General features: G+C 51.1%; 1 protein-coding gene across 4 annotated transcripts; it reads left to right on the top strand.

Moving 5' to 3' along the window:
* The first annotated feature begins 4649 nt into the window (after positions 1–4649).
* On the top strand, positions 4650–45932 carry PPP3CC (protein phosphatase 3 catalytic subunit gamma). 4 transcript variants are annotated; one of them, XM_077789251.1, is made up of 14 exons: positions 4650–4806; positions 22365–22562; positions 22777–22901; positions 29832–29943; positions 31236–31381; positions 32459–32598; positions 33145–33222; positions 33839–33933; positions 35641–35766; positions 36624–36701; positions 38338–38419; positions 39754–39851; positions 43069–43098; positions 45617–45932. In XM_077789251.1, the coding sequence occupies exons 1-14, from the start codon at positions 4755–4757 to the stop codon at positions 45793–45795; spliced, it is 1539 nt and encodes a 512-aa protein (XP_077645377.1). In that variant the 5' UTR covers positions 4650–4754; the 3' UTR covers positions 45796–45932. The 4 variants fall into 4 exon arrangements, with proteins under 4 accessions (XP_077645377.1, XP_077645376.1, XP_077645378.1 ...); XM_077789250.1 differs by having other exon boundaries at positions 43069–43140; XM_077789252.1 differs by lacking the exon at positions 43069–43098.
* The last annotated feature ends 4973 nt before the right edge of the window (positions 45933–50905 follow it).

The raw sequence follows: 50905 nt of genomic DNA, 5'->3' as shown, positions 1-50905 counted from the left end.
GGTGCAGGTGCTTTGGAAGTGTTTGTGAGGTGTCTTCCTTTGCTGCCCACCTGTGCAGGTGTGCGGGGTGTTCACAGGGTGGTGGCACCGTGCTGGAGCTGAGGCTCCCACACCTTCCCTTTGCCCTCTGAGGAAAGCAAACCTGAGGCTGTGCCAGGTATTATTCCTGCCCATCTCAGGGCAGAGGGCCCTGGCACAGGCTCAGCACCCCTGGCAGCGTTGTACCCTGGCTGGGTCGCTGTAATCCCTGAATTCTGTAGTTCCCAGCTGGGTGATGTTCTTCCTAAGCTCCCAACAGCTTCACCAAGCCCGTGGCCTCTGGCACTGCCAGGATCCTCGTGGATCATCACCTGCACTCTCGGTGGCTTTTGTAGTCTGGCCATTTGTCCCCTCAGCATCCCCCGGCTCTTGGCTTTGTCCTACACCCCAAAACATAAATATCAACTTCTGGAGGAGCAGGGAGCCTTTCTGGGATCACCCTTCACCCGAAGGTGCTGCACGGTCCTCGGGTGATTCCCTCAATGAGAGACTTGGCTTTGTCCCGTGTGGTGTCCTTTGTGGATTGTCACCAAAAGTCACTTTTCCCACTGGGGCAGAGCAGGGCCTGCGCTGGCTGGGGCAGTCGTTCATCACCTCGCAGGCATTCCCTGTGCTGCAGTCCCAGGACCAAAGGGGCGTTGGAAACACTTTTTCCTTGCTTGAGAGAGCCACAGCCCCAGCTGACACAGCGTGGAAAATCTGAGTCCTTGCACTGGCACAGGTGCCACCTCTCCTCTCCTCTCCTCTCCTCTCCTCTCCTCTCCTCTCCTCTCCTCTCCTCTCCTCTCCTCTCCTCTCCTCTCCTCTCCTCTCCTCTCCTCTCCTCTCCTCTCCTCTCCTCTCCTCTCCTCTCCTCTCCTCTCCTCTCCTCTCCTCTCCTCTCCTCTCCTCTCCTCTCCTCTCCTCTCCTCTCCTCTCCTCTCCTCTCCTCTCCTCTCCTCTCCTCTCCTCTCCTCTCCTCTCCTCTCCTCTCCTCTCCTCTCCTCTCCTCTCCTCTCCCCTCCTCTCCCCTCCCCTCCCCTCCCCTCCCCTCCCCTCCCCTCCCCTCCCCTCCCCTCCCCTCCCCTCCCCTCCCCTCCCCTCCCCTCCCCTCCCCTCCCCTCCCCTCCCCTCCCCTCCCCTCCCCTCCCTCCCCTCCCCTCCCCTCCCCTCCCCTCCCCTCCCCTCCCCTCCCCTCCCCTCTCCTCTCCTCTCCTCTCCTCTCCTCTCCTCTCCTCTCCTCTCCTCTCCTCTCCTCTCCTCTCCTCTCCTCTCCTCTCCTCTCCTCTCCTCTCCTCTCCTCTCCTCTCCTCTCCTCTCCTCTCCTCTCCTCTCCTCTCCTCTCCTCTCCTCTCCTCTCCCCCCTCCTCTCTCCTCTCTCCTCTCCCCTCTTTCCAGGAAGGACTTACTTGGGAAGCACCGTGTGTCTGGCAGGGCACAGGAGGCTGGAGAAGCCTCCACGGGGGAGGACAGGGGGACGTGGGGGCTTTGTCCCCTCTGGACTGTGCCTGGCAGTGGCAGAGTGCAGGGCTCGGCGTCCTCAGAGCTGGCAGGATTCACTGTGGGCATCACGACTCCGCCGTCTTCTCCTTTCCACTTTATCCCTGTCTGCTGAGAAATCTGCAAACTGGAGATTTGGGGCTGGGGGTGAGAAATGAGGCTGCCCTGCCACCAAGGAGAGCTCCTGTTCCCCCCGGGCAGGCTGGCACCTGCCAGAGGGAGAGGGATGGGAACCCACCCAAACCCAGCTCCTGGTGGATTTTCACCCGTTTTGTCTCCTTGCCCTCGTCGAGCTCAAGTTCCATCTCAGTATTTCAATTATAACTCAGGTGTTGTAGGGAGAGAAACAAAGAGCGTTAAGTTAAATGTCACGCGAATTGTACAGATGTTTGTAAAATTCCATAAATAAAATCTATTCTGTAAAACCGGCAGCGAGATCCTCCCTGCAGGTGGGGGATGGAGGGGTGGCAGCGCTGCTGGCTCAGGATTTTTCCAAGGGAAAGGGTTTCAGGGTGATGCAATCCCGGTTTTCCAGCTGGATTTCCGTGGCTGTGCAGTGCTGCACGGCTGACGGGAGGTGGCACTGACAACCGCCAGCCTGCCCAAAAACCTTTGCGGCTCCTAAAACCCTGCCTTCATTATTTATATATATTTTTATATATTTTTTTTTAATTTAACTGAAATTTATTTCTGGTTTGGCTGGGAGATGTGGGATGCTGGATTTGTCCCCAAGCTCCTGGCAGTGTTTGTGTCCTTGTTTTCCTACCCTCCATTAGGAAAAAAAAAAAAAAAAAAAAGGCAAACTTTGCTGTTCTACTTCTCCTTTTTTACCTTTTTCTGCACTATTCCAACCCCCTCAATGTGCCAACTCTGAGCAGCAAATTCAGTTTTTAAAAACCCTGTTGCAGCTAAAGAAACCAAATCTTGATATTCTGAGGTGTTTTATTTAAAAAAAAATTAATTATTGTTTTTATTAAGCAAGCAAAGTCACAGCAAGCATCAGACTTGCTCATCAGCACTTCTAGGGGGGCTTTGGGAGGGCTCTTTCCTGCTGCAAAATCCTTGTGTTTTGCTGAATGCCTGAAAGCTGAGTTACCTCAGAAAATGCTGCTGGATGGGATTATGGAATTCCTGGAATGGTTTGGGTTGGTTAAAGCCCATCCAGTGCCACCCCTGCCATGTGCAGGGGGCACCTTTTACTATCCAAAATTGCTCCGACCTGGCCTTGGGCACTGCCAGGGATCCAGGGGCAGCTACAGCTCCTCTGGGAATTCCATCCCAGCCTCTCCTCACCCTCACAGCCAGGAATTCCTTCCCAAAATCCCACCTAATCCTGTCCTCCTTCATCTTCAAGTGGTAGGAACAAAACATCGACTGTTTTTCCTTTTCCTCAAAAATGTTCTAAGGAATATCAGCTCTGGAGCCAGGCTGGGAGAGCTGGGAATGTTCACCTGGAGAAGGGAAGGCTCCAGGGAGAGCTGGGAATGTTCACCTGGAGAAGGGAAGGCTCCAGGGAGAGCTGGGAATGTTCACCTGGAGAAGGGAAGGATCCAGAGAGAGCTGGGAATGTTCCTCTGGAGAAGGGAAGGATCCATGGAGAGCTGGGAATGTTCACCTGGAGAAGGGAAGGATCCAGGGGGAGCTGGGAATGTTCACCTGGAGAAGGGAAGGATCCATGGAGAGCTGGGAATGTTCCTCTGGAGAGAAGAAGGATCCAGGGAGAGCTGGGAATGTTCACCTGGAGAAGGGAAGGATCCAGGGAGAGCTGGGAATGTTCACCTGGAGAGAGGAAGGATCCAGGGAGCGCTGGGAATGTTCACCTGGAGAAGGGAAAGCTCCAGAGAGAGCTGGGAATGTTCACCTGGAGAGAAGAAGGATCCAGGGAGAGCTGGGAATGTTCACCTGGAGAAGGGAAGGATCCAGGGAGAGCTCAGAGCCCTTCCAGGGCCTGAAGGGGCTCCAAGAGAATTGGAGAGGGATTTGGACAAGGGATGGATGGACAGGACACAGGGAATGGCTTCCAACTGGGAAAGAGGTTTAAATGGGATATTGGGAAGGAAAGTCCTTCCTTAAGGACTTTCAGGCACCTTTCTCCATGCCCAGCCTGGATTTTTCCCAAATGGAAAAGTTTAAAAGAGGCTCCCTGAAACTTCAGTGTCTGCTTTGTGTGGGATGCGTTTCAGCAGGGAGAGGGACTGCGGACAAGGGATGGAGGGACAGGACACAGGGAATTACTTCCCACTGGGAAAGAGGAGGTTTAAATGGGATACTGCGGAGGAAAGGTCCTTTCTTAAGGACTTTCAGGCACCTTTCTCCATGTCCAGCCTGGATTTTTCCCAAATGGAACACACTGAAAGTGTGCGTGGGAATTTTAAAACCCCTGATGTGATGCCCCCTGAAATTTCAGAAATTTCAGTGTCTGCTTTGTGTGGGACGTGTTTCAGCAGGGAAAGGGACTGGGGACAAGGGATGGATTCCCACTGCCAGAGGGCAGGGCTGGGATATTGGGAAGGAATTCCCGGCTGGGAGGGTGAGAAGAAGCTGTGCTGGAATTCCCAGAGAATCCGTGGCTGCCCCTGGATCCCTGGCAGCGCCCAAGGCCGAGCCAGCGGGAGGCGTCCCCGGGATGGCACTGGCGGATCCTTACAGCCCTTCCCACACGGCAGCGTGGGGTCCCAGCGCTCTCCTCCCTCAGCAGCGAAGCTGTGCCCGGGTTGATCGAACAGCCCCGGTGAAGCTGTGCTCGGTGATGCCCAAACACCCCCGACGAAGCTGTTCCCGGTGGTGCTCAAACAGCCCCGGCGAAGCTGTGCCCGGGTTGATCAAACAGCCCCGGTGAAACTGTGCTTGATGGTGCCCAAACAGCCCCAGCGCCGTTCCCGCGCTCCCCCTCAGCGCCGCCGCCATGTTGCCCCCTCAGCGCCGTTCCCGCGCTCCCCCTCAGCGCCGCCGCCATGTTGCCCCCCCGTTGCTTAGCAACGCCCCCTTCCCCTCCAAGATGGCGGGCGGGGCGGGGCGGGCGCGGCGCAGGCGCGGGCGGGTGGGGGGGCAGAGGGCGGAGGGCGGTGTGGCGGCGGCGGCGGGGGCGGCACTGGGGGGGGCGCAGCGCAGCGCCGCCGCGGAGCCGCCGCCGCCGGGGCAGCCCAGCGGGTCCGCCGGGAGCACCGGCGCGGCCCCCGCTCCGGGTGAGGGGAGCGGAGCGGGGCACGGCGGGGAGCGGTGCCGCCGCCGCCACCATGTCCGGGCGCGGCCACAACAAGCTGCCGACCACCGAGCGCATCGTCAAGGGTGAGGGGGCGGCGAGGGCGCCCCCTGCCTGCGCGGGGGGCGCGGGGGGGGGCGCGAGAAATGGGGGGTGAGGGAGGTTTTGGGTGGGGGGGTCCCCAAATTGGGGCAGCCCCCAGAAAGGCGAGGGGAATGTGCTTGGTTTGTGGGGGGGGCAGCTGGTTTTGGGGGAAAAGGGGGGGGGGAGCGTGATTTTGTGGGGGAGGCCAAGGTGGGGGAGCCCCCAGAAAGGAGGGGGTTAAAGGGGGGAGGGTCCAAAGTGGGGTGTCCGGAGGAAAGGAGGGAGGCTCGTTTGGGGTGTCCCCAGGTTGGAGGAGCCCGAAGAAAGGAGAGGCAGGGAGCGTGATATGGCAGGAGGGGGAGCCTGCTTTAGGGGGATATTCCCCAGATATATGGGGGTATGCCTGGTTTTTTTTGGGGGGGGGTCCCCAGGTTAGAGCCCCCCTGGCTGGGGAAACCCGGAGAGGGATGCCTGGTTTGGGTGAGGGGGAGCCTGGTTTGAGGGGGGGTCCCCAGGTTGGGGGAGAACCGAGAAAGGGGGGGAGCAGCGTGATTTTGGGGGGGCAGCGTGATTTTGGGGGGCACCCCCGTTAAAGGAGGGTCCTGGGGAGGCAGGGATGCCTGGAGTGGTGAGGAGGGGGTGTTCTGGTGGGTGACCCCCCTTTAAGGAGGACTCTGGTTTGGGGGGGTTATCCCCTGACTGGGGGGATATTGGGGGCACCCCCAGGCTGGGGGAAGGCTGTAAAATCGGGGAGAGTGTGATTTGGGGGGGGTCATCCCCAAGAAAGAGGGGAGGGGGGGTCCAGTGGGACAGCCGCCCTTAAGGGAGAGCCCTGATGGGGGGGTCAGGCTGGGGGGACACCCCCTGTTCTGTCAGAAATCTCTGCAGAGGGGCTTTGGTTTGGGGGGGCATCTCTGGTTGGTGGGGGTCCCTGCACTGAGGGGTTTGGGGGGGCATTTTTAGCCCCCACCCTGGTCCAAGAGGATGCAGCCCCCTCCCTCCATCCTGTGGGCACAGCTGGGGGTGACAAGGAAGGGTGACAACAAGGGACATCCCTTTTTTTTTTGGGGGAGTGGGGGGAATCCCCATCCCCTCCTGGGCCTCATCGCACCCCCAGGATGATCCTCACCCCCAGCCTGGGGGGCTGAGCCCCTGCTTTGGGTGGAACTGGGGTTCCCCCGAGGGTTTGGGGGAAGGGAGGGATGGGAGCCCTGCCTGCCCTCATCCTGCCAGCCCCCCGTGTCCTTCCTCCCCCAAATCCCTGCTCGGTGTCCGGATGCCCGGCGGCGGGTGCCAGCTGGCCCCCTCTGCGGCCCCGTTATAGTAGGTACTATTTTGGAAAGAGCAGAAGACACCGAAGCAGTTAATGAGGAGAGAAATACGTTAGCGGAGAAACTCCTGGATCGGGAAGAGGAGGAGGAGGAGGCTGGGGGGGGGATGCACATTTCGCTGCCCTAATTGATCCGGTGCCATCCTTGTCCCCATGCACCAGGAACATCCACTGGGTGCCTCAACTTTCGCCGGGAGGCTCCAAGTTACACAATCACCCCGTTATTAAACCTCCTCCCGCCATGGCTTCCATCATTCCGGCCCACTGGAAAGCAGCGATTTCCCAAGGAATGGTTGTAATCCACGGCCGTGGAGGTGTACCCACCGTGCTGCCATCTCTCCCTTTCCCCTCTGGATGTGTCCGAGCGATTTTTTTTTTTTTTCTCCCTTAAATTTATTTATTTAATTTTTTTTTTTTCCTTTTTAGCCTTTAGCCTGTCATGTGGCCGATCACATGTTTGATGTTAATAACCTCAAACCCAGGGAAAGGGGATCCGGGTGGCAGCCGGAGCGTGGAGGCCCCTCGGCCTCGGGGAAGCTCCGCGCTTGCCCACGCTGGGAGGGTTTTTTTTTTATTTTTAATAGGAATAATCCCAGAACACTCACAGATCTGGGGGGGATCCGGGGCTGTTGCTGGGGCTGTGTGTGTGGCGTGGTGATTTGTAGGTCTCCGGGCAGTAAATCTCCTGCTAAATCCCAGGCAGCTGCCTGTGTTTAGGTTGGCCTTGTTCAGGAAAGGTAATGGCAATGCAGCCATTATGATTCAGCTGAGTCGGCCGGATCCAGGCGCTCTCCCCGTTCCTGGCGCTTCCAGATCCCGGGAATCCCTCTCATGGATCCTGCTGGTTCCTCCCAGCGCTTTGGCAACCCCACAAAAATCCTGCTAATTGCTCTCCTTAATCCCTACCCAGGTGGGGGTGGAGGCTCAGGGCCCCGCTCACTCCAAAATCGCCCCAAAATCCACATTAACTTCCCAAAATTGCTTCTTATTCCCCCACGTGCGCTCAGTGCCTGTGGAAATTTGGGGAGAAATTCCTCTTTCTCAGGCCAGGGTTATTGTTTAAAGGTGGTGACATTGTTCATGGTTATTAATAATTAAAAGCTCATTTTGTTCCGTGGAAAATGCCTGCAATTAAGTAGGATGTGGAATTTTAACTATGTTTAACCTATATATTTACATCTCCAGGGCACTGCAGAACGCCTTGACTGTAATTACTTTTAGTCAGAGGAAATACAGTTTTGGGCTAAAACTTGTACTGGGGGAGCTTCATTATTAAAATCACAAATTTTGGGGTGTGTCAAGCATTGGTTTTTATTAAAATACTGCATTTTGGGGTAGGCCATGAATTGTATTTTTAAATCTCCGATTTTTCGGTGCTTCAGGATTTTTTTTTTATTAAAATCTTGGCTTTTGGGGTAGGTCAGGAACAGCTTCTTTTTAAATCTCTCATTTTGGGATTTGTCAGGAGTTCCTTTTTATTAATATCTCAAATTTTGATGTGAGAATTGCTCTTTGTAGTGCAGTTTTAGCAGGAAGCGGATGGTTGATGATGATGGAGACTATTAATGTCCAAATTTTGGTCTCCAAAGAGCACTTGGGAAGGTTCTGTTGGAATTCTGAGGGATTAGGGAGTCTGGTTGTCTGCATTAGCCCAAAACTGAGCTTGAATTACCTGTTGGATCCATGGGATTGACTGATGGATCCACACCCTACAAAATCCACATTATTCAGGCAGGTGGGAATGGTGCTGCTGCAGTGGATGGATCCTGGAGCTCAGGGTGTTTAAAAGAAACCTGCAGAGCTTTTTTTGGTCATATTTGGTTGAATTTTGTGGTCATTTTTTGTTGAATTTTGTGCGCCTGCTCCATTCTTCCTGCCGGAAGGTGTGAAATCCTCAGGGAAGCAGAGCTGTGTCCACTTGCATCCGTGACAAATCCTTTAAAAACTTGGGATATTGGTATTTAGAGCAAATAATCCACTGGGATTTTTCTCTATCTGTGTGTTACTATTTTGTGGATCATGGACAAAATGTTGGGAAGCTGCTGGGCCGGGAGCAGCCGGGATCCAGCACCACCTTTTCAGAGCTGATGCTGGAAATCAGAGACATCCCAAATTCCCACCCTGTCCAGAGTGCCTGGCTGGGATTCCTGAAGTGGATTCCTGTTTTTCTGAGAAGGGTGAATCCCAGGAATTGTGCTGTAAAGTTGGGGCTGCTGCTGTAGCCAAAAGGAAAAGGGCAAAGTTTTCACAATTTGTGCTTTGCTGTCCTTCCTTAAGGACTTCCAGGCACCTTTCTCCATGTCCAGCCTGGTTTATTTTCCCAAATGGAAAATATTGAAAGTGTGTGTGGGAATTTTAAAACCCCTGATGTGACGCTCCTTGAAATTTCAGAAATTTCAGTGTCTGCTTTGTGTGGGATGTGTTTTAGCAGGGAGAGGGACTGGGGACGAGGGATGGAGGGACAGGACACAGGGAATGGCTTCCCACTGGGAAAGAGGAGGTTTAAATGGGATATTGGGAAGGAAAGTCCTTTCTTAAAGACTTTCAGGCACCTTTCTCCATGTCCAGCCTGGCTTTTCTCCCAAATGGAAAATATTGAAAGTGTGTGTGGGAATCTTAAAACCCCTGATGTGTCGCTCCCTGAAATTTCAGTGTCCACTTTGTGCGGGACGTGTTTCAGCAGGGAGAGGGACTGGGGACAAGGGATGGATTCCCACTACCAGAGGGCAGGGCTGGGATATTGGGAAGGAATTCCCGGCTGGGCTGGAATTCCCAGAGAATCCGTGGCTGCCCCTGGATCCCTGGCAGTGCCCAAGGCCAGCTTGGAGCAGCCTGGGGTGGTGGGAGGTGTGGAATGACAGTGGGATAAGGGGTGGAATGAGGTGATTTCCAGGTCTTTTTCCCCACCCCGTTCCATAATCCACGATCCCGTGCTGTCACCTCGCTGTTTCACACCCAGCCAAGGTTTTCTGGGAACATCCCATAGCCTCAGTGCCACCTCCACCCTCAGCCCAGGTGGAATGACACCCGAGGAGCCTCTCCCTCCTCTCAGGGTGCCTCTGGAGCTGCTGGAGGCACGGAGAGAATCCCACAGGATTCGTTCCTCTGGGGAGCCCAAACCCATCCTCAGATCCATCGCTGCCTCCTCGGAGAGTTCAGAGGCTGTTCCAGTTCATCTCGCTGCCTGAAGATGCTTTTGGGGGATGAAAAATGTGCAGCTTTCTTCCCACCTTGTTTTTAATATCATCTACAACTCTGGGAGCTCAAGTGTTGGATTTTCTCCAGGTTGGGAGGTGCTGGGAATTTTCGTCACGGAGCAAGCGCCGATACGAAAGTCAAAGTAGCTTTTTAATTGAGGAAAATCTTAAATTTAATGGTGATCGTGGGGTTTTGATTGTGGGTTGGTTTGGCTTGTTTAGTGTTGGTGTCTTGCAGGAATTAAGGGATACTTAGGGGGAAAAGGAGCTCTGAAAATGGCTAAAAATGGAATAAAGGCCAAGGTCCATGTGCTTGGACCTTGGGATGCCAAGGGAAAAGTGTGAATGCCACCAGGGTCAAGACGTGGAGGGGGATCCCTAAAAAGCAGGTTGTGTCATAATACAGCAACTTGGCTGGACAGGGCTCAAAGAGGTGTGGGGTGAGGCAGTCCTCAAAGCAGGAACCCCGTGGGATCCCATGGAATTACTTGGAAACGTGGTATTTTGGGGGGGTTTCCAGAAAAAAAAACCCAAAACTTGACCAAGTAATTCCAATATTCTTATTATTGTTATGTATAAACAGGAAAGATGCTTTGTTATCCATGAATGGGACGTGCTGGGAGAAGGGGCTGGTTTGTGGTTGAGCCAAGCTTGGGGCTGATTTTACTGGATCTTGTGGCATTTCATCCCAAAAACGAATCCAAAGGCAAATATCATGGGATATCAAAAGCTGTTCCTCTCCAGAGTGTTCCTGGGATGCCCCAAACAGAGCCAGAGTTGTCTCATTTTGGGCTCAAACTGCCACATTTCTGGATGCTGGGATAGAGGGATGCTCTGCTGCCTAATAAACGTGCTAATGAATGTGCTAATTAGCAGAAATGCCGGTGGCAACCCCAAACCCAGCCTTGGGCACCAAACACCAATTGGGGAACAGCCATAAAGCATCAGGGCACACGGATTGGGCTGGGATTTATCCCTTCCCTCTGGGAATAGCAGCAGGGAAGGTCGTGCTCCTCAGGATTCCCCTGTTTAATGTTATTTTTGTGCCTGTCAGGCTGGGAAAGGTTAATCCCATTTTCCCTGCTCGAGGCCGTGAAGGGCCTTGTGGCAATAAATGAGCCCGGATTAATTGGATACCGTGCCAAAAGGGTGGGTTTTTTTTTATTTATTTAATGAAAGCTGTCAGAGTGGAGAGAGGAGTGGGTTTGGGGCTGCTCTGGCTGCACAGGCAGGAGAAGGGAAGGCTGTTCCTGAGGAAGTAGGGCAGGGTGCTGGCTTAAAATAGCTCTGAGCGCTGGGCTGTGCTGAAGGAGCTATTTAGGTAAATCCTGGGGTCTCAGTGGGGGCAGAGCTGCCTGCTAATCTAAAGATACTCCTTGGGGATCTATATTTGTCTGGGATCCTTCCCAGCTTGGCTGCTTTTCCAGGTATTCCCTGCCCCATCCCGCCGGGGACAGGGGGATGGCTCGGATCCTAATGGAAAACCAGACATTGTTCAGCAGCAGGAGGGAGGGAACAGGCCACGGAGAGGCACCAGCCTTGTCCCAAAATTCAGGGCTTGGCTCCCAGGGGCTCCTGGAGGAGCTGTGCCAAGGGTGGCACTGGAGAGCCGGGGCAGGTGTGGAATCCTGGAATGGTTTTGGGTTGGAAAAGGATCCTAAAGCTGACCTCATTCCACCTTCCACTATCCCATGTTGCTCTAAGCCCCATCCAGCCTGGCCTTGGGCACTTCCAGGCATGGGGAATCTTAAAATATCCTGGGAAAAGCCCTCAGGACAGCAAGCAGGGAGCAGAGGGAGTGATGGAATGGTTTTGGGTTGGAAAAGGATCTTAAAGTTGACCTCATCCCACTATCCACGTTGCTCTAAGCCCCATCCAGCCTGGCCTTGAACCTTGGACGCTTGCAGGGATGAGGAGTGTGCAAATATCCTGGGAAATTTATCCCTCTGCAGGGAGCAGAGGGAGTGATGTGTTGGGGCAGAGTGAGGTGGGGGATGGATGGGATGGATGCTCCTGTGTCAGAGTGCTCTAAAGAAAAGCAAATCTCAGTGCAGATTTTAAGGATTTTCCTGGCAGGAGGAGGAATGTTGGGCTGTCCAGGCTGTTCTCCTGATTTTCCATCAGGGCAGGGGTGGGACGAGGTGATCCTTAAGGTCCCTTTCCAAGCCAAACCTTTCTGGGGTTCTGGGATTTTCCACTGGGGAGCAGAGCTGGATGGAAGCAAATGGAGCAGTGGGATCTCCTCTGACTGGGAGCCTCCCTGAGGAGCTCAGGGGGGTTTTTCTCCAAAATTCCCCACCAGTCTTCCACCTGGAGGTTCCTTTTGGCACGGTGGGCCTGTAAAATAAGAATTTAAAGCACTTTCCCTGCTCCAAGCAGGATCTAAGGAAAATTTCCCAAGTGATTCAGGATGAATTTCAGGAGAACAGGAAGAAGTGTTGTCAACCTAGATTGCTCCAGAAAATAATTCCCTTTTATCAGCTGCTGAGCATGGCAAGACATGGTAAAATGCCTTCTCAAACAGAATATTATCCCAAAGGTGATGTCTTGGAAAAATAGCACGAGGGTTTCCTGGAGGAAGAGTGACCAGGGCACAGAAACTGGAATTGCTGCTTCAGCAGTAGCTGGAGGTTCCTCATCCTGCTCTGGGACTGATTTATCTCCATTTTTTTGGGAGCTACGTTTTGGTTTGCAAGACAACTGCTCTGGCTGATGTCCAGGGTGGCCACCAGGAAAATTTGAATTCTTTGCAGCTCCCTTTGGACCATCAGCACCTTGGTGTACTCTGAGGTGATGTGTGGGTAGGGATATTCCCAAACTTGGGAATAGGCACCTTGCAAGGAATATTTTATCCAGAGCAGTTGGATCCAGTGAGGATCCCACTCAGGGTGAGGGTTTGAGGCCCGAGATGGGAAGAGAAGAGAAACCAAAAGACCTGATTGTGTCAAAATTCATCATTTTGTGCTCACATTTCCTATTTATCCGTGCTGTGACCACATTTTGCAAATACTGGCTGCTCCAGCAGGAATATTTCTGGGGGTTGCTTTGTCCAGGATTCCCACGTGGATCAGCCTGTCCCCTGGAGCCAGATCTTGGAGGGACACACACAAAGTTGTGTTTGCTTAGAGCAGGTTTGAAATGGGATCCAGAAGCCCCTGGGAGCCGCGGCAGGGTCGGGTTCACATTCCCGGGATTTGCCTTTTCCACAAAACCCCCGCTGTGCCTCCGTTAATGATCTATTAGTGGCCGTGCTGGGACCTTGGCAAACAGGTGCTGAATTTCCCTGCCTGCTGACATCTAGGAATCCTCTCCCTGCTCCTTTGGGGAGCTCACTTTTGGTTTTTTTTAAGTAGCTGCAGCTGTTTGCTCCAAACTTCCTCCTTTTCCCCCTCCTTTTTCTTCTTTTCTTTTTCCTTTTTCTTTTTTCTTTTTTTTTTTCTTTTTTCTTTTCCTTTTTCCTCCCCCTCCTTTTTTCCTACTTCTCTTTCCTCTTCCTCCTTCTCTTTCCTCCTCCTCCTCCTTTTTTTCCTCCTCCTCCTCCTTTTTTCCTCCTCCTTTTTTCCTCCTCCTTTTTTCCTCCTCCTTTTTTCCTCCTCCTTTTTTCCTCCTCCTTTTTTTCCTCCTCCTTTTTTTCCTCCTTTTTTTTTTCCTCCTCCTTTTTTTCCTCCTCCTTTTTTTCCTCCTCCTTTTTTTCCTCCTCCTTTTTTCCTCCTCCTTTTTTCCTCCTTTTCCTCCTCCTCCTTTTTTCCTCCCTTTCCTCCTCCTCCTTTCCTCCTCCTCCTTTTCCTCCTCCTCCTTTTTTCCTCCTTTTCCTCCTCCTCCTTTTTTCCTCCTTTTTCTCCTCCTCCTTTTTATCCTCCTCCTTCCTTTTTCCCTCCTTTTTCCCTCCTTTTTCCCTCCTTTTTCCCTCCTTTTTCCCTCCTTTTTCCCTCCTTTTTCCCTCCTTTTTCCCTCCTTTTTCCCTCCTTTTTCCCTCCTTTTTCCCTCCTTTTTCCCTCCTTTTTCCCTCCTTTTTCCCTCCTTTTTCCCTCCTCCTCCTTTTTCCCTCCTCCTCCTTTTTTCCTCCTCCTCTTTTTTTCCTCCTCCTTTTTTCCTCAGTCTTTTCAGCAGCTCCCTGGAATCCCACCGATGAGAGTGAGACACTGGATTTGTTGAGCCACGATTTTCTAGGAATACATTGATTTTTAACCTCTGGAAACTTTGTAGAGCTGGAGGATGTCAAAGAGAGAGGTTTTCCAGGCTGAAATTGCAGGTTTTTGGGCTCTGCTTGGTGAGCTGGCACTCGGTGATGCCCGGAGCCCACATCCCTGGCAGAGGATTCTGCTCTGGACCGTGTGGCTCGATGACAATCCCAGGAAAATCCGCATCAGTGCCACTCATTAGGAGCCAAATCTGAGCTGGAAACTTGATGGACCTTGTAGGCAAATGTGGATTTTATCACTTCAGGGAGGCTGAGGGTGCTCACTGAGAGTATTTTTGAGGTCTGTGATCCACAGGGCACTTCAGCAGGAGCAGGAGCCAGACCAACACCGTGGATCCGGGTTTGGGTCCGGCTCCATTCCGGAGTCAGGGCAGGATGTGGGGTGAGAGGAGCCCTGGCTGCCGTGCCAGGAGAGCTTCGTGAGCAGCCCTGCTGCTGCCTGGCGTGGCTTAAGTCACCTCTGTTCTACTTCAACCCTCCTGGGTTTAATCCTGCCTGGCTCCAGCGGGAGCAGAGTTCCAGCTCCACCTCGTGGGAGCGGCTCCGGCGCCTCTGGAATCGGCAGCCGTGGCCAAACCTTGGCCCTCGGCTCTGCTGGGGAACCCTGCTCAGCAAAGGCACCTTGGTTGGTCCTGGCCTCGCTGTTCACCAGCCAAATTCCCAGCAGAACCAGGATAATCACCTGCAATCCCAAAGATTTTAGGGAGCTGTCGGAATCTGAGGTATTGATGATGCTGAGATTTAAAAAGTCTCTGTCTGTCAGCCCCATTGCCAAAGCAGAAGCCATAATTGGTCTGTGCTGGTTCCAGGTTGTTTATTCTGTTTATCTCTCACATGTTCTGCTGCCCTGCCCAGCTCTGTCCTGCAGGGCAGCGTGTGGGGCTCTGCCCTCAGTGGGATGTGACAAACATTCAATACCAGAAACTCCCTGGGCTGCATTTACAATAACGTGCCAATATCTGTCACCTGCGTTGGACAGTGTGTCCCCAGCCTGAACCAACAGAAAAATGCCAACACCACAGTGAGACATGGAGGGCATGAAGAAGGAGAAAAAGGACAAGGCACACCCAATTTCCTCCAGCTTGTCCCCTTTGGACCCCTCATCTAGAATCCTAAAATTTTACTTTTGCACTCGTGCCACACTTAATTATTGTTTATATCAAACCCTCAGAGCTGGTAATTCATCCTGTGAGATTGAAAACTCTTTTCCACGGACAGAGATCACAGCCAGTGTCTCTGGGGCTCTGTCCATGGGGTTCCTGAGCCCTGCCAGGGTCCCAGGGCAGCCAGAGGGAAGCCCTGGATTCCCACAGGGAGCCACACAGTTCAGGGAGCTGTAAGGTTTCATTTTTTTTCCTTTTGAGGGTGGTGAGGCACTGGAATGGTTTTCCCAGAAAATCTGCACCTGCTCCATCCCTGGAAGTGGCCACGTCCAGGTTGGAGCAGCCTGACCTAGTGGAAGGTGTGGTGGAATGAGATCATCTTGAAGGTCCCTTCCCACCCAAACCATTCTGGAATTCTGTGATTCCGGGGTATTTCCTTAGAAATTCACAGCTGGCCCGAGGTCTGTGTGGATTTTTGGCTTCTTGGCTCAATTTTCTGTGGGAGCTGTGAGCGCGGCCGGGGCCATGCTCTGTTTGTGTTTGCATTTCCATACACAGAGCTGTCACCTGCTTTTTTTTAGCCTTAAATGCACCTGGCTCCTGCTCAGCCCTCCAGCTTCTCCCTCAAATTTTGGGTGTTACTGCCGGGAGCTGACGAGGCAGGGACAGATTTGCTGCTGGGAGCGGCTCCGTTGCTTCATCCCAGCTCTGCTTTGGGCTGATTTCTTCCCCTTCGAAGAAATCCTTCATTCAGCCGGTACAATGCAGGTATTTTTAGGGTTATTGTGAGGAGATAATTCTGGTTGTCCTACAAAAAGGAAGCCGTGCCCCCAGGTGAGGATCAGAGCCAGCTCTCCACACCAGAAGCGCACTGGGAGGTTGGATTCAGCTCCGAGGAGTTCTGGATAAAACTGGGACGTTATAAACTCCATCCATCCAAAGGAGCTGCTGTTCCAGAGGAATTCAGAGAACCCCAAATCTCCTGCTCTTCCTGCAGCACTTCCAGGCCTGAGAAGCAGAACTCTGGAATTTTTTTATTTCCTCTCTATTTGGGACTATCTGGAGCTTCTGAAACCTGGAGGTTCCTTACCCAGAGCAAAAAGAAATTATTGGAACATGCAAAAATTTGGAGGAAACCAGATGGAAATGGCAATAATAATATAATAATAGTAATTCCTGGCTCTTGCTGCTTTTATACAAGAAGGTGTTTACTTTATTTGGTGATTTTTCTTGGACATTAATGTTTATTTTAATAAGGGAGAAGTTAATTATTTCCTCAGGTGGGGGGTGATGACGCTCCATTTTTTTTTTTTCCACAAAGTTCCTGCAGCTGGAACGAACAGTTCTGTGCCATGGCAGGGTCAGGCTGCCTTTGCCAGCCCTGGAAAATGCACAGGTTATTTGTCAGGGCTTGATCCAAGCTTGGAAAAATCAGGATATCGAGCACACACACACACCTGGTTCTGCAGGTTCTCATATCAGGGCACCTCAGGGAAGAAAAAACCTCCCAGAAGCCAGGATGGGGATTCTTAAAGCAAAGACATTTTTGTGTTTAACGAGCAAAAATTCACGTGGTTTAATCGTTTTGGGAAGAAGAAAGATTATTCCACAGAAAATGAGGTGGTTGCTGAGAAATAGGATGGTCAGGCATTGGGAGGTGGTGGAATTCCCATTCCTGGAGGTTTCCAAGGAATGCCTGGGCCTGGTGCTGTGAGCTGGGGATTGGTCACAGATTGGAATTGGTGACCTTGGGGGGCTTTTCCAAGCTGGATAATTCTGGCATTCCAGCATCACCCGGCTGCTGAAATCCAGCCTGTCATTTTTGGCCTGGGTCTGGGATGGAGCAGCAGGAAAAGCAGAGTGGCTGGAGCGCTGCTGGGGTGACAGTGACATCCATCCCCTGCCTCCAAGGGTTTATTCCCTGTTAATGACTCCAAAAACTGAAAATCCACCTTTTTCCCCAGAAAAAAAAATGCCATTTCTGTGTTGGATCTCTCCACATTATTCCCTCCGAGCCGGCTCTGTGTGAGGCCTGGACTCAACTTTGAATAGATGAATGTAGGTTAGGTGTGAATGGGAATAAAATATGGGATAAAAATAACGTTGGGCTGTTTGGAAATTGGGAAAGAGGAAAAAAAAATCCCTGCCCTGCTGCTCGTGCTGTGCCCAGCTCAGCCCTGAAGACAGCTCCTTCTCCCTTTCACAGGGCTTTGGGTGGCTCCTGGTGGACTTTCCCTGGGAATATTTCTGCCTTTGCCAGCCCATCTGGCTTCCCCAGTGTCCAAATCCTCGGTTTTGCCCCAAAATCTGCTTTTTTTTTCGCTGCAAAGTGCACCTCTCACCATCTGCTGTGTGCTGAGGAGCGAGCAGGGAAGGGGCTTCGCTTGGATCCGCTCCCAGATGTGCATCAGGAGCTGCAGGGAAACCTCTGCAGTTCTGTGAGAACCCCAGGCTTGGTCTGGGGTCTTTTGTGGTGGAAAAGTCTCTCCTCCAACCCGTGATTCCAAAAAAAGGCTCAGCAGCCTCTTGCTGTTGGGTCTCAAGGCAGTTTATTGTGAGTTATCTAAAAGATTTTCTCCTGGAGCTGCTGTGGTTTGCTCACAGCTCAGGCAGAGGCACACACACACCCTGACATCCTCTCTGTCCCCTAATTTCTTCTTTTCTCCCTCCACCCAGGATTGCTGCTATCTTTTATATGATATATTACATATTACATGTTTACAGTTTTCCCCAATGCCTATTACCTATATTAAATGGTGCTTTTCTTTTACTTGATATATTACATGCTACATGTTTATAGTTTTCCCCCAATACCTACTACCTAAATTAAATGGTGATTTTCTATCTTTTATATGGTACATTACATGTTACATGTTTACAGTTTTTCCCCAATGCCTATTACCTAAATTAAATGGTGATTTTCTATCTTTTATATGGTACATTACATGTTACATGGTTACAATTTTTCCCCAATGCCTATTACCTATATTAAATTGTGATTTTCTTTTATATTATATATTATGTATTACATGATTACAGTTTTCCCCCAATACCTACTACCTATATTAAATGGTGATTTTCTATCTTTTATACGGTACATTACATGTTACATGTTCACAGTTTTTCCCCAATACCTATTACCTATATTAAATGGTGCTTTCCTATCTTTTATATGGTACATTACGTGTTACATGTTTATAGTTTTCCCCAATACCTACTATCTATATTACAAAGTGCTTTTCTACTCTAAACCAATCTGTGAGTGCCAACATCACCAGGAACATGGAGGTGAGGAAGAAGAAGGAGGAAGAACAGGATCAGCCCACTTTCCTCCATCTTAGAACTTCTGACCCCCATGTACAAAGTAAAAACCCCCTGGACAGGTGCTAAACCCCCCTGTACAATACTAAAAAAATTCCCCTCTGTTTTGTAACTATTTTATTATACTATATAACCCTTTGTGACTGCTTGTTCCACCTCTAAAGTTGGTAAATTGTTCCATGGTTCAAACCCAAAATCACAGCTGTTTGCAGCTGCCTGACAGGGTCTAAAACGCTTCTGACCAAATCCTGGAACCTCCAAAAATGTCTGAGGGACATTTTGAGTTCCGACACAGTTTGATTTTGTGAATTTCCAACCCTGGGGGATTTTTTGGGGGGGTTGAGGGGTTCCCTTTTCCCTGCAGCAGCGTTTGGCCAGCGCTGCCTCTGCAGGCACGGAGCTCCTGCTCCTTTTTCAGTAATGAATCCGCCTCAGCTGCTCTGTCCAGCCATCCCAGGGACTCTGGGATTTATAAACAATCATTTGTGGATCACTCTGTTTTCTCTTCCGTGGCACTGCCTCTGTCTGGAGGCGGGCATGGGGCAGCCCTGATGGAACTGAATTTTAAGTGCATTTTAAGGACAGAGGTAGGGAGGAATGGGATATTTTCCTGTGGGATTTTCATCTGGCACTGAGGGATGAGTACTTTCCCAAATTCTCCCATCCTTAACTATCCTCTCAGAGTGTTGCAAATACCCCCTTGCTCTGGCTGGCAAATAAAATCTGTGTTGATTTGGTGGGAAATGGAATTTTGCCCTGGAGTCCAGCAAAGAGATCCCTTTGATTTTCCTTTTAATTTCCTTTTCATTTTCCCTTGGGTTCACCTGACCTTTTAATCCATTTCACACCTCAGACTTTGCTTGCTTTTTTTGTCCTTTTGTTGTGGATTGGCCCTCAGCACGTGTCCTGTTGGCGGAGCAGGAATTGCCTTTTCCTGGCAGTGGGTTTGGATGCCCTTTGTCGAATTCTAAACCCCAAACCTGCAGATTTCACTGTTCAAACAAGGCTGGGTGCAACACTCGGGTTTGTGTGCGGAGGGAAGGTGGCACAGAGGTCACAGGGGTTGAATTCTTGGAATGTTACGAGTGGTTTATCCATAATTTTCATTACTTATTTGCGAGCTGGCTGTGAGGACGAGCTTCACCTGCTGTGTCTGTGCTGCCTGGGTGTTCCAGGACCAGCCATGGAATTGCAGTGACAGGAGCAAGGGATTTGAGCTGAAAGATGGGAAATTTAGGGTGGAATGTGAGAAGGAATTCTTCTCCATGAGGGTGGGGCTGGGATGGAATTCCCAGAGAAGCTGTGGCTGCTCTGGATCCCTGGAAGTGTCCCTGGAAAGCTGGAGAGGGCTTGGAGCAGCTGGGGTAGTGGAAGGTCATAATAATAATAATAATAATAATAATAATAATAATAATAATAATAATAATCCCGAGCCATTCCACTATTTGGATTTTTTTTTTTGTGAGATAAGGAGTTATCTCCTCATTCTGCAGATATGAGCAGGAACTGGGTGAGTCTCTCCACCCTTCTCAATGCCCTGCAGGTACAAAATTCCAGGTCAATTTGCTCTGAGGGCTGTTCCTGCTGTTGGAGAGCCCAGCCTGGCTGCAGGAGCATCTTCTTCCTCCTGTCCAAGAGAAAGGAGCATGGATAAGGATCAAATTAAAATATTTAATTAAAGCAGGGTGGCTGAAACCCTGGCAGAGCCGAGGTGGAGCCGGTTCCTGGTCGTGCCCAGCTCCTTGTGGGAGTGGAGCTGTGCAAAGCCAAGGAGGGAACTTACATAAAAGTTCTTGGCTGAAGCCTCAGATTTGATCTTGCATAACTTTGCTCGCCGGGGCTACCAGGAAAAGGCAGAGCCAGGAGCTTCCCGTGGATCTCTGGGTGGGCAGAGCTGTCCTGGGGTCACATCCCATCTTTGCTGAGCTCTCCAACTCTACTTCTGGGGCTTCTCAGCTCCCAGGTGTGGCTCCAGAGGGGCCTGGAGTGCTGGGGGTGGGGAGGTGAACAGTTTCTGTTTCTCTGCCAGAGCTCACCTCAGGCCAAGGGTGGCTCCATGTGGTGGAAAAGTCTCTCCTCCAACCCGAGCTTCCAAAGAAAGGTTCAGCAATCTTCTGTTGTCCGGTCTCAAGGCAGTTTATTGCAAGTTATCTAAAAGATTTTCTCCTGGAGCTGCTGTGGTTTGCTCAGCAGCTCAGGCAGAGGCACACACACACCCTGACATCCTCTCTGACTCCTGACTGCTTCTTCTCCTTCTTCTTCTCCTTCTGCTTCTGCTTCTTCTTCTCCTTCTTCTCCTTCTTCTTCTTCTCCTTCTCCTTCTCCTTCTCCTTCTCCTTCTCCTTCTCCTTCTCCTTCTCCTTCTCCTTCTCCTTCTCCTTCTCCTTCTCCTCTCTCCTCTATCCTCTATCCTCTATCCTTCCCCTTCCTCAGACACAGACTGGCACCACCATCCCTAAAATCCCTCTGAAAGTCCTGCTGCATTCCAGATTTTGGGATATTTTGTGGGATACCCAGCAGGGGTGAGATGCTCTGTCCGGCTGCAGACTGCAGAGCTTCCACAAATCCTGGAATTACATCCCAGAACTTTCTGGGGGAGGTTTGTGCCTTGTCCCCGAGGCTGGGAGGGCGATGCCAGCTCCCTGTGGGATCTGCCCTGGGATTAGAGGCTTTTTTTGGAGCTCTGGGTGCAGCATCCCAAAATCAAAGCCCATCCCAGCACCTCCTCCTCATCCCAGCACCGCTTGGCTGGGCTCATCGTGGCCAGGGGATGCTGAGAGGCTGATCCCAGAGGGTGAGGAAATTCTGCTTTTTTCGGATTTTGGGAGGAAATGAAGGATCTGAGAGGATCCCTGGGATAAAATTCCCATCACTCCATGGATCACAGGAGCTGCTGGCAGCCAGGCCATGCACTTGGGGCTGTGCACAGGGTTTTATTCCCAGTCCTTCCCAAACATCCAGGCCTCCTTCCTGGAATTAAAATTAATTCAAGACACTGTACAGCCATTAAATATCACACCAGGGTCATGCATGCTCCCATCTTTTTTAAATTAGCCAGGCCTGGGAGAAGGGAAATGAGGAATTCAGATTTTTACTGAAAACTCTGATTTTTTGTTCTGGGTTTTTTTTTTTTTCTTCATTTCTGCTAGAAGTCACCTTCTCCCACACCATCCTATTCCCTACCATGAAATTATGATTATGATAATAATAATAGTAGTAGTAGTAGTAGTAGTAATAATAATAATAATAATAATAATAATAATAATAGTAGGAGGAGTAGTAGCAGGTTTTGATGGGGTGTTGTCCATCCAGAGTTAAAAACTAAGGAACATGCTGCAAAAAGCTGGGGCCTTAACTTACCTTAAATATTGGATTCCATCAAGATTTCCAAATTCCAAGCTTGGAGTGAAGCTTTTTGAGGTACTGGGGCAGAGAGGAGCAAGTCCTGCTTTTTGGGGGTGAAACCTTTTGAGGTATTGGGGTGAAGAAGAGCAAATTCTTCTTTTTAGGGGCAGAGAGGAGCAAATTCTGCTTTTTGAGGTACTGGGGCAGAGTGGAACAAATTCTTTTTGGGGTGAAGCTTTTTGAGGTTTTGGGGTGAAGAAGAGCAAATTCTGGTTTTTAAGGGCAGAGAGGAGCAAATTCTGCTTTTTAGGGGTGAAACTTTTTGAGGTATTGGGGTGAAGAAGAGGAAATTCTGCTTTTTGGGGGTGAAGGTTTTTGAGGTATTGGGGTGAAGAAGAGCAAATTCTGCTTTTTGGGGGTGAAGGTTTTTGAGGTATTGGGGCAGAGAGGAGCAAGTCCTGCTTTTGGGGGTGAAACCTTTTGCGGTATTGGGGTGAAGAAGAGCAAATTCTGCTTTTTAGGGGCAGAGAGGAGCAAATTTTGCTTTTTGGAGTGCTTTTTGAGGTATTGGGGTGAAGAAGAGCAAATTCTGCTGTTTTTTGAACAGAGAGGAGCAAATTCTGCTTTTTGGGGGTGAAGTTTTTTGAGGTATTGGGGCAAAGAAGAGCAAATTCTGCTTTTTAGGGGCAAATTTTTCCTGGTAAGGAGAAATTTTCCCTGCTGTTCCTCCTACCTGGCTCGCCGGCTCCTGCTTTTCCTGGTTTTGCTGCTTTTCCATGGAATCTGCTGTAGCTTCCAGCGCCGGCTGTCCCCTGGGGATTGGGAGGCAGCTCTAGCACAGGTACAGGCGACCTTTAGGCTGCACCAAGAGGGATTTTAACCAAGCTCAGGGGTGAATCCAGCAGCTCTGGCAGCTCAGCTCTTCTCTCACTATTTGAGAGCATCATTCCGGTGGGAATTCCATTCCTGGGTGTCAGCTCGGGGCTCGGAAGCCAATCCTGCCCTTCCCTCTCCCCCGAGCAGCTCCGAGTTGCTGACTCCTTCCCTTCCCTTGCCTTTCCAGCTGTCCCATTCCCTCCCACGCAGAGACTCACTCTGAAGGAGGTGTTTGAGGATGGGAAGCCCAGGCTCGACGTCCTCAAGAGCCACTTGGTGAAGGAAGGGCGGCTGGAGGAGGACGCGGCGCTGAAAATCATCAACGACGGCGCCGCCATCCTGAGGCACGAGAAGACCATGATCGAGGTGGAGGCTCCAATCACAGGTCAGCAATCCTGATAGCAACCTGGATAACCTCAGCAGGTTTTGGTTTTTTTGTTCTATTTTTTTTTTTTTGCTCTGTTCCTTCCACCCACAATGTTTTTTAACTCTCCTGAGCTCTCAGGAGAGAGGGTTTTGCCCTCTCCGCTCCTCGCCGCTGCTGTCGTCACCTTGAGTGGTAATTCTGACCCTCTTTTGTGCTGTTTTTCCTCCCCCAGTGTGTGGTGACATCCACGGGCAGTTCTTTGACCTGATGAAGCTGTTTGAAGTGGGAGGATCACCCAATAACACCCGCTACCTCTTCCTGGGGGACTACGTGGACAGAGGCTACTTCAGTATAGAGGTGACCGAGGGAGTGGGGCTTGGGGGTGCTGGGGCTGAAGGAGCCCAAAGTGTTGAACCTCAGTTCAAATGCAGCTCGGAATTAGTTCAAATTTAGCTCAGAATCAGAAAAATGCAGCTCAGAATCTGAAAAACGCAGCTCAGAATCTGAAAAATGCAGCTCAGAATCAGTAAAATACGGCTCCAAATCAGTAAAATTCAATTCAGAATCAGTTCAAATTCAGCTCAGAATCAATTCAAATTCAGTTCAGAATCAGAAAAATGCAGCTCAGAATCAGAAAAATGCAGCTCAGAATCAGAAAAATACAGCTCGGAATCAGTAAAATACAGCTCGGAATCAGTAAAATGCAGCTCAAAATCAATTCAAATTTAGCTCAGAATCAGAAAAATGCAGCTCAGAATCAATTAAATACAGCTCAGAATCAGTAAAATTCAATTCAGAATCAGTTCAAATTCAGCTCAGAATCAGAAAAATGCAGCTCAGAATCAATTAAATACAGCTCAGAATCAGTTAAATATTACTCCAAATCAGTAAAATTCAATTCGGAATCAGTTCAAATGCAGCTCAGTAAAATGCAGCTAAAATCAGTTAAAACCAGCTCAGAATCAGTTCAAATTGAGCTCAGAATCAGAAAAATGCAGCTCAGAATCAGTAAAGTATAGCTCCAAATCAGTAAAATACAGCTCAAAATCAGTTCTAATGCAGCTCAGTAAAATGCAGCTAAAATCAGTTCAAATTCAGTTCAGAATCAGTAGAATGCAGCTCCAAATCAGTAAAATTCAATTCAGAATCAGTTCAAATTCAGCTCAGTAAAATGCAGCTAAAATCAGTTCCAACCAGCTCCAGATCAGTTAAAATTCAGCTCAGAATCAGAAAAATGCAGCTCAAAAACAGTAAACAGAATCAGTTCAAATGCAGCTAAAATCTGTTAAAACCAGCTCAAAATCAGTGAAATGCAGCCCAGAATAAGTTCAAATCCAGCTCAGAACCAGCCCAAACACCCAGCCCAGATCTCTCGTGGTGGATTTACCCTGCAGTGGAGCTCTGCATGGGATGAAGGCAATGTTGGTAACTCACAGTGTGATTTTTGGGCAGGAAAACAATGTCCCAACCTTTGGATCCTCACGCAGTGAGGGTGAAGTGGCCGTGATGGGGTTGATGCCAAACCTCTGCCTGCTGGGGTGGTTTTAATGTCACTTGGAGCTGTCACTGGGGGACAGAGGAGGGACAGTGCATGGTGCTGCTGCAGGAAACAAGATCCCACCATTTAAAACGTTGGAAAATCTGCAGGATTTGGGATGGAGCAGGAGGAGAAAGGACCACATCCCTCTGGAAACCCTGGAATGGTGTCAGGAGAAAGGAGCAGGAATCACCTGGGCTGTGACAGGGCTTTGCAGCTCCCCAGGATCCCAAACCCACGGAATTGGGAGGAAAAAGGATTTGAGTGGAGCCCCGTGGAGAGCTGGGATGGGACAGGAAGGGAAATGCCACAAATCCCAAGGGATTGCAGCCATCTGGATTCACAGGGGCAGGCCTGGGTGGAAGTGGAGCACTTATCCCAGTTGGAAGCAACGTAAGGAAAAGTTTTTTGGGGGGAGCAGGGGCCTGGAGTGTGGCAGGAATCAGCTGGAATAACAGAGGGAGCGATTTCTCTTGTTAAAAAAAAGGCTGCAGGAGCAGCTGAGGAATCGTCGCTGTCGAGGCAGGACGGGAATGAAGAGACTCTGACTCAGAAAGCTGTGAGAGTAAAACTCTGATTTATTCAAAATACACTGTGATTTTATACAGAGCTTGTGAGGACCAGCTCCATTGGACCAATGGAAAAAAACTGAGAGTAAAACTCTGGTTTATTCAAAATTCTATACAGAGCTTGTGAGGACCAATTCCTGAGAGGAAAACTCTGGTTTATTCAAAATACACCACGCTTTTATATAGAGCTTGTGAGGAATTCCATTGGACCAATGGAAAAAAAATGAGAGTAAAACTCTGGTTTATTCAAAATACGCCACTCTTTTATACAGAGCTTGTGAGGACCAAATCCATTGGACCAATGGAAAAAAACTGAGAGTAAAACTCCGATTTATTCAAAATAAGCCGCTCTTTCATACAGAGATTTGTGAGGACCAAATCCATTGGTCCAATGGAAAAAACTGAGAGTAAAACCCTGGTTTATTCAAAATTCTGTACAGAGCTTGTGAGGACCAATTCCTGAGAGTAAAATTCCCATTTATTCAAAATACAGCGCTCTTTTATACAGAGCCCCGTGAGGAACAATCCCATTGGACCAATGGAAAAAAAACTGAGAGTAAAACTCTGATTTATTTAAAATACCCCGTTCTTTTATACAGAGCTTGTGAGGACCAAATCCATTGGTTCTGAAGTGAAAACAACCCAACTCATTGGTGTACAGTGCTTGACACACAGCGATAGAACTTCACTATGAACAATGTGAACAACAAGAGAGATAAAGAATTATTTACATTCTTATTTATCTCTTTCCCAGGTTTCTGCCTGGCTAGAAACTCTCCATTTCTCTCTTTGACTGAATCTGAGTCCCACACTTCCCCAGTGAAAATTTTTAGGGAGGAGCTGTCAGGGATGAGTGCAAGGGGCTCTTTGAAGGATTCTGCAGAGGATTTAGGGAGAGCAGGGCTGACAGCTCGAGCTGCAGCAGCCCCTGGCTCCCTTCCAGCCCCAGGCCCTGGAATCCTGACAGGGAGCCAAGGTGGGACGAGGAGCAGCTTCCGGATGAGGCAGAGCTGGGGCTGGTGGGATTTGGGGATTTGGGGTGGTGCTGGCAGGAGGAGCCCCCCAGGGAGGAAGGGGAAGGACACATCCCATTGCTCCTCAGCCAGTGTTCACCTGGGAAAGGGATTACATTCCAGAACAGCAGCTCCTTCTGGAAGAAAAAGTGGATTTTTTTCGGATTTTTTTTTTTTTTTTGAGCCTTCAAGTGAGAGGTGTTGGGCTCTCTGTGTCTGTTTATGGGTTGTGTAGATCCAGGGTGAAAAAGTGCTGCTCCCACTCTCTGCTCTTAGCCCAGGATTGATCTGACGTGGAGATTTTACTCTCAGATCTCCAGAAGTGCTGGGGATCAGCACCCTGATCTCTCCATGTTGGGATCATCACAGAATCATGGAATGGGTGGGGTTGGAAAGAACCTTAAAACCCATCCTGTTCCACCCTCTGCCCTGGGCAGGGACACCTTCCACTATCCCAGGTGGCTCCAAGCCCTGTCCAGCCTGGCCTTGGACACTTCCAGGGATGAGGAAGTTTCTCCCAGCTCCTCTGGGTAACCTGTGCCACCCCCATCCTCGCAGGGAAGGAATTCTTCCCAATATCCTATCAAAATCCCCTTCTAGTTCAAACCCCCTTGTCCTCTGTGCCTGTGATCATATGGAAGAATTCCAAAACGATGCATAGCCTTGGAGAACTGAGGTGGTGTGGCAAAAAATACGTTTTATCTTTTATTTCCTGCTGCTTTTTCCTCTCCTCCTTCCCTTTCCCCTGTGCTGCGGCAGGAATGCCACGGATTCCCCCTGGAGAATCCCTCTGATCCCACAGCTCAGGGTGGGCTTTGATGGGCACAGCAAACACTCCAAAGATCAGGATGAGGCAGAATCTGGAAGTTTTCTTTCCCACGTGCCTCCCCCTTCCACTGTGCTGGGAGAGATTCCCAGCTGGGTGTGCAAAATCTGCTTTCTGTAGTAAAACAGCAGCAGGTTTGGAGTATCCCAGATGGAAAAACATCCAGGTTTTTCCCTGTGCTGTGGCCTCTGGGAAGGTGGGGAGCAGCAGCAGCACCCATGGGAGAGATGATCCCAGCACTGGGGGTGTCCTGGGCAGAGCCAGGCCCTGGAATCCCTGTGGATTCCTTCCAGCTCAGGATATTCCACGATTCCATAACTGTGACCTTTTAAAAGAATGAAACAGGAGGGGGGTGGTTTAATTGCAGGAAACGATGCCAGAGTAGGGGCCAAGGAGGTGTAAGGGCCAGATTTCCCTTCCAGGTGTTCCCTGTGGCTCCAGGTGTTTGGTTGTGCAGGTACAGGGAGGAATTTGTGGCTCAGACAGAACCTTTCAAACCCCAGCCCCTCCCCAGCCTCTCAGCTCATCAGCTCAGCTGGCAACAAATCATTCAACAAATTCGTGCTGGGCCTCTGGCTTAGGGAAATTCTCATTTAAAAACATGAATTCCCAGTATAATGAGGCCACAGACAGTGGATTGGTTGATGGTTTGGGTTGTTTTTTGTTTTTTTTTAAAGAAAAGAATTGGGAGGGGAGGGGGAGAACTGTGTGAAAGCTGGAATGCTGCTGGAAGGGGACTCTGGGGAGGCTTTGCTGTCCCAAACTCACTGTGACAGCGAGACTGGCTGGCCACAGATCCCAGCTCCAGAGTGCAGGGCTGACAGGCAGCACAAAAATCAGGATGAACTCCTCCCTTCTGGGGCTCTGCTGAAGGATTCCCAGTGGGAAAAATGCTCCTTTCACGCACCTTTTAATCCCAAATCCCAGCTTGGCACAAGAGGGGTCTGTGCTCGTGGTAGGCAAGGATCATCCCGGCCCATGAAGCTGGAATACAATGGATAGAATGATTTTGTTAAATTAGAAAGTGAATTGTTATGATCAGGAACACAATCCATGGAAAGAGGGAATTTATTAGGAAAAGTGGTGTAATAATGGCATGCACCTTTCCCAGGCCAGTTGTACCAATCCAATTATGATGGGACATGTGATTGCTGTCTAATTATGGAATTATATGTTAATCTTGATTTAATGCACTTTTTATCCACAATAATATTATGATACAGTCAGCCCTGTAAAGTGGGAGTGAAGGTGGATTTGTGGGCTGGATTTGGGAGTTTTGCCTCTGTTCCCACTCCGGCAGGCTCCGTGTGTAAAACTTCCTTACAAGTGCAAGGTTTTGGGAATGGTGAGAGGGGTCATGGTGGGGGCAGGTTTGGCACCAGCCCCTCTTGCATTTTTGGTGTTGCAAGACCAAATTTCTCTTGGAATTCCCTCCCTGTGTCCTGATGAGCTTTCCCTTTCCAAGTGGATCAAACCCTTGGCTTTAGGCTTCATACCAAGAGGCAGAATAAGGAGAGAAGGAGATTATTTAAGATGATTTAAACCCAAAAAGCTGTGGCTGCCTGGATTTGCTCCTTGGCTATTGCAAACAGGCAGGAATCAATTCCTGGGAAAGGCTGGGAAAGGGATCCTTGCAAAACACCAGGAAGCATCCGAGGCATGCAAGGGTAGAAACTCCTTCATTCCTCACTGCAGCCCCTCTGGAGCCCTTGAGGGCTCTTCAATGTCCTTTACTCCGTGTGCTCCTGGCACCTGGCAGTCCCCACATCCTTGGGAAGTGCCTCCAGCCACAGGGAATGATCACTCTTCACATCCCTGGCATGTCCAAGACAAATTGTGACACCAAATTCAACCCCACTTCACTTTCAACCCCTTTCAAATGTGTTTTTAAATCTCTCTTCTGCAGGCTGCCAACCCTCCATACATCCCAAACCCTCCCCTGTTGATGCTGTATCTCTGCCTTGCTTTGATGCCAGGGCTGCTTCTTCCTCCCAAGTCATTTGGTTCATTTATAGCAACCTCCAAGTTCTCCTGCCAGCCCAGAAAAGTGACATTTCTCCTGCAAACACGGGGAGGTTAAAGCTTTAAATCCCAGAATAATTATAAATGGTTTTTGTTGGGAGCATTCCTCCTGGTAACAGATGCAATAAAACATGGTTCTGCTACTGGCCTTGGCCCCGTTCTCTTTTGGAATTCCCAATTAATCAACTTGTTAATGTGGGGTTGAATTCCAAGTGAGACACAGGCGGTGCTTTACAGCTCCTTGAGGTTTTTGGGATCAGCTGGGATGATCCATGCAGAGCTTACCTTGCAGGTTCAGTGCTTAAACACCACCAGATCTAAGCTGGGAACCAACTGGGAACTGGTTCCTTTGGGGTCTGGAGGTTGTCTCCAGCTGGTTCCCGGGGATCTGTGCCCCAGATTGGGATTTTTGGAGGGTGTAAAACAGACTTGGTGGTGCCTCCTGTTTCCCAGGCTTGTCCTGCAGCCTGTCAGCCTGCAGGGTAAGCTCCTATTAGAGATTTTAATCCAGCTCTGGAGTTTGCAGGCGTTGTGGATTGTCCTTCCAGCCCTCCACAGCAAGGAGGGAAATGTGAGATAACAGCACACCGGGCTCAGTGAGCCCTCCCTGCCTCCCAGCCCTTCCCTCAGGCTTTTTTTTTGGGATTCACCATGAAATATTTCTGCTACAAACCCCGTTCCAGCCCGGCTTGGGTCTGTGCCTCATCAAAGGCGCTGCTTTTGCAGGTGCTGCCTCTCACAGAGGGGATGTGGAAAGCCCTTTTCAAAGCCAGAGAGCTTTGCTAAGCTAAGCTAAGCTTGTTTTTTGGGCTCAGCTTTTCCTGTTTTGAGCTTGAACTTCACATGACTGTAGCGTAAGCAGAAAAAAAAACAGGGAGGGGAGGGGGGAAAAATCAGCGGGGAAGGTGAAGTTGAATTTTCCGGGTGTTTTGTGGATGAACGTCTGCCTGCTCCTCTCGCTGGTCTCCATCCCAGTGGAACATCTGGAGCAAACAGCTGGTTCTGCTTTGCTGCTCTGCAAAAAAGTTTTTGTTTTTGTTTTTTTTTTTTCCTTTTGGTTTGTGCTGGAAGCAAAGCTGCCCCCACCCAGCCCCGAGCTGCTTTTCTGTTGGCTACGACCTCATTTGTCACTTCTCCAAGTCAGCCCTAATATAGAGAAATCCCGGTGGCTTTTCCCCACTTGGCCAGGAGAAGATCCACTGCCCATTATGGAGCTGGGTTCCACTCTGGGAGTCTTCCCAGAACCTCTGAGTGCAGTCTCAGGCTGATGAGTGCCCTGGGAAAGGATTTTCTGACATCCCCCGTTTGTCTCTCTTGCAGTGCGTGCTGTATTTATGGAGTTTAAAGATAAACCATCCCAAAACGTTGTTCCTCCTTCGAGGGAACCACGAGTGCAGGCACCTCACAGAATACTTCACCTTCAAGCAGGAATGTAAGTATCAGCAGTGGGAGAAGGATTTGAATCCATTTAAATAATACATTTTAAAATATATATTTAAAAAAAAAAAGGTGTTGTGAGAAGGCGTGGGCTTCAACTTTTGTGCCTCTGCGTGGCATCAGAGCTGTAAAAAACCTGTTGTCCTGTTTTCCTGCTCTTCTGCTATAAAAAAACCACCCCAAAACCTAAATCTTTTAAGTTCTGCTAAGCACCAAATGTGGCCTTTTGGTTTCAAAGACTGAGCGTGGATGGAAGGAATGGGAACACTTCTCCCCTGATGAGCCAGGCACACACATCCTCCCCTCCCTGACTTCCAGTGCCAAAAACCTTCCAGCTCCAGGCTGTGCAGCTGGGATCAGTGACTGGAGCTGGGAATGGGGGAAGGATTTGCTCCTCCCTCCCTGCACTGGGGAGGATCATTTACCTTTCAGATGGGTTTTTTCAGTGAAAAGATGGGTTTGAGTCTAAATCAGTATTTTGAGGAATACACAAGTGAGGCGTTTTAATCTAAGTCAGTATTTTCGTGAATGCACGGGTGATTTTAAATCAGTATTTTCAGGAATACACTGGTGCGGAGTTTGATTTTAAATTAGTATTTTCATGAATGCACTGATGATTTTAAATTGGTATTTTCAGGAATACATAGGTGAGGAGTTTGATTCTAAATCAGTATTTTCAGGAATACACAGGTGAGGAGTTTAAATCAGTATTTTCAGGAATCCACAGGTTCAGAGTTCCATTCTAAATCAGTATTTTCACGAATACACAGGTGAGGAGTTTAAATCAGTATTTTCAGGAATCCGCAGGTTCAGAGTTCCATTCTAAATCAGTATTTTCACGAATACACAGGTGAGGAGTTTAAATCAGTATTTTCAGGAATCCGCAGGTTCAGAGTTCCATTCTAAATCAGTATTTTCACGAATACACAGGTGAGGAGTTTAAATCAGTATTTTCAGGAATCCGCAGGTTCAGAGTTCCATTCTAAATCAGTATTTTCAGGAATACAGAGGTGTATAGTTTGATTTTAAATCCGTATTTTCAGGAATACACAGGTGAGGAGTTTAAATCAGTATTTTCATGAATACACAGGTGATTTTAAATCAGTATTTTCAGGATTCCACAGCTGCAGAGTTCCATTCTAAATCAGTATTTTTCACTAACAGCTGCCAGGTTTGCTTTGTGAGCCATTTTGATGGCGAGCTTCCTTTCGGAGCTGGGTTCCTGGATTTATTGATCAGCCTGGGGGCGATCAGAGCTGGATTGGGTTTTGGATTCCTCCCCTGCAGGTCGGATCAAGTACTCGGAGCGCGTGTACGACGCGTGCATGGACACCTTCGACTGTCTTCCCCTGGCTGCCCTCCTCAACCAGCAGTTCCTGTGTGTCCACGGGGGCCTGTCTCCAGAAATCACCTGTCTAGATGACATTAGGAAAGTAAGTCAGCTCCAGGAGCTTTTCCCTCCTCTGCCAGCTCTGTTTGGGGCTGGAAAGGGTGGGAGCCTGTGGGAATGCAGGGAATCCCTGGCAGGGCTCAGGAACCCTCCTGGACAGAGCCCCCAGAGACACTGGCTGTGATCTCTGTCCATGGAAAAGAGTTTTCAATCTCACAGGATGAATTACCAGCTCTGAGTGTTTCATATAAGTAATAATTAAGTGTGGCACGGGTGCAAAAGTAAAATTTTAGGATTCTAGATAAGGAGTCCAAAAGGGACAAGATGGAGGAAATTGGGTGTGTCTGATCTCTGTCCATGGAAAACAATTTTCAATCTCACAGGATGAATTACCAGCTCTGAGTGTTTCATATAAGTGATAATTAAATGTGGCACGGGTGCAAAAGTGAAATTTTAGGATTCTAGATAAGGGGTCCAAAGGGGACAAGCTGGAGGAAATTGGGTGTGCCTTGTCCTTTTTCTCCTTCTTCATGCCCTCCATGTCTCACTGTGGTGTTGGCATTTTTCTGTTGGTTCAGGCTGGGGACACACTGTCCAACGGAGGTGACAGATATTGGCACGTTCTTGTAAATGCAGCCCAGGGAGTTTCTGGTATTGAATGTTTGTCACATCCCACTGAGGGCAGAGCCCCACACGCTGCCCTGCAGGACAGAGCTGGGCAGGGCAGCAGAACATGTGAGAGATAAACAGAATAAACAACCTGGAAACAGCACAGACCAATTATGGCTTCTGCTTTGGCAGCGGGGCTGACAGATAGAAACTTTTTAAATGTCAGAATCATCAATAGCACAGATTCTGACAAAAGTCTGTCATGGTTTGACACAATGCGAGATCCCCTTGTGAAAATGCAACTCTCAATTGAATGCTGTGAAATGCGATGGGAGCAGAGCAAAGCAGGCTGAAACTTAATAACAAAAGGGGAAAAAAAACTTTCATTAAGGCACTACTACTATACTACCATAAAGGAGAAAAAAAAAAAAAAGAAGGAAAACGCACACATAAATCTAAAATGAAAACCTTTTAAAGCATTCCTCCTCCTGATGTTGTGTCCCCTCTCCAGTTAGACAGGTTTAAGGAGCCTCCAGCCTTTGGTCCCATGTGTGACCTGCTGTGGTCGGATCCCTCAGAGGATTATGGCAACGAGAAAACCCTGGAGCATTTTGCCCACAACACTGTCCGAGGCTGCTCCTATTTCTACAGGTGAGGGCTGTTTCAAGGGGCATTTCCCTCCCCTCACACTAAAATCACTCTCTGGGGCTTTGCAGTCTACGTGAAATTCTCCTCACTTGGCTCCAATGCACAAATTCTTGTTTGTTTTTCGCTTCTCTGGATGTTAAGCTGTCTTTGGATAAGTTTCAATATTGAGTTGTCTTTGAATATTGAGCTGTCTTTGAATAAATTTGAATATTGAGTTGTCTTTGGATAAGTTATTTTGTAGACCTGGGGTCTCAAGCAGCAGAGATGCTTCTTTGGACTGGCCCTGTGAGTGGTTTTCTGCATCTCTAAGAAATAATCTTTCCTTGCTAAAAAAAGAAGGATTTGTGCTGACAGTCTGCTTATAGGGAGGGTTTAACAGAACCTTTGCAATTAATTTTTGAATAAAAATAGACAATTTGAATAATTTTTGAATAAAACATAATTTTGGGGTGCTGGACGAAAACTGGCTGTGTTCTACAAGTGGCTGCTCCCTGAAACCAAGACCACCCGAGCTCCCAGCTGAGTTCTCCTCCCTTTTTTGTTTTCCAGTTATCCTGCAGTGTGTGAATTTTTGCAGAACAATAGTTTGTTATCCGTAATCCGAGCTCACGAAGCCCAGGATGCTGGGTAAGTGCTGCAGCCCAGGGTTTGGGCTGGGTTAGGCCAGGTTTAACTCGATGCTGGGCAGGGTTTGGGCTGGGCCAGGCCAGGTTTAACTCAATGCTGGGCAGGGTTTGGACTAGGCTAGACCAGGTTTAACTCGATGCTGGGCAGCATTTGGGCTGGGCCAGGCCAGGTTTAACTCGATGCTGGGCAGGGTTTGGTCTGGGCCAGGTTTAACTCAATGCTGGGCAGGTTTTGGCTGGGCTAGGCCAGGTTTAACTCAATGCTGGGCAGCATTTGGGCTGGGCCAGGCCAGGTTTAACTCGATGCTGGGCAGGGTTGGGCTGGGCTAGGCCAGGTTTAACTCAATGCTGGGCAGGGTTTGGACTAGGCTAGACCAGGTTTAACTCGATGCTGGGCAGCATTTGGGCTGGGCCAGGCCAGGTTTAACTCGATGCTGGGCAGGGTTTGGTCTGGGCCAGGTTTAACTCAATGCTGGGCAGGTTTTGGCTGGGCTAGGCCAGGTTTAACTCAATGCTGGGCAGCATTTGGGCTGGGCCAGGCCAGGTTTAACTCGATGCTGGGCAGGGTTGGGCTGGGCTAGGCCAGGTTTAAGTCGTGCTCTGTTTTTGTTCTGCAGGTACCGAATGTACAGGAAGAGCCAGACCACGGGCTTTCCCTCGTTAATCACAATCTTCTCTGCACCAAATTACTTAGATGTCTATAACAACAAGGGTAAGGCCAGGGCTCTGCTGCTCCTGGGCAGGGTCAGGAAATCCCTCTCCCACTCTGCTCTCCCAAAATCCCAGGATAATTCAATTGGAAAAGAGCTCCAATACCCAACCTGTGCCTGATCCCCACCTGGTCACTCAGTGTCACTTCCAGGAGTTCCATGGACACCTCCAGGATGGGGATCCAAACCTCCCTGGGCAGTTCCAGCTCCTGAGCTCCCTTTCCATGGGGAAATTCCTGCTGGTTCCACCCTGAGCCTGCCCTGGCCAGCCTGAGGCCGTTCCCTCTCCTCCTGTCCCTGGCAGGAGCTGTGCAGAGCCACAAGGTCCCCCCTGATCCCCCTTTGCTCCAGGCTGAGCCCCTTCCCAGCTCCTCAGGAACTCTCCAGCCCCTTCCCAGCTCCCTCAGGGATTCTCCAGACCCTTCCCAGCTCCCTCAGGAACTCTCCAGCCCCTTCCCAGCTCCTCAGGAACTCTCCATTCCCTTCCCAGCTCCCTCAGGAACTCTCCAGCCCCTTCCCAGCTCCCTCAGGAACTCTCCAGCCCCTTCCCAGCTCCCTCAGGAATTCTCCAGCCCCTTCCCAGCTCCCTCAGGAATTCTCCAGCCCCTTCCCAGCTCCCTCAGCCTCTCCTGGTGCTCCTGACCCTTTCCCATCCCTGTTCCCTGCCCTGGATTCCCCCCAGCCCCTCCATGTCTCAGTGGGGACCAGAGCTGGACACAGCCCTCGAGGCACCTCCCCAGTGCCCAGCACAGAGGGACAACCCCTGCCCTTCTCCAGCTGCCACCACGCTGGTTTGGATACAAAAAACACACTCTTTTTGCTACAAAACCCTCTCCTCCAGTCGCATTCTTGTGCCTGGAATGAAAGAGAGCTTTGTGTGCTGAGCTGAAGTGGTTGACTTAATGTGTTACTGTGGCAATTAACTGTGGAGTCATAAGGCCTGGAATAAAGCTTTCATTCCCAGCCACAGGAGAATGGAGCCCTTTTGATGGATGCTGCCATCCCACAGAAGCTGATGGTGTAGGAAAGCTTTCCCCTTCCCTCTGCCCCTAAACCGTGGGGATCCTGGTGGAATTTTCTCCAGCTGTGGGGTTTTTCACCCCTCACTTCAGATCTTGGCTCTGTTTGAGCTTCACTGTTCTAAGCTGAGAAGCAACCTGAGCAAACCAAAAAAATATGGTTTAAAACTTCTCGTTTTGGAGAGCTGGTAGCTTGATTCTACAAGAGAGTAGCGAGATGTTGATAATGAAGGTTTTTTAACACTTCCAGAGGGAGCCAGGCTGGGAGAGCTGGGGATGAAAGAGGAAAAGGCTCCAGGGAGACTTTAAGAGCCCCTGCCAGAGCCTGGAGGGGCTCCAGGAGAGCTGGGCAGGGACTGGGGACAAGGGATGGAGGGACAGGACACAGGGAATGGCTTCCCACTGCCAGAGGGCAGGGATGGATGGGATTTTGGGGAAGAATTTCTCCCTGTGAAGGTGGTGAGGGGCTGGGATGGAAATCCCAGAGGAGCTGTGGCTGCCCCTGAATTCCTGGAAGTGCCCAAGGCCAGATTGGAGGGGCTTGGAGCACCCTGGGATAGTGGAAGGTGTCCCTGCCCATGACAAGGGTGGTACTGGTTGCTCCTTAAGATCCCTTCAAATCCAGCCCATCCCAGGGTTCTGTAAGTGGGAATAAATGGATATTTATCCTCTTTCCCTTTTCTCCCCCAGCTGCTGTACTGAAATACGAAAACAACGTCATGAACATCAGGCAGTTCAACTGCTCCCCTCACCCCTACTGGCTTCCAAACTTCATGGATGTCTTCACATGGTCCTTGCCTTTCGTAGGGGAAAAGGGTAAGAGAGATAAATTTGGGTTTCTCTTCCAAACTCCAGTGACTGCTCCTCTTGTCCTGAGTGTCACAAACCTGTCCCACGGTGCTGGGAGAGTGTTGCAGCTCCAGGTAGCACAGGAGAGCAGTTCACCCTCAAAGAGGTCTTCATTACTGGATTTAATTAGTGCAAAAACAGCTGTTGATACCTGCTTGAAAAAGCTTTTACCAATAAAACACTCTTTTCCTGCTCTTTCTGCATTGCTGGTGGAGCTGATCTTGGGTGCTGTAGCCCCACCTCAGAATTTGGAGATGTTTCTCTTGGTTTGCAGCAGAAGAATTTTAAATTCCTGTTGGCTCTTTGCCCACCAAAAAGGAAGCATTCACTTCAAGGCTTATTTCATTCTGAAGAAGGCGAGGCAGCTTAAAATATGACCAAGACTTTGCCTCAGCTTTTCACCAAAAGGATTTTTACCTCTCCTGATGAGCTTAAATTCCACCCCATTCTTGTATGTTCAAAATGCAGCTTCACCCTCACCACTTCCAAAGGGTTTTGAGGCACCAAAGGTCGAATCCCCCCCACTCCCCAAATTCGGCCTTTCTCAGAGCCAGGTGGCAGTGGCGTGGGTGAGGATGGGGAGGGGGGACCTTGAGGGAGCTCAGGCTGTTCTGCAGGAATGTTGGCACCTCCTTCCCCACGTCTGGTTCCTCTGTGATGTGCTTGGCCTGCATCCACCTCCTTGGCAGAAGATGCAGCGTGTGTCGTCTGCTCTGGCGCCTAAAAGTGTCTTTAGGCTCCCACTTGCAGGGGACAGACGACCTTGAACTCCTTCCCTGGTCCTCCAAAACCCTCTCTGACCTCGCTGTCTGTGCCTCTTGCAGTCACCGAGATGCTGGTGAACATCCTCAACATCTGCTCCGACGACGAGCTGATTTCGGACGGCGACGAGACGTTGGAAGGTAAAATATCCCTGCTGGCACCAGAGAACAGCGGGGGGAAAGGCTGGGCAAGGTCTCTCATGCCTGAGCAGCACTTGATTTATAGCTGGATGCCCAGCCAGGGCCTCCAGTTCCTTTGCAGTTTTGGGTAGGGAATGTGTTTTGTTTTTTTTTTTTTTTTCCTCCTTTGCTGTTCAGTCACAGAGAAATTAAATGACATTCACTGCGACAGACAATTCTTGCCAGCTACTCTGGGAATGGTTTCCTGCTCCTTACACAGGCTGCTGGTTATTTTTTTCCCCTAATTCAAAATTTTCTGCACCAAAATATCCACCCAATCTTCTCATCTGTTGCAGTGAACTCCTCTGTAAAGTGGCTTCTCCTGTCACCCCCTCCCCAAAAACGCTGGTTTTGGCCCTGGTTTTAAGCTGTGCATGAATGGGACAAATCAGTGGTTGAGCTGATGAGCAGTTTGGATTCTGGGGGGACTCAGGAGTGAGGTGGTGACCTGAGGAAGCTGAGGGGGGCAGCGAGAAGTGGGGCCTGAGCTGCCTCAGCCCCAGGTGGAGACTCTAACCCGCTTATCCCATTGCATTCCCGTTTTGTTTTTTGTTTTTTTTTGGTTTTTTTTTTTCTTTCCTCCCTCCCATGAAAATTAAATTTGTTTCTTCTATCTCTGTCTTCATCTACTTGTTTCTTGGTGTCTCCTCTCCCTGAAGATCACTACATTTCAAGCTATCCGAAAGGTACCCAGCTAGAATTTGCTACGAGCTTAATTATCACTGCCTGTGCCACCAGATCCTTGAAGTGGATTTCCAGAGCTGACTAGTGGGGCAGTCTCTTCATCCCCTTTCAGTTTTAACATAAGCTCCATGTGTTTTTTAACCCTTCTGCGTTCCTCCAGGAACTCTGAGAAACGGGGGTCACGTTTCTACCCGATTCTGAATGCAGCCACGTAGTGCATGGCTGAGCCATGGTGCATGTTAGCCCTGGGTTTGGCTTCCCTGTCCTGACGTGTACTGGGCCATGTGAGGAATCTCAGCTGAGAGGAGATGGATTTGTTCCCTCTTTCGACCTGAATTTTCCCTTTGGTTTCAGCTCCCTCCGTGCTTATTTTTGTTGTTGTTCCTCTCTCCCGCCGTGTCTGTAGAGCGGAAAGGGAGCTCCCCCTTGTCCCGTTGTGTCCGTGTGGGGTCAGAGCAGAGCTGCCAGGCTCGGGCCAAGCCCTTCCCCGTGCTCCCTGGATGCCAAAGCTGATGCTTGCGTGCCGCTGCGGGCGAGCCCAGCGGTGCCCATCAGCCGTCAGACCCCTCCGTGCCCTGCCTTGCCGAGCGCGTCCTCATGGCTGAGTCATTTGTGTCACATCCGTGCAGCCTGGGCCCGGCTGGCCAGCGCCAGCGCCGCCTCCCCGAGTCCGTGTCCCGTGGTGGTTCTCCTCTCTGCAGCCCTCTCGAGTTCCGTGTGCCATCTCGTTGGTGTTGCCATCCCGGTGCCATCCTGATGCCATCCTTCCAGCACCGTTCTCTCTCCGGTGTAGCTGTCAGTCTGTAAAAACCATGATTTCTTTTCCTGGAGTCAGGCAGGTGCTTCATCCCGGCCTTCCCTGGAGAGCAGGGAGGCTCCAACGCGCTGCTGTTTGCTCTTTTCTCTCCCTCAGGTGGGACAACGGTGCGGAAGGAGATCATCAGGAATAAGATCAGAGCCATTGGGAAGATGGCACGGGTCTTCTCAGTCCTTCGGTGAGGATGGGCCAGAGACCGGGCTTAAACTGGGGACTGGGCTTAAAGTTGGGACTGGGCCTGAACTGGGGACTGGGCTTAAACTGGGGACTGGGCTTAAACTGGGGACTGGGCTTAAAGTTGGGACTAGGCCTGAACTGGGGATGGGCTTGAACTGGGGACTGGGCTTAAAGTTGGGACTGGGCTTAAAGTTGGGACTGGGCCTGAACTGGGGATGGGCTTGAACTGGGGACTGGGCCTGAACTGGGAACTGGGACTGAACTGGGGACTGGGCTTGAACTGGGGACTGGGTTTAAAGTGGGGACTGGGCTTGGACTGGGGGCTGAGCTTGACCTGGGGACTGGGCTTGAACTGGGGACTGGACATAGTCTGGGGACTGGGTTTAATTTGGGGACTGGTTTTAATTTGGGTGCTGGGCTTAATTTGGGCACTGGGTTTAAACTGGGGACTGAGTTTAATTTGGGGACTGGGTTTAAATTGTGGACTGGGCTAAATTTGGGGTCTGGATTTAAATTGGGCTCTGGGCTTAATTTGGGGACTGGGCTGAATTTTGGGGACTGGGCTTAATTTTGGCGACTGAGCTTAATTTTGGGGACTGGTCTTAAATTGGGAACTGGGCTTAATTTGGGGACTGAGTTTAATTTGGGGACTGGGCTAAATTTTTGGGACCAGACTTATTTTGGGGACTGGGCTTAATTTGAGGAGTGGGTTTAAACTGGGGACTGAGCTTAATTTGGGGACTGGGCTTTAGTCAGGGACTGGGCTTTAGTCAGGGACTGGGCTTTAGTCAGGGACTGGGCTTCATTTGGGGACTGGGCTTCATCTGGGAGCTGAGTTTAATTTGGGGACTGGGCTTAGTTTGGGAGCTGAGTTTAATTAGGGGACTGGGTGAAAGGGGAACACTGGTTAGGAAAAAAAAGAAGGGAAAAACTTCATAAACCAGGTGGTTTCTCCTGCCTCTCCAGGACACATTTGCCTGAAAAAAAGTTGTAGCCAGGCAGGGGTTGGTCTTTTTTCCCAAATAACAAGTGGCAGATGGGAGGAAATGACCTAAAGAGCTGCAGCAGGGGAGGTTCAGGTTGGATATTAGGGGAAATTTCTGCATGGAAGGGATTGCCCAAGGGAGTCCCCATCCCCGAGAGGTTTAACAGCTGTGTGGATGTGGCACTGGGGGACGTGGGCAGTTGACGGTTGCACTCGGTGACCTTGGAAGTCTGTAATGATCCCATGGCTGGATGATTCTCACGATCCATGGCTCCCACCACACACCCCAGCCCTGCCCGGACCAGTCCCAGCCCTGCTCCGTGTGTAACTGGTGCTGCTCTTCCCTGCAGGGAGGAGAGCGAGAGCGTGCTGACCCTCAAAGGCCTGACCCCCACAGGTACCCTGCCCCTGGGAGTGCTCTCGGGGGGGAGGCAGACCCTGCAGACCGGTGAGTATCCCTGCCCCTGCACTCCCCCTGCCCCAAATCCCCTGGAGCAGCTCCCACGGGCGGCCTGGGGGCTGCCAGGGGACCCCAGCCAGGCTTCAGGCCCGTGGGGAGGAAGGATTCCCAAGCAGGAGCAAGCAGAGGTGTAGGTGGGGGTGTGGAGAGATGCCGAGATGTCCCCGTGTACCCTCGAGGAAGAAAACCAGCAGCACCCCGCCTAAAGCATGTTTGGCGCTTAATCGTTTGTTCCTGCAACAAGTTTTTATCCTTTATTTCCCTTCTAACGCTGCATGGTGCACATCCTCTGCCTCAGCTCGCTGTGCTGCTGCTGTGTGACAGCCTCTGTGTGAATGTGACAGTGACACAGCTGCTTGTTTGTTCTTCGTTCAACCAGACCCCTCCCGGTCTGCCCCTGTCAAGCCATGAATCCCAAAAAAGGAACGAGGTTGCTCCAGGGCTGGGTGGTTCAGAACAATCTCCTCTCGGGTTTTGAGGTAGTTGTGGAGGTTTCTTCTCAAATTCACTGCCTCCCTCAGCAGCTCAGGGAGCAGCAAAGAGCGAAGGATCTGATTCTTCCCACTCCCAGGGCGAGTGGGAATGAGCTATCCCAGAGAGAATCCTGTAATCCAGTGTTTAAATCCTCCCCTGCCATCGGCCTTTGAAGCCTGGCACCTCCCCAGCTTCCCCCTTCCCATGGACACGGGGATTTCCTGCAGCTCTCCCCAGGTCTGGGCTGGGGATTGCCTGGATTAAATAGTTCACGAGTCAGAAACGTGGAAATACCACTGCCTGCTCCCGGGGAGGATGCAGCATCGCTCCCAAGCTCACGGATTTCTCTGCCCACAGAGGAGGATGGGGATTTTTTCCCTGTTTTTATAGAAACCATCACAGCCCCGTCGCCCCAGTTCTGGGAGCAGAGCCTGAGTGGGAAGGTGGCTGTTGCAGCAGCTCTGTCCCTGTATCCCGACAGCACAGGGTCATGCAGTGACGTTCTCCAGCACCTCCGCCTCTCAGGGGGTTCTCTCAGGGGTGCCAGGGATCTCCCCTCCCCCAAAATAAGCCTCTCCCCAGGACAGAACAAACAAGCTGGGCCTTTGCTGCTGCCTTACCCGCCCTGCCCGCCGCCTGCAGGCTCCCCCCGCTGCCCTCGGCAACTCCCGGCTTCTCCTGCCCTCCTCACCCCTTTCCCTGTCCTTCCCCCTTCTCCCACTCCCTTTTCCCTGTCCTTTCCCCTTTCCTTGTCCTTTCCCCCTTTCCCTGTCCTTCCCCCTTCTCCCACTCCCCTTTCCCTGTCCTTTCCCCCTTTCCCTATCCTTCCCCCTTCTCCCACTCCCCTTTCCCTGTCCTTTCCCCTTTCCTTGTCCTTTTTCCTTTCCCTGTCCTTCCCCCTTCTCCCACTCCCTTTTCCCTGTCCTTTCCCCTTTTCCCTGTCCTTCCCCCTTCTCCCACTCCCCTTTCCCTGTCCTTTCCCCTTTCCTTGTCCTTTTTCCTTTCCCTGTCCTTGCCCCTTCTCCCACTCCCTTTTCCCTGTCCTTTCCCCTTTTCCCTGTCCTTTCCCCTTTTCCCTGTCCTTTCCCTTTCTCCCATTCCCTTTCACCTTTCCTTGTCCTTTCCTCTTTTCCCTGTCCTTTCCCCTTTTCCCTAAACTTTCCCCTTTTCCCTAAACTTTCCCCTTTCCCTGTCCTTTCCCTTTCTCCCATTCCCTTTCACCTTTCCTTGTCCTTTCCCCTTTCCTTGTCCTTCCCCCTTCTCCCACTCCCTTTTCCCTGTCCTTTCCCCTTTTCCTGTCCTTCCCCCTTCTCCACTCCCCTTTCCTTGTACTTCCCCCTTCTCCCACTCCCTTTTCCCTGTCCTTTCCCCTTTTCCTGTCCTTCCCCCTTCTCCCACTCCCCTTTCCTTGTACTTCCCCCTTCTCCCACTCCCCTTTCCCTGTCCTTTCCCCTTTTCCCTGTCCTTTCCCCTTTTCCCTGTCCTTTCCTCTTTCCCTGTCCTTTCCCCTTTTCCCTGTCCTTCCCCCTTCTCCCACTCCCCTTTCCCTGTCCTTTCCCCTTTCCCTGTCCTTTCCCTTTTCCTTGTCCTTCCCCCTTCTCCACTCCCTTTTCCCTCTCCTGACCCTTTTCTCTCCCCTTTTTCCCCATCCTCCCACCCTTTCCCGTTTTGCACATCCCTTCACGCTCCCGGTGAATTTTTGGGAGCCCCGTCTGCTGGGTGAGGAGGAGGGGGTGCTGCCCCCGTTTTGGGGTGCCTGTGCACCTCAAGAAAGGGAAACAGGGCTGCAGTGAGAGGGGGCCCTGCCCTCCTGAGCCTCTCCCCAGCCTTTTCCAGCAGGGCTTGGCAAAATCAGCTGAACAAAGTCACAGAATCTGGGGCAGAGCTGTGCGGCCACAGCTCCATCCTTCCTCCGTGGCCTCCCGAGGACCACGTGGCCTCTGCATTGTGTCCAAAGTGAAAAAAAACCTGCAGTTTTGAGGCTAAAATCCAGAGAATCTGCTCCAGGGAAGGGCGTCCTTCCAGATGTTGAGGCAGGGCCTACCAAACCTTGGATGTTGCTGCAGCAGATTTAGGAAGGGGGACATTGCTCAGCTCTGTGGTGCCTTGTTGCTTGGTAACACTTTCAGGAGGTGGAGCTGAAGCCAAACTGGATTTTGAGCCTGATTTTCTCTCAGAACTCAAGGCACCAGGAACGGAGCAGCCCTGCTGCTTGTCCTTCCCTGGAAATCAGGCAGCCCCTCTCCTTCCCACTGCTCCAAAACATCCCCTGGGATCCCTTCTGTGTGCTGCAGGGTGAATTCCCCATCACTGGAATCATCTGGAGGTGGCCTGGAGCCACCCAGCCGGGAGCAGATCCACGGCTCAGTCCCAGCTTGTCCCTGTCCAGTGCACACAGCAGGAAGCCCCCCGCTCTCTGCTCCTCTGTTCTTCCATCAGATCAATCCAGAGGAAAGGAGACTCCCCTGAGCCCTCGGGACCCCCCTTTCCCCCTTCCTCTCCACCTCTTGTCACCTTTTTCTCCCCTCTCACCACTCGTTTGGCACCACCGGGGCTGGGGGGCCGCGGGCTCTGCGTCGCAGCCATGATGTCGGATCACTCACTGTCACTCTGTTTTTGTTTCTTTTTTTTTTTTTCCTGTTTTTTTGTTTTGTTTCGGTTTGTTTTTTTGTTTTTTTGTTTTTTTTTCCCTGTCTTCATTTCTGCATGCCACTGTTCTTCTGTATTGCAGCCACAGTAGAAGCGGTAGAGGCACGGGAAGGTATGGCTAGAACCCGGCGAGAGACTCAAATCATCTCCGTGTGTGCGTGCGCTCATTTTAAAGAGCTTTACCAGCCCTTAACGGAAGCTTTTTACTCTTGCATCACCAGAAGTGGGGGAGGACGAGGCAGAAAAAACACCCAGGGGTTTGCTTCAAGGCTGTTTCAGCTCGAACAGTTTATTCCTTAGTGGAATACCTTTAATTTGGAGTTGCCAAAGCGGTTCCTGCTGAGGTGGCTCGAGACCTTGGGCTTGAGGTCCTGCAATCTGCCAGCATCATCAAAACCCATAAAAAACAGGATTTTGTGGTGCTGGTGTAATCCCTGCCTTCCCCACAGGTAGGCCAAGGTGGAGAGGCAATTCTCTGCCTGTAGGGTGTAGGAATGACAGATCCATGAGGATTTTTCCTCGATGCCGAGCGAGGCCACGCAGCTTTACAGAGGGAAGTTGTTTGTGAGCCAGCCAAGTCCTTGTAAAAGATTTGGCACAGCCTCCTTTTCCTTAAATTCTCCGTAGCACAAAGGAGTTTCACATTTGGTCCGTGTCATCAGGGCAAGGGATGGAACAGGGACGTGAAATTCCTCAGTGGGATTCATCCCTCCCAAATCTGCCCGTGTGTCTCCTGGTCATGCAAGAATTTTGCCTTTGTGATCCAAGGACTAGCTGTTCCCTCTCCTGGTGTTGCAGTGTGTGGTTTGTGTCGGAGTTCAGAGCCTTGTGGTGGTGTCTTTGTTCTGTCGTTCTGGGTTTTGCCCTTTTTTTTTTTTTTTTAAGTTTTTATTTTAGTTTTTAATTGTTATTTTTTAGTGTCGTGTTTTTCAGCTTTGAAGTTTTCCTGAGATTTCACTCTCTGGGGACAGCAAGCACTTGTCTGGTTTATCAAGTTCCTACTATTCTATTAAAAGAGGGGGAGGTTTGGGATATTGGGAGGAAATTCTTCCCTGTGAGGGTGGCAGGATGGAATTTCCAGAAAAGCTGTGGCTGCCCCATCCCTGGAACCTGGCATAGAGGAACTGGATGATTTTAATCTCCCAACCCAATCCATTGCTTGCTTCCATGAAAAGCTCTTAGGGAGCAGAGCAAATCCTAAACTTCTCTAAAACAAAAACCAAAACTCCTCTTAGGGAGCAGAGCAAATCCTAAAACCTCCCTAAAAAAAAAAAAAAAAGGAAAAAAGCTCCTCTTAAGAAGTAGAGCAAATCCTAAACCTCTCTAAAAACAAAACTCTTCCTAGGGAGCAGAGCAAATCCTAAACCTCCCTAAAACCAAAACTCCTCTTAGGGAGCAGAGCAAATCCTAAACCTCCCTAAAACCAAAACTCCTCTTAGGGAGCAGAGCAAATCCTAAACCTCCCTAAAACCAAGACCCTTCTTTTTGGGAGCAGAGCAAATCCTAAACCTCCCTAAAACCAAAACTCCTCTTAGGGAGCAGAGCAAATCCTAAACCTCCCTAAAACCAAGACCCTCCTTTTTGGGAGCAGAGCAAATCCTAAACCTCCCTAAAACCAAGACCCTTCTTTTTGGGAGCAGAGCAAAACCTAAACCTCCCTAAAACCAAAACTCCTCTTAGGGAGCAGAGCAAATCCTAAACCTCCCTAAAACCCAAACTCCTCTTAGGGAGCAGAGCAAATCCTAAAGCTCCCTAGAACCAAAACTCCTCTTAGGGAGCAGAGCAAATCCTAAACCTCCCTAAAACCAAAACTCGTCTTTAGGGAGCAGAGCAAATCCTAAACCTCCCTAAAACCAAAACTCCTCTTAGGGAGCAGAGCAAATCCTAAACCTCCCTAAAACCAAAACTCCTCTTAGGGAGCAAAGCAAATCCTAAACTTCCCTAAAAAAAAAAGGGAAAAAAACTCCTCTTAAGAAGTAAGCAAATCCTAAGCAAATTCTAAACCTCCCTAAAACCAAGACCCTCCTTTCTGGGAGCAGAGCAAATCCTAAAGCTCCCTAAAACCAAAACTCCTCTTAGGGGAGCAGAGCAAATTCTAAACCTCTCTAAAAACAAGACCCTCCTTTTTGGGGGCAAAGCAAATCCTAAACCTCCCTAAAACCAAAACTCCTCTTAGGGAGCAGAGCAAATCCTAAACCTCCCTAAAACCACAACTCCTCTTAGGGAGCAGAGCAAATCCTAAACTTCCCTAAAAAAAAAAAGGGAAAAAAACTCCTCTTAAGAAGTAAGCAAATCCTAAGCAAATCCTAGACCTCCCTAAAACCAAAACTCCTCTTAGGGAGCAGAGCAAATCCTAAACCTCCCTAAAACCAAAACTCCTCTTAGGGAGCAGAGCAAATCCTAAACCTCCCTAAAACCCAAAACTCTTATGATGCAGAGCAAATCCTCAACTTGGCCTCGGCAAAGCTTTGGCAGCGCCGAGAAACCTTCCCGGCGAGCAATCCCCAAATCCAGACAGGTGCTTCCCGTGCCCTGCGCGTGTCGCGGTCGGTGTCTGGCGTGTGCTGGAGGGCTCCTCGGGGCCGGCTCGGCCGCTGAGCGCCGCTCCCTGTGTTCCCTTCCCTCCGCAGCCATCCGCGGCTTCTCGCCGCAGCACAAGATCCGCAGCTTCGAGGAGGCGCGGGGGCTGGACCGCATCAACGAGCGCATGCCGCCGCGCAAGGATTCGCTGCACTCGGACGGCCCCGGCAGCCTGCTGAGCTCCAACTCGGCCGACAAGAACGGCACGGGCAAGAAACTTGCCCAGTAAGGCCGCCAGCGGATCCAAAACTCCATGGATTTTATTTATTTATTATAATCGGGGCGGGGTGGGGGCAAGGGGAGAAACCAACTTCACCTGGAGGCACGTCCATAAATCCAGTCCGCATCCGTTCTGTAAGAAAGCGACCATTTTGTAATTTTTTTTTTTTTTTATTTATGTTCGATATATATAAAAATGTCCTTTTTTTTTTTTTTTTTTTTTTTTTGCTTTTGGTTTAGAAACCGATCCAACTGCTAGAGCATCCCGGGAGTGTTGTGCTGTCCAGCTGCCCTCCCCGAGAGGTCAAACCTCTGCCGGAGATGGAGGGGGTTGGATTAAAAAAACAAAAATCAGTCAAACCAGGCAACTAGGGTCGTTGGCTTTGGCACAATTTGGAGTTAGCCTGAGCTTTCCAAAGCAGGTCCTTCCCTTCAGGATACGGTTGGGTTGGTTTTCCTTTACACTCCTGTTTTCTTCCCAGATTTTTCCTGTTGTTTTCTTCCACCTCTTGCCTACCTGCAACCAAATTCCCTGGAAGGCAGATTGCTGGGATCCATCCCTGTTTTCCAAGGTGACAGCCAGAGGTAGCTCCAAAGGGCTCCAGGGATGTTAACAGCATCTTTTCCTTCAGGATTTCAGCTCCATCCCAAAGCTGAAGGAGTCCCAGAGGAAAACGGGGAGAAGGTGGGGGAAGTGCTGCCCCTTGTTGTGGCTCTTCCTCTTGGAGCAGCCAGTCTGTGCAGCGGAATTCCCTTGGGAATTCTGATTCAGAGCCGAGGAATTATCTCTGCTGATCCTTGGGAAAGCTGCCTAGTGTTAAAGGAGGAGGGGGTGATTTCTACCCTGCAGCTGCCCAGCCCACGGCACATTCCCTGTTCCCAGCTCTGGAATCAGCCCTTGCCGAGCAGTTTGGGGTGTGGGGGGACAGCGTGGTGCCCCCCAGTGCCACCTCCCCGTCCCACGGTGGGTGCGTGGCTTTGGGCATCGCCCACCCCTGGCTGTTCCGTGCCCGTGGGCAGCTGGAGCCGGAGGTTGCTGCCAAAATTTTGGGATAAGATGGGTGGGGCACTGCTGGGTTTGGGAGATGTGGCTGGCTGCTGGTGACAGCCCCCTGGACTGGGCAGCAGGGAGGCAGAAATTCCGGCAGGAATTTTGGCAGGGTGTTGTGGACAGGGATCCTGGGCGTTGCCAGGGTTCACCACCCTGGGTGTTGTCAGGGATTTTGGAGCACTCTGAGCGTTCTCTCACCTAACCTGGGGGTGCCGGGGAAGGGTTTTGTGGGGTTCCCTTCCCTGGGAGCCGAGGCAGCAGGTCCTGGAGCAGCCCACTCCAGCCTCCCCCTTCTCCCGTGAGCCGCAGGCAGGGCTGAGCCTCTCCCAGGGGATCTTTGCCAAGGCTTTCCCTGGATCTTGCCGTCTTCCCTTGGCGATCCCAGAAAACAGCAACTTCCCAGGAAGCTTTCAAATTGTCTTAGCATCACACGTCACCTAATCCCACGGGGCTGTTTAGGATTCTGTGAGCAGACCGCTGGGTTTCCACGCTTTTCAGTCACATGCCTCCACTTTCCCCTCTTTTTTTTTTTTCCTTTTTTTTCTCTTTTTTGTTTTTTTTTTTTTCCCTTTGATCCCTTTTTTTTTTTTTTGACACACCCACCGCTTTGCGAAAAGTGTTTGGAGCGAGCTTCTCTCCCCCCAGTCCGAGGAGTGGGGCCAAATTGCCTTTTGTCTGTGAGTATTTCTTTGTCCTTTCAGGGCCTCCTGTGTGGTACCCGGGCACACGGACCGTGCCCGGGGCTGCCCGTGCATGTTCGGGCGTGTTGTGCCGACCCAGGCTGGGATCTCACCCAAGCAGCCAGGTTTTAGTCGGGATATTTGGGATGGGAATTGCGGGACCCCGAGCCTGGCACCCTCCCCCTGTTCCCAGCGTTGGGGAGGGGTCAGCAGGACCCGGCCCATCACAGAGGGGGATTTGCTTTGCTGGCAGTTTGTCCCCCCACCCTCTTCTCCTGCTCTGGCATCACCGATTCCCCCTGCCCAAAATCCTTTTGGACTTCTTGTGCTTCGTGTTTTGGGGGCTCAGATCCAACCCCCCGATCCTTGGGGCTGCTGGAGCTGCAGCTTCCCAGTGTCCCAGCCCTGGAAAAGGGATGGATGTTCCTTGTCCTGGCCCTGGAGAAGGTGGCCACGGGTGGGGTTTTTGTCCCCACTTATCCCTGAGGCCGGTGGAGAAGGTGGCCAAGGGCTGGAAGTTGGTTGCCCCAGCCCCAGAGGTGGTGGCCAAGGGCTGGAAGTTGGTAGCCCCAGCCCCAGAGGTGGTGGCCGAGGGCTGGAAGTTGGTTGCCCCAGCCCCAGAGGTGGTGGCCGAGGGCTGGAAGTTGGTTGCCCCAGCCCCAGAGGTGGTGGCCGAGGGCTGGAAGTTGGTAGCCCCAGCCCCAGAGGTGGTGGCCAAGGGCTGGATGTTGGTTGCCCCAGCCCCAGAGGTGGTGGCCAAGGGCTGGATGTTGGTTGCCCCAGCCCCAGAGGTGGTGGCCAAGGGCTGGAAGTTGTCCCCGTGGCACTGGCAGGTGTGGGTGTCACACAGCCAGGTCCCCTCTTCTCTTTGAAGCAGTTCCCGAGGGGGTGAGGAGCAGCGATGGGGCTCTGGGTGCTAATTACCCCCTCAATTAACGCCCCCTCTCCGTGTTGAGATCCCCCTTCCCCTCTTCTGGGCACAGCTTCGGAGCAGAATTCCCTGCCCCGGATCCCCACCACGGCAAACCAAAAAAACCATCCAGAAACGCCCCCAAATTCCCCCTTTTTCCTCCTTTTCCCCCACAAATGCAGCGCCTGGGAGCTGGGCTTGTCTCCGAGCTCCCGCCCGTCCCTTCCCTCCCCGGCTGCCACCTGGAGCTTGGAAACCGGGATCGAGGGGATCCCGGGGGACCCCCGACCCCAGGGAGCCCCCAAATCCAGGGAAAGCCCCCACCTCCCCGCAGCCTGGGTGTTTTTGCATGTTCTAGCAAGGTGCATGTCCAAGGAGGGGAGTCGGCAATGGGGCGGGTGCTGGCTTGAGTTGAAGCTTAATTTTCTTTTTTTTTTTGGGATTGGGAGAACCCCTCTGGCTGCCTCTGGCACAGATCCCACCTGGCCAGGGGAGCTGGCAGGGATGCAGATCCCACCAAACCTCGGCCAGGGAGGACCTGAAGCCCTCCAGGGGTGCAGTGATGGTGATTTTAGGGTTCTCGATGCTGAAGGATCATACGCCCGTTGCCTGGAGACTGCCTCCTTTTTAATTTTTATTTTTATTTCTTGCTTTTTTTTTTTTTTTTTTTTTAGTTCTGTTGAAAGGAGAAAAAAAATGGTGAAAATGTTATTTATTGGCAGAAATTATTTAATATAATTTCTTTTTTTTTTTTTTTGTGAAACAAGGAATGAATTTGTTAGAACTGTCTCGATGTAAATCGGAGTCATCTTTAAGGAGGAAAAAAAAAAAAAGAAAAAAAAAGTTAAAAATTGACACAGTCACTGCGCTCCACTGTGATTTTTTGGGGCTGCCAGAAGGGAGGATTTTGGAGGTTTTGGAGCCTCTCCGGGGTGGGGCAGTGCCTGGATGGTGTTTCCCAAGCAGCTGGGCTTGGAGAGCTCTCAGCTCCTGCCCCTCGTCCCTCCCTGGGTGACACCGCGGTGACAACGGGGACAGGACGGATGGGCCACCTCTCGTCCCAGCCCGGCTCCCCCGTGTCACTTTTGGGGTGTCCTTCCACCGAGGGAACTCGGGGAGCAGCGCTGGGGATCCAGCCGGGATCCCAAACGGGCACAGCGCCATGGATCCCGCCCAGGATCCATGCAGGGGATGTGGGGATATGGGGACATGGGACATTGGGGACATGGGACATGGGACATGGGGACATGGGACATGGGGACATGGGACATGGGACATGGGACATGGGGACATGGGGACATGGGGACATGGGGACATGGGACATGGGGACATGGGACATGGGGACATGGGACATTGGGGACATGGGACATGGGATATGGGGACATGGGACATGGGACATGGGACATGGGACATGGGACATGGGACTGGGGACATGGGACATTGGGGACATGGGACATTGGGGACATGGGAACATGGGACATGGGGACATGGGACATGGGACATGGGGGCATGGGGACATGGGACATGGGACATGGGACATGGGGGCATGGGGACATGGGACATGGGGACATGGGACATGGGACATGGGGGCATGGGGACATGGAACATGGGACATGGGGGCATATGGGACATGGGGACATGGGACATGGGACATGGGGATATGGGGACATGGGACATGGGACATGGGGACATGGGACACTGGGGACATGGGACATGGGGATATGGGGACATGGGACATGGGGACATGGGGACATGGGACATGGGGACACCTGTACAGGGACATGGGGGCATTGGGGACACCAGTACAGGGATGTGGGGCATGGGGACACCAGTACAGGGATGTGGGGACATGAGTACAGGGACATGGGGGCACCAGTACAGGGACATGGGGACACTGGGGACACCTGTAACATTGGGGACACCAGTACAGGGACATGGCGACACTGGGGACACCAGTACAAGGACATGGGGACATGGCGACACTGCGGACACCAGTACAGGGACATGGGGACACCAGTACAGGGACATGGCGACATTGGGGACACCAGTTCAGGGACATGGGGACATTGGGGACATGGGGCCACCAAGACAGGATGGGGACAAGGGTGTCACCAGCGTTCCCAGGAAGCTGCTGTGGCTCCCACCTCTGCTTTCCTCTCGGGATCCATCCCCTCTTCCCAAGCGGCAGCCGGACATTGAGGACGAGCCCGGGAGAGCTCCGGGCCTTCATCCCAATGGCTGCAGCTTTTCCTTCGGGAATTCAGCCCCGCTTTTCCTTCGGGAATTCAGCCCCGCCTGCAGCTCCGCTCGCCGCGTGCTCCCCATTTCCCACCTCTGCTCCCCTCGACATTCCAGCTCCATCCAGGGCAGGACGCTCCGGCTCTCCCACCCTTTTCCTGGGTGTTCCCACCCCAAGCGGGGACCCGGCACATCCCTGCCCGCGGGAGCATCCCGGGAGCATCCCCGGGCCCGGCCGCGC

Source organism: Lonchura striata, chromosome 32, assembly GCF_046129695.1.
Source record: "Lonchura striata isolate bLonStr1 chromosome 32, bLonStr1.mat, whole genome shotgun sequence".
Lineage (NCBI taxonomy): Eukaryota > Metazoa > Chordata > Aves > Passeriformes > Estrildidae > Lonchura > Lonchura striata.
This window is presented reverse-complemented; position numbering and strand designations above follow the sequence as displayed.

What these genes read in the sequence shown, in the direction of transcription:
- PPP3CC (XM_077789250.1), top strand. Translation starts at nt 4,755, where the DNA reads ATGTCCGGGCGCGGCCACAACAAGCTGCCGACCACCGAGCGCATCGTC. An exon ending in GGTGGAGGCTCCAATCACAG is followed by an intron (nt 22,563 to 22,776) that starts GTCAGCAATCCT and finishes TTCCTCCCCCAG; the next exon opens with TGTGTGGTGACATCCACGGG. An exon ending in GACTCAAATCATCTCCGTGT is followed by an intron (nt 43,141 to 45,616) that starts GTGCGTGCGCTC and finishes TTCCCTCCGCAG; the next exon opens with CCATCCGCGGCTTCTCGCCG.